Source organism: Prosopis cineraria, unplaced genomic scaffold (genome assembly GCF_029017545.1).
Source record: "Prosopis cineraria cultivar Desert tree isolate PC_DT_omini unplaced genomic scaffold, ASM2901754v1 PC1, whole genome shotgun sequence".
NCBI classification, from domain to species: Eukaryota; Viridiplantae; Streptophyta; class Magnoliopsida; order Fabales; family Fabaceae; genus Prosopis; species Prosopis cineraria.
The window spans coordinates 44,355,832-44,427,562 of record NW_026555332.1 but is presented as its reverse complement, the minus strand read 5'-3'; the positions used below and the strand labels follow the sequence as shown (position 1 = coordinate 44,427,562).

At 34.5% G+C, this 71,731-nt stretch overlaps 6 protein-coding genes and 2 long non-coding RNA genes across 15 annotated transcripts in view; 4 read left to right on the top strand and 4 right to left on the bottom strand.

Moving 5' to 3' along the window:
* The first annotated feature begins 9,930 nt into the window (after positions 1–9,930).
* Positions 9,931–15,307, top strand: LOC129308338 (uncharacterized). 6 transcript variants are annotated; one of them, XR_008592589.1, is made up of 4 exons: positions 9,931–10,056; positions 10,428–10,588; positions 13,163–13,302; positions 13,813–15,307. It is a non-coding gene; the product is annotated as an uncharacterized LOC129308338 (long non-coding RNA). The 6 variants fall into 6 exon arrangements; XR_008592588.1 differs by having other exon boundaries at positions 10,046–10,087; XR_008592587.1 differs by lacking the exon at positions 9,931–10,056 and having other exon boundaries at positions 10,100–10,588; positions 13,110–13,302.
* A 7,313-nt stretch (positions 15,308–22,620) lies between these two features.
* On the top strand, positions 22,621–26,538 carry LOC129292173 (calmodulin calcium-dependent NAD kinase-like). Its single transcript, XM_054929725.1, has 9 exons — positions 22,621–22,756; positions 22,873–23,049; positions 23,182–23,402; positions 23,518–23,579; positions 23,889–24,110; positions 24,656–24,785; positions 24,930–25,252; positions 25,334–25,478; positions 26,092–26,538. The coding sequence occupies exons 1-9, from the start codon at positions 22,747–22,749 to the stop codon at positions 26,326–26,328; spliced, it is 1,527 nt and encodes a 508-aa protein (XP_054785700.1). The 5' UTR covers positions 22,621–22,746; the 3' UTR covers positions 26,329–26,538.
* A 3,259-nt stretch (positions 26,539–29,797) lies between these two features.
* Positions 29,798–32,677, top strand: LOC129286622 (40S ribosomal protein S15-like). Its single transcript, XM_054922586.1, has 4 exons — positions 29,798–29,956; positions 30,166–30,311; positions 30,421–30,478; positions 32,263–32,677. The coding sequence occupies exons 1-4, from the start codon at positions 29,954–29,956 to the stop codon at positions 32,509–32,511; spliced, it is 456 nt and encodes a 151-aa protein (XP_054778561.1). The 5' UTR covers positions 29,798–29,953; the 3' UTR covers positions 32,512–32,677.
* Positions 32,678–37,507: 4,830 nt separating this feature from the next.
* On the top strand, positions 37,508–38,854 carry LOC129287423 (ethylene-responsive transcription factor 3-like). Its single transcript, XM_054923575.1, has one exon. It carries the CDS (start codon positions 37,620–37,622, stop codon positions 38,190–38,192), a length of 573 nt encoding a protein of 190 aa, XP_054779550.1. The 5' UTR covers positions 37,508–37,619; the 3' UTR covers positions 38,193–38,854.
* Positions 38,855–42,399: 3,545 nt separating this feature from the next.
* LOC129288808 (probable WRKY transcription factor 21) lies at positions 42,400–45,706 on the bottom strand. Its single transcript, XM_054925564.1, has 3 exons — positions 44,261–45,706; positions 44,026–44,150; positions 42,400–43,330 (listed from the first exon to the last, which is right to left on the bottom strand). The coding sequence occupies exons 1-3, from the start codon at positions 45,041–45,043 to the stop codon at positions 43,186–43,188; spliced, it is 1,053 nt and encodes a 350-aa protein (XP_054781539.1). The 5' UTR covers positions 45,044–45,706; the 3' UTR covers positions 42,400–43,185.
* An 11,408-nt stretch (positions 45,707–57,114) lies between these two features.
* LOC129292797 (uncharacterized) lies at positions 57,115–59,488 on the bottom strand. Its single transcript, XR_008589003.1, has 4 exons — positions 59,217–59,488; positions 58,953–59,026; positions 58,235–58,277; positions 57,115–57,345 (listed from the first exon to the last, which is right to left on the bottom strand). It is a non-coding gene; the product is annotated as an uncharacterized LOC129292797 (long non-coding RNA).
* Positions 59,489–61,290: 1,802 nt separating this feature from the next.
* Positions 61,291–67,819, bottom strand: LOC129321913 (E3 ubiquitin protein ligase DRIP2-like). The gene is made up of 8 exons (XM_054967895.1): positions 67,605–67,819; positions 67,262–67,506; positions 66,290–66,389; positions 64,833–65,163; positions 64,232–64,677; positions 64,062–64,112; positions 62,519–62,591; positions 61,291–61,905 (listed from the first exon to the last, which is right to left on the bottom strand). Exons 2-8 carry the CDS (start codon positions 67,374–67,376, stop codon positions 61,732–61,734), a joined length of 1,290 nt encoding a protein of 429 aa, XP_054823870.1. The 5' UTR covers positions 67,377–67,506; positions 67,605–67,819; the 3' UTR covers positions 61,291–61,731.
* A 3,659-nt stretch (positions 67,820–71,478) lies between these two features.
* The window catches only part of LOC129285628 (magnesium transporter MRS2-I-like), a 3,364-nt gene continuing 3,111 nt past the window's right edge, over positions 71,479–71,731 (bottom strand). For all 3 annotated transcript variants that reach the window (XM_054921398.1, XM_054921390.1, XM_054921384.1), the window contains one exon: positions 71,479–71,731. This exon is cut by the window's right edge and continues 30 nt beyond it. In XM_054921398.1, coding sequence (XP_054777373.1) covers positions 71,675–71,731 — 57 coding nt within the window. In that variant the 3' untranslated portion in view covers positions 71,479–71,674.

Genomic DNA, 71,731 nt, shown 5'->3' with positions numbered 1-71,731 from the left:
TATCTATATATTAATATACGTTAAATATTAATCAATATTGATTACTATATGATTGTAACATAGAGAAATTTTTAAGTAAACTAAGTGTACCTTATTATTTATGGTTTATCCAATAAAAATATAATATTTAAATAACATTGAACATTAATTGATTATGATATTAATAAAAATAGAGAGAGAAAATGTAAGAAATTGAATATGTATTCCATTATAAAAATAAAATTAATTAAAATAATGTCACTTGAGATTTATTTAGGCATTTTAATAGGATAGATTACAAATAATGTGACGCGTCCAGCCTACTTAAAAATTTCTCACATAACACATGAAAAACATTTCTAGTTGTAGCATATTCTGTCAGTTCTATATATAAATTACTTTTCAAAAGAAATTGATAATTGTATGTAAAAAAGAAATTGATAATCATTTTTATAAAATAATTTGCATGAAAATTAAATTATTTATTACTTTCTTTTACCGTCACTGTTTTACATTTTTTATAAGTATAACAGAAAATTATATATAAAAGAATCACTGTATACTGGATCTTCAACTCTTCATCTCCTTTCTTCATCTACTTCCATCTTCTTCTTTCTTCATTTTTTTGGAGAAGCTACTTGAATTAAAGATGACAAGGTGCTCTTTGACAACATCACCAAAGCTAATCTCACATATGATAAACTTGTTGGAGTTGACGGTCTATCTCAGTAAGGGCTATTCTTATGACTTCCTGTTAAGAATATAATTGTCGATAACCCTAAATCTAGCTCAATACTATTCTTTCTTCATATGGTCCCATCTTCTTTCTTCATCTTTCATCATCCGCTTCCTCTATCTTTCTTTCCCACCTAACTTGTAAGGTCAACAGGTTGATTTGAGATAATCCCAGGTGTAATATCCCAATATAAATTTTAATAGTTAATTTGGGTTAATAGAAAATTAAAAAAAATAAATAATTTAAAAAAAAAATAAAATAATAAAATAATATTATTAAATTATTATTATAATAATAAAAAAAAGAAAGGAAGAAGAAGAAGAAAACGAATTTGCTTCGTCCGCCGCCTCAACAGTAACAATAATAAAATAATAATAAAAAAGAAGAAGAAGAAGAGAGAGAAAATAATTAAAAAAAATGTGGGACCCACTGAATTTTTATAAAAACTCACCTGTTCCTTCATTTCTTCATTCCTTCTTTCGTGCGTGAGTTTCGGCAGAGAGAGCATCTGTGAGCCAAATTCACCGGTGCAGGGTTTTAAGGTAAGAGTTTTTAATAGGATATTTAGGATGTGATTTTAAGCTTTTCAAGACTAAGTAAGTGTTCTAAAATTTTTTCTTAGTCATCCTTTTTCTTTTGTTTCTGAGTTTGTAGTGGTAGAAAATTTAAGATCTGGAAGAGGGATGAATTTATGTTGAATAAATATGGTTTTTGAGGTTGTTAGTAGTATAATAAATATTCTAGAGTATAAATTTATTGGTGATCTTTGAATTTGTGGCTTATGGATCAAATTCTAGACTAGATCTGAAAATATATGTTGATTTATTGAGGTTTAGATGATTATTTGGGATGAGAAATGAATTATTATGGCTATAGGATTATGATTCTAAGCTAGAGACTTAATTTTTAATTTTTGAGTATTTTAGGTACGAATTTATGAAATAAAAAGAAAATTTTGATAATAGAAATTAGTTTAGAAGTTGATTTTTAGATTATTAATGTTTATTGATAATTAAAAGAGGAGTTAAAAATTATACTTAATAGTATTAACTATAGATTTGTATTAAGATTGAGATTAGGAATTATGTTATATTTTTAATTCTATTATTAGAATTATTTTATTAGTTTCAAAAATTGAAACTAATATTTATAAATAATATGTTATTTGTAGATTGTATTACTGGTGAAGATTGTGGTGAGAGAGAAATTTTAAGGAATAATTTATTGAAAAAGCCACAAGGTAACCATGCTTTTAATTTGTGATTAGTGTTACTTCTTGTTAATTGGGTGATTATTGAGAAAATTATGAATTTTGTAATATTGTATAATTGTGCAATATTATTATGAATTTGTTTAATTATTGTGGGAGGTGTTGGGAGACTTGCTATTATTGTTGTATTTATGTGCCACGTGGTACGCCCCTATTGGAGCTCAATAGGTGGTTTGTAAGGGCTCGGGCTAATCTACCTTTGGCCGGGTAATTTAGCACCGAGTGAGGGCTACGGCTCGAGGTTAATGGAGAGATATAAGGATGGTTGTTTGTGTGTATTGTAATATTTCTTATATTTGTTGGAATTATATTATTTTTAATTCTCACTTAGTAAGCACACACTTAACTGTTTGTATACACTATCATAAATTGGCTTTGGTTACTGGGACTTTTGAGTCTCATTATGTGGTTAACAATTTTCAGGAGAAGAGCCACGAGTGACACGTGGAGGAGTCCCAGAGACTTAGTGGTATAGATCCACTGTCTCTTTTGGGTATTTAATTTATGATTTATAATGTGTTATATTGCCAATATTAGGGCTTTTTGTTTATTGTCAATTATATGAATATATAAATGTAATCATGCCTTTCAAACTATTTCTATTTTTGGTACAATTTGGATGACTGTAATTTTAATATTTGGTTTACTTTGGATTGGTTAAAATGGCATGATTATAAGGCCAAATAACTGGCTTGTGTTGAAAATTGACTAAATTGCTTATTTTACTTGTTGGGAGTATAAGGATGGACAAATGTGATTTAGTTTACTTGTTGGGAGTATAAGGATGGACAAATGTGATTTAGCCTAATGGCATGTGGGAGGTAAAAATTTATCTGAAATGTTATAGTGTGTGAGTTGAAACCAATTATAAAATATTTTATATCGAAATTATTGATATAAAAATGTGTTGGGTGGCTGTAACCCAACTATGGTTGAGTTAAATTATTTAAAAAAAAAATTTGGTGTGTTACACCAGGTCACCCAGCTTGACTAAAACCCAAATAAACCACCAATCCAAACTGGACACAAGGTTGACTCACCAAGTTGATAGGTCAGTCCAGTCTGATTTTTCAAACAATGATGTGTTGTTGTGTGTTTATGTGTCATTGCATGTATGTGGACTTCTCTTCCCCACAAGAAAGAATTAGTTAGGATACTAAAAAATAATAAAGGATAGGATTCATTTTATAAAAAAAAAAAAGAGGGGAGATCCAAACTCTTGCATGTAGCAAAGGAGAGCAAATGGAAAAAAATGAGAGGAAGAATAAATTACCCCACTTATAAGCTTGTCGCATAGACTATAAATCTAGAGTAGAGATAGAGGGAAAAAATTCACGTACTTATAGCTTTGTATATTTAAAGTAGAGCCGATAATTTGGGCCGAGCTCGATGGGCTAGCCCAAACCCGTCCGAAAAAAGCTAGGGCCAGACTTAAAAAAATTATGATATTTTTATGATCGGGTTAGCTCGAATAAACCCAAGAAAATTTGAGCCAAGCCCGATTAAGTTTGAGCTTAGCCTAAATACCTGAATAATTTTTTTATTTTTACAAAATATATAAAAAATAATAAATATTAATTAATTATTTAAATTTTAGGTCATTTTATATTAAAATACCATATATTTGAATCTTATACATCATTTAAGTATAAAAAAATTGTAAATAAAATAATTAATTTTAAAGTAAAAAATTTAATTAAAAATAATTTTAAAAATAAAATTCAATTATTCGGGCCACCCGAAGCCCAAAAAAATTTGTGACAAGCTTAGCTATTTGAGCTTTTTTAGGAGTCGGGATGAGCCTGAATAGGCCTGATTTGCCCAAATTCCCAGCTATAATTTAAAGTATTTGTTTTCAATTAAATAAATATATGTGTAATTTTTTATAAACTATTTATATTTCTTAACAAATCCTTGTTGTTAATACTATTAAAACATTAAAATTCACCTATTTTGATTTAATTGGACAAAAACGTATTAAGTATAAAAGGATAAATGGCTAAGTAAATATTTTCCCATTCTTTTATTATGCCCCACTTTGGTATGTGGGAAATGATTTTAATAGAAGTGAAAATAGATATAGAGGTGAAAATAAATATAGATACAGGGTTTAAAAATATGTTAGGTATATTCATGTAATTGAAAGATTTTTTATTTAATATTGGTATTTAAAATATAGAATGACTAAAATGGCATCTTTCAAGGAAAAAAAAATGTTGCTCTCGCCTAGGTAATTGAAGCTTGACCTTTGATGTGGGATGAAGAAATTAAAACAACAATCTCTAGCTAGCAACCTTCCATTATCATGGATATTTTAGTATGTAGAAATCAAAACAACAATCTCTAGCCATCATTATCAAAACAACAATGAACCTTCCATAAATAGTAAGAAATCAAAACTCAATCCTTTAGGTTTATGAAGGAATGAAATCATATCTAAACAAGAAACAAAACCTAGATGAAATCACCCAAAACCCAAATTTGAAGGTTGTAGCTATAGAAAAGAATTGAAATCACCCAAAACCTAAATGCACCATGGAGAAGAAATGAAATCACATTTGAACAACTATATATGCCTTATTGAAATCAAATTTAGATGTAAGAGATGAAGGAGGGAGAGACGATTGAACTACTACCAGTACCTTCAAGGATTCATTGATCTTGATGTCGATGACAATGATAGAAGTCAGAGGTTGCTATAGAGATGAAGGCTATGTACGGTTGGCTATCGATGGTGATTCCATCATCTCGAATCTCAAAAGCCTCCTCTCTCTAATTGATGAAGGTCTTAACTAGTGATGGGAGTGAGAGGTGACAATGGGTATTAGGTTTAAAAGAAGGGAAGAAGATAGGGTGAGAGGGGATAACTGTTGAGGTTATTGATGCCTATGACTGCAAGGTAGTCAGTGACCACTGTTATCACTAGTCTGTTACGAGGGTATTATGTAGGGATAAAAGAGTCAAAGATATGGCTTCCATGGAATTTTAGACATTTTCATAGGTTTAGTGATGGTGGAATTGGGTTCCACATGGAATTAAAAATATGGCATACAAAACGAAATAAATTTGAACTCTATGTCTAATCCAATCAATTTCCATCATTCTAAATTCCATCATACCAAATGAGCCTTTAGTGATATTCCTATGAATTATATCACTATCTTTCACAAGAATGGGCTGCTTATAGCCTGTTGTTTTCTTTGTAAAACTCTCCAAGCCTTATGCTTGCCATTTTGATCCAAAAAGCTAAGTCTTTTCCTATACTTAAATGTCTTGTATCGAGCCAATGCCATTGATCATTGGTAAGTCCTACTAATGTGTGACATGTGAAAATTGCAACAAATGTCTAAATAATTATTAGCACTGAGAGAATTAAGAATGTTCACATGTTTGATTTTGAAGAAAAATCAAAACAAACCAAACTAATCAATTTATCAAAGTTTGGGATCTATTTGATTTTTTCTATAATTAGTTTGGTTCTAGCCTTAAGCAATTTGGTATAGGTTTGGATCATAATGAATTTTTTATGAGATGTTTTTCATAATCAATACATGTACATGTTCATTGATAATGTTTAACTATTAATTACTAGTGTCAACAAAAAAAATTCTTGACAACATAATCTAAGATATAAACATTTTTTCAACTAATCTTGATCCAAAATATAAGGATCTTACTATTTGAAAAAAATCACCCCTTATATTTATTAATCTAAATTCTTGTGTTAGTGAATTTGTGACCTTCTTCTCACCATTATAAATTGAAACTAAGGGTAGAAAGGAAAACAAGTATATTTTTAATGAGAATAGAGATTTTATTGTGATACAAAGTATTGTTAAAAGGTGCTTATATTTTAGACTAGATAGAGTATCTTAATAATTAATTAGCATAATTTTCTATTAAAAACTAATATGCTATATACTTATATTTAAAAACTTGATTATAAATTTTTTTTAAAAATATCAAAACAATTACAGACAACATTTAGTTAATTTTAAGTTTTTAATAGATTTCTTACTAATGATACACACATAACTAAATTCAGGAAAGGGATGATTTAGGCTTCTAAAGCATATTGTTAGATTTCAATCCCTGAAAGTATATATAGAGAGTATCGTTCAGGAGAAGACAACCTCTTAAATGGTGTTTAAATTTCTCGAGAGATTAATCTCATAATTGCTACTATAAGAATACCTTGGGAAACAAAAAAAAAATAGGAAAGAGAATTTTTTTTGGGAAAATGTACAAAAAAATATAAAATATTTATAGCAAGATTGGGTTCAATTTCATTCAGGTTTCAAGAAAGCAAAAATTTGAACCAAACCAAATTTATTCATAATCAATTTTGATATATTCATGTCAATTTAGTTTGGTGTAATCAATTTGAACACTCCTAGTGAAAATGCAAAATGGACTACAGAGAGTGCTTCCATGCGAGAAAGTATAATGCATATTTTCCCCCAATTTTTTTACTTAAATTAATTTAGGAGAAATTAATCTTTTAATCTCACAAGTTTTGACTAATTTAAAAATCAATCCCTTGATTATAACTCAGTGTGTCTCTCAATTTTTAACTCGCATATAATTCAATTTTTAAACTTTTCACCATTTATAATTTTATATTTATCATCCTTAACTCATCATGAGTTAGCACAAGTATCAGTCAACATACATGGCAAAAAATATCAATAACACTGTTAAAATTGCTTACATGGTTCGGACTCAGCTTTACATAGTTCAAACTCATAGCTGCACGTAACAATCTCTTAGGTTCTTTTATGCTTTTTCTTATTCTCCAATGACCTCATCTGTAAGGTCTCTTATTCTTTTTGTTTCTTCTTGTTAAAGGAAATCAAGCTCAACCATAGTGTTTCAGTAAGGGAATCCACTGAGACAAGGACCTCAACAATTGGCGTAATGATCTACATCTTCTTAATGTTAGATAGATGCATGACAATATTAACAGCAGCCTTCTATACTGATGGCTTCAAGCATGTTACTTCTCTATCCAGAATCTAAAGATGGGTTTAATTTTTCATGCAATTTATTTATGCACAGGCTTGTAAATAAGCTTGAACTTAGCTCTTTTTGTCCTTTACTTTAAACGATGATGATGAAGATGGGTCTCCATTGAAATCTTTTGAATTGATAAAATATATAGATTCTGCAAATACTTGGATTATCATCTTAGCACGGCAGTTGAGTTCATGGGAATTCTCAAAGCTCTCAATCTTTGTCAGAATGCCAATTTTCATAAAGTCAATGTCTATTTTAATTCAATAGAAGTCTTATCACTCATTGAGCACAACTTCTCTAAAAGACACCTATTTTCTGACATCATCAAAAATATTAGAAATCTCACCATGAAGAACTAAGTAATTACCTTCGATCATGTCTATAGATAAACTAATAAATGTGCTAACTTGCTTGTCCGACAACATTCTTTGGACAACCTAGGCGTCAAGATTCTTGATAATCTCCCAATTGATTGTAGAAACCTTATGGTTTTATTATAGCCTTGTAATAGAAAAAAAATATAAAGAGATACACCTAGAAATTGATAACTGAGAGAAAGAAGAGGAATTGGAGAAGGTGAGTGAGAGAATGATTGAGTAACAAAGGAGACACATTAGTTACAGTTTATAATAAAAAACATGTAATATCCTTGTCGTGTTGAGTTGGAAACTATATAAGGAATTTTTTAACAATATTATTAATAGTTTTTTGCTATATGGGATGGCTCAGTGCTAACTCATGATAACTCATTGATGATAAAAATAAAATTATAAATGGTAAAAGTCTAAAGACTGAGTTTTAGACAAGTTAAGAGTTGAGAGATTGAATTACTCTGAGTCATAATTGAAAAAATGTGTTTTAAATGAGTCAAAATTCAAAGGATTAAAAGATTAATATTTTCAATCATTTAATTTATTTTATTGATAATAATACTAAAAAGCTACTTGTTTTATCACATTTTTAAATAACTTTGAAATAATCATTTTAATTTTAATTAGAAGCAATCATGTTTGAAAGTACTGTTGAATATTAAATGTAAACATCTCTTTCAACAAAAATTCAAACCTTGATTCACTATATTGTGAGGGACTAGTTCCTTTCATTAGACCTAATTCTGATTGTTAATTCATCTGACCTTTATTTGCATGTATGTTCAAGTAATGCATGGCTTGGGCTTCTAGAGTTTTTCTTATCCTATGTTTTATGTTTATAGTTCATCTAGTTCATAAGTTTTACTCTGTAGTTTCTTTTTTGTCCATTCAATTTGGACTCTTGGAAGTTTTTACTTTTTCCCAGGGGTCCTTCGTGTTTGTGTTTGTAATCTTTTTAAAGTTTTTAAATAAAATCTGACTTAACTTTAAAAAAAAGATCAATTAAATTTGTTGTATTTTTATATTAAAAACATGGTCATTAATTTATCTTGTCTATTCTGCCATCACCCACTATTTTCATATAATAATCCTTCATTGTGAGAAAATTAAACCCTAACCTTTATTATCAAAGCAAGCCTTTAACCTAGATTTTTTAATTGCAACTTGTGAGATTGGTGCTATTTAAATGTCAATGTGGTAATGGGAAGAGATGAGGATTATTGGAAGGAATTGTTTGATATTATCTGCTATCTTATTTGGAAGCGAAGGAATTATAAAATATTTGCAAATATTAATACTGTTTCTCATTAAACATACCTAAGAGCCAAGGCTATTGTTTTGGGTTACAATGGAGCATGGCTTAATCTAAAACAAGCTAACATTCAAGGAGTCTTGAAGATGGGAAGCCATCCTATGATGCAAGAGCCAAGAAGGTTGGGTTACTATTTAAGTGAATGGGGCTTATTTTCATTTTAATAGTGCCACAAGTTGTTGGGTTGTTATTAAAGATAATCATAACTCTTCATTGGAAGCTATTATGCTCAGAATTTCAAAGGTAGACTCTCATGGCTGAACCATGGGCTTGTCTTATTGGTCTTTGACAAGTTTAGGATGCAGACATAGGAAGGTGATTTTGAGAGATGATTCTATAGAGGCTTTGAACTTGATCAAATATGGTAATCATGATATGTAGGATACTTGGGATCTGATTCTGGAGTGCTGTAATATGGTCAGTCGAGATTGGATCGTGGATCTTGGATTTATCAAAAGAGAGAACAAGTGGTGAAATTGATAATTTGGCAACATGGGCTCTTAAGCTACCCTTGGGACTTCACTTTCTTCTCCTGGAATAGCTCAATTCATTCCTTTCCTAGTTTGTAGCAAGGTATTTTTTTTTTTTTACTTTCTCCGTGTATTAAAAAAAAATACACATTATCAATAGATTATTTTCCATTTGATTTTCTTGTCAAATTAAACATTAATATACAGAACATGCATATTTTTTTTTCAATGAAATGAGGAATTTTTTTTTTCCAAACTAACAAATGCTTGGTTTAATTAGTAAGGGGGATGAATTCCCTTAATAAAAAATCTTGAGCTCAGACTTTAAAAATATATTAGCATTTACTGGTAGAGCAAAGGATCTCAAACTGGCTTGACTCCAATTAGTTGGAAATGTTGACTTCGGACCCTAAATGATTCACTACCAAAACAAAATATTTTTTTGCTAATATTGGAGACCAATCTTTTTTTTGGTATAATTTAAAATTTAGATGAGTTAAATTTGGAGTCTGCCAAAACATGCCTTCAAACTCAAAAAATTATTCACAAATTGATCACCAAAAAATTCCCACATCTCCTTCTACGGGAATTGGAGACCAATTTTTACTAAAATGTGAAAAATAAATGATAAACTTCACTCAACAGTTTACTTCATACACCGAAGTTGTAAAGTGGGAATTGTAAAAATGATAAGAGTGATAAAGCCCTCCCACTTGCTCGAGGAATTAAAAGCTTACCCTAGTCAAGTAATCAAACGCGGCACGACATTTGCCATGGTTAGTTTCAAGCAAAATGAATAAATAAATAACATTAATATCACCACTCCTACCGCTGCTGCTACACCGCTTTTATTGTTGATCTTCTATGACCATTTCCTTACTTTTCTGCATTGTATTTTCTCGGTAAGCAAAAAAGAATGGAGTGCCTATTCCGGTAAATCCAAACCCCGTGCGTAATTACAGAAAGCAAGTGTTCCTTGAGCAACTCCAAAAAAATTCCATGTCGATTGTCAAATACACAATCGCGTATATTATCATTGCGAATGTAATTGTTGAGTGGACGACATGATCCAAGAATCATGATCCACGTAACACGCTTTCCTTGCGCATAACTTTTCACCTGCTCTCTCACTCCAGCTGTTTGATAAAAGTCCAACTAGAAATAACTAGTTAGTTAGTTATGCAGCACACCGCATCCGAAGATCAAAAGTTTTGAGTTTCCCTAACAAACCATGGACCTTTTCGGAGGATTGATTCAAAATGTCAAATTGCAGGTTAGCCCAGCACCGTCCTTGACGAGAGATCATTTGAAATTATCCGCAAGAAAAGAGTCAGAGACTTCGGTCAAATATCCCAGCTGGAAGCTGCCTGCTAGTTCTTCGGTCGGCGAGGCAGAGACTTCATGCTCTTGTATTCAGTCATGTCTTCTCGTCTGGTAAGGAACACTCCGAAGAATCAATGAACTTTTGCCATTTAATTATTTGCAATCATTTTTGTGCACATCTTGAATGAGTGGCATATACCCGGCGTATAAATACATTCCTCCTGAACTATTTAAATGTGATTTGAACTCCCAAATAAAGAAAATTACGGCATCATCTTCCACGCAAAACAGGCCAAAACGAAGCAAAAAATTAGCTTGGGAAGATTCTAGTGATTTAAAGCATCATACTCAAAATATGGATAGCAAGTGCAAGTGGTAGTCCTTGAGCCCTTTTTTGATCCCTGAACCCAAATTAGTCTTCTTATTACCCTTTAGTTTCTTGAGATTGCAGTGCTTCATTTTTTTCTTCTTTTGTCACGTGCGTCAAAAGTCTCCAATTTACTAACTGCTGCTAGAAGTACCAACCTTTCGTGTTACAGCTTCCTTGTATGATTGTTTTCGCTTCTCTTTTTTATTTATTTATTTGGCACTATGAAAACTGGAGAAAATGCACCTAGTTAATAAAGCAATTTATGCACATAAAACCCTATTATAACTTCTTGCAGCATGGCAAGAAAGAAGAATATTGAAGGAACCTTTTAATCCAGGTTGAGATTGGGCATTAGCAATAGCCTGTAAGAAGAGTAAGATCTGCCTAGAAAGTAACAACACATGCATATTAACAGCTCCTTAGACGAGTGTACAAGCAAGAAAACAAGAGGGGCAGTCCCATTGCTGAAATGACTGAAAAGGAGAAATATAGTCTGATGGTGGTATTAAAGAAGCTGAGCTTGTAAGAAACTACTACTAAATGACGGCATGAACATGTCTAAAATGAAAGCTATTTATTTAGTCCATCAAATTTTGAATGTTAAAAGACAAACCGCAAACACACTGAAGGGTTCACCATTTGGAAAGATGTGATTGATAACGACACAGCAATTCAGCCTGGGGGCCCCTGGGCTTCTGGGTGTATTTTACCAGATAACAAAAAATTATTGCCCATGTCATGATGACAACCCGCCTAACCCTGGGAAGTTCCACAAGCAAGAGGAAATAGATTCCTTCAGAAATTTTAAAAGCATCACATACTCATTTGTAGGATTGCTTTCAATTATTGTCAACTCTATACCGAATGTAAAATTCAAGACAATTCTTTTTAAGAGCGTGCTTGGAAATGTGGGAGCAGAGTTGTATTATCAAAAGGCATTTTGAATTTAAGTTGGGCTTAATAAAGCATATCTCAATTGGCGTCGGGGTCATGATTCCACCCATCTTTTTCCATCGTGTATTAGATTTATCTATTGCTCTCGGAAGTTATGCCAAGCAAACTTTATTCTGCTGGCATTTCTGGACAACTGCAGGACCCCCCCCCCCCAAAAAAAAATTCATTTTGATGTTGAAAATGTTGCCAACTAACATTATTCTTACATGTGTTATCCTTCACATTATTTCTGGGCCAGACAGGGTTTTGGCCCTATTTCGGATATGTCTATGATATATTCAACAACTCTGGCTTTATGATAACGAACTTGATGGTGGAAATTCACCACGACTTGTGTCCACATGAATATGAACGTACGTGTTTACCTTAGCTGGATTCACATGTATCACATTTTCTGCCTTATCTGATACACCTCTTGCTTTGCGTTCAAGGTGTTGCATTTAAAAATATTGTATCAATTCACAAAATGAATATATATATATATATTGCACAGTTTTGTTTTGGGTTGAAATTACATTTGAAGTTCTAAACAGTGAACTGGAAACGGAGGGAGCGCTGAAATCTGAACTCTGGGTTCTATTAATAACAAGAATACTCATGCCATTAGAGCAGAATTAAATAGAAAGGCCATACCGTTTCTCATTCATATATATATATATATTCATATAAATATAAAGAGAGTACCTTGAACGAAAAAAAAAAATTGAATAGGTCAGATTCTTTTGGGGCTAATTGGAGAATATTGTTTGGAGCCAAAGGAAAAACATGTGAGGTGACTGTTAAAAAAGCATGGGACAATGTTCTCTGATTCCTCATGAGTAGGCAACTTTACTCGGTGAAAGAATTCGAATTTGCTTTTTATATATGTTACATCTAGAATATGCTTATGGGCATGTCGTCAAGAGTAGGCTGCGATGGCGCACGGCAATTGCACAGAAGAGTGGGTTGTTACACTTTTCTTTCCCCTCCTTTTTACATATACGCTTAAATACCTTTAAACGATCTTTCTGTTTTTAAGCTTACAATTCAAGGTTGGAATATTGCTCCATATGACAACATATTAGTGATGGATCTCCATCTCTATTTTTCCCTCTACCTTAGTGCCTATCAAAAGAGGCATCCTTTACTTGAGAGCTGAGAATAAACGCAAGGTAAGAGTCTCAAAGACATTGATAGACGATCTATGATTCTATACCTCTAAACGATACAATACCATTAAATAGGTGTCTGCAGTATTTTCCATTTCAGTACATATTAGATTAGACTATTCACTAGTTCCTACCCTTGTATAATATTTAATATATGCAGGGCTTGGTCAAGATTTTTGGCTTTGCTACCTAACATCAAACATGACAAATTAGGTATTGACAAAGAAATTACAAAAGCGGGTCGGGTCCCTATGTTTGAAGGAAAACTGTTGAAGGTGAGCAGAGGAACCTGCAGAGATTGGGGTTGACCAGACTATCAATAGCGTTCTGTTCTTCGATTAATAAAACAGAAAGTAAGCTGATGAGAAAGCTTTTTACTTTCACAGATGGCAAAACCAATTTATTCTTTTTATTTTCTTTATTTTTATGACTAGAGCCCTACGTGGGAAAAGCTAATTAAAAATAGTGTAGAAAGTGGACTCCAAATCATGTGACCCGAGGAAGAATCTCCTTTGAAATTTGTGTGTGTGTGTGTGTACACACACACAAGGACCCTATGGAAAATAATGCATGGCCATATCAAAAGCTTCAGCCATCCCTCTGTCTGTCTTTCTTTTTTTGTGCGCTCTCCCCCCCCCCCCAACCTCTTCCCCTGTCTGTCATGTAAACATGAAAAGTTGAGGGGAATGTCGTCTGGTTCGAGATCATTCGTGCAACTCTCATACATAGCTGCACGGAGTGATTTCGGACCAGGCTTCATTCCCCTCAGCCACCAAGTATACTCTGATCTCTTCCTTACTTCCTATAAGGATGGTATATAAGCATTAGAAATATGACTATCTCCTTGTGCTGCTGGAAAACAGATCCTCCGATGATTGAAGATCGGAAGTGGATGGTGCAAAAACAGTGGGCGATTGGGAACAACAATGAACGATTGATTGGCAGTTGGTTCAGATTCCAGGTGGGTGTGACCCAAACTTTCAAATTTTCTTACTTTTGCTTTGTTTTCTGTCCAATAAGTTTATCTTTTGAGTTTTGGGGTTAGTTTATTATCTTTAGGACTTAAACTAGAAGTTTCTGCTACTTGAAGCTCTTGCGTGTGTTTAGTTGGGCGGAAAATCTGTTTCATCTATCTCAGAATTCATCATAACATGTCCTCCCAGATAGGTCTGGTATTTAACCTTTGTTGGTTATCTTGAACATTTAAAAAACGAAATAACTATGGTATAGGATTGTATTTGTGTGAAGCTCATTATTTCTAGTGGGTCAGGTCTGTTGGGCGGTGTCATATCTTCGTGGATTGTTTGAAGCCACACTTTGATTTAATCCAGCCATTAATGTAAATCAACTTTTGAATTCTACTATAATTCACTGCAATGTTCACGTGAAATCTAGCGGCAATAAAAAGTTCCCCTAAAAAGGCCATTTGAAAGACGGAGTCAAGTGTAGGTAGGTAGTGATCCATGATTCAAATCCTCCAGACATGGAAAAGAATGCCCTAAAAACTTAAAAAGGTAAGTTGTTTTCACATTATAACAATTAAATGACCTTTTTTGGTGCATAAAGACTGGGGTTTTATGCTTATACACGTTAACAAGCTTTGAGATAACATGGTGTGAACATAGATAGCGTGAGCTTAAAAAGTTAAATGATGGCAAAGGCTAAAAAGTTGGGCTCATTTAGTTCTTTCATTGGGGCCTCATTGGCACTTGGGCAGAAAGTGGATGAAAGATTGGGGGAATTTCATTGGGATTGTATTAATTGTCTATTTCACTTGGGTTTGATTCTAACTGAAAATAAGGCACTATTCCCGCCAACACAAGTCTACGCGTCCTTCTCAGAAGCTACCAGCCCGAGGAAGGAAGCCACCTAATTCCTAACTTATTCTTGTGTGTCGGAAGAAGAACGGAAGATGTAATAAGTCAGGACATAGCCGAAACAGGAGTGGGGACCGTGTTGTAAGTGCATGGAATTTTATTCAGTGGATCTATTGCTGATGTAACTGGGAATCTGAGATTATCACAATACTTGCACATAGCCTCGTTTGACACTACCCCAAATAGGACTGGCCATCAGACATAAATATCAAAATGATAGATTTTATTGGGATCTCTCACACTGTCACGGATTGTACGTTGCCATCATAAAGCTGGACTATCTTTAATTAATACAGATGTAAGTAACAATTAGCTTTAATAATTGAGTGAGACATGTTCCTAATCCAATCATTTGGCTGCGGATGAGACAGTCTTCGCGTTAGCTGATGTAAAGATAATAGCAGAGAAATGGAGAGACAATAATTATGATGTAATCTGAGGATGTACGTGTAGAAAGTTCTGTGGGTCTATACGTATAAATATACGAGCATGGGATGACTTGGTACAATCATTACATTACTATGTATTCCCTCCAATTTTATTTGTAAAACACTTTTTAAAAGTAATTTTTTATTTAAAATATAAGTTATTTTATAATAATTAAACTTTTTTTTAATTTTATTATTTTTTATTAACGTAAAAGTATTTAATGTAATTATATTATTATTTAAAGTTAAGGATAAAAATAAAAGTGTTTTTTATTTTTTCATAATATTAAGAAAAAATTTTTTTTTAAAGATATGAGAAATGATTAAAAATATTTTATAATAAAAATAAGAGGGAGTACGTTTTAACGGAGGATGGACAAACTTGGTAAATGTGACATGAATGTTGTAGATGTTAAAGCCCACTATGCTGCCAAACTTGCGTCTTTTAAATTTTAAGAAATCAGATCCAAAATCTAACCCCCATGATCACGTCCCAGAGCTGTTGAAGTCGTTACAGCTTTTTATGGTAGGTCCATCAGTTCATGCTTCTCACTTTTGTGCGTTGGCCTTGTAATATGAAATCAAAGCATACTTTGACAAAAGTACGTAAAATTTTAATAATTAATTTAAGTTAATAAAAATTTTAAAAAATATTTAAAGATAATAAATTAATAAAAAATAATTATTAAATTTAATTTAAGATATAATTTTAAATTAAAATTAAAAAAAATAAAAAAATTATTAATTAATTAAAAAATAAATAAATAAATATTATTAAATTATTATTATTATTATTATTTACAAAAAAGAGAAAAGGTATGTAAAAAAAGAAGAAGAAGAAGAAGAATAAAATTGCTTTCCTGCGTAATGATCATATATAAAATAATAAAAAAAGAAAGAAGAGAGAGGAAAGGGAAAAATAATAAAAAAATTTGTGGGACCCACATTCGTTTTTTTTAAAAGCCACCGTTCTCTTCTCATTTTTCTTCATTTTCTTCTCTTTTGTGTGCGATCAGAGAGAGCGTCTGTAAGCGTGAGTCGCCGCTGCAGAAGATTTGAATTTTTAAGGTAAGAGTTTTTAATAGGATATTTAGGGTGTGATTTCAAACTTTTTAAGACTAAGTATGTGTTCTAAAATTTTTTCTTAACCATCTTTCCTCTTTGGTTTTTGAGTCTATGGTGGTAGAAAATTTAGGATTTGGAAGAGGGATGAATTTATATTGAATAAATATGATTTTTGAGGTTGTTAGTAGTATAATAAATGTTCTAGAGTATAAATTTATTGATGATCTTTGAATTTGTGGCTTAAGAATCAAATCCTAGACTAGATTTTTGTTAAATTTGAAAATATATGTTGATTTATTGAGTTTTAGATGATTATTTGGGATGAGAAATGAATTATTATAGCTATAGAATTATGATTCTAAGTTTGAGACTCAATTTCTAATTTTTGAGTATTTTATGTGCGAATTTATGAAATAAAAAAAATTTTGATAATAAAAATTAGTTTAGAAGTTGATTTTTAGATTATTAATGTTTATTTATAATTAAAAGGGGTTAAAAATTTTACTTAATAGTATTAACTCTAGATTTGTATTAAGATTGAGATTAAGAATTATGTTATATTTTTAATTCTATTATTAGAATTAATTTTTATTAGTTTCAAAAAATTGAAACTAATATTTATAAATAATATGTTATTTGTAGATTGTATTATTGGTGAAGATTGTGGTGGGAGAGAAATTGTAAGGAATAATTTATTGAAAAAGCCACGAGGTAACCATACTTTTAATTTATAATTAGTGTTACTTTATGTTAATTGGGTGATTATTGAGAAAATTATGAATTTTTTTAATATTATATATTGTGCAATATTATTATAAATTTGTTTGATTATTATGGAAGGTGTTGGGAGACTTGCTATTGTTGTTGTATTTATATGCCACGTGGTACGCTCCTATTGGAGCTCAATAGGTGGTTTGTAAGGGCTCGGGCTAATCTACCTTTGGCCGGGTAATTTAGCATCGAGTGAGGGCTACGGCTCGAGGTTAATGGAGGGATATAAGGATGGTTGTTTGTGTGTATTGTAATATTTCTTATATTTGTTGGAATTATATTATTTTTAATTCTCACTTAGTAAGCACACACTTAACTGTTTGTACACACTATCATAAATTAGTATTGGTTACTGGGACTTTTGAGTCTCATTATGTGGTTAACAATTTTCAGGAGAAGAGCCACGAGTGACACGTGGAGGAGTTCCAGAGGCTTAGTGGCATAGATCCACTGTCTCTTTTGGGTATTTGATTTATGATTTATAATGTATTATATTGCCAATATTAGGGCTTTTTGTTTATTGACAATTATATGAATATATAAATGTAATTATGTCTTTCAAACTATTTATATTTTTAGTACACTTTGGATGACTGTAATTTTAATATTTGATTTACTTTGAATTTATTAAAATGGCATGATTATGAGGCCAAATAACTGGCTTGTTTTGAAAATTGACTAAATTATTTATTTTACTTGTTGGGAGTATAAGGATGGACAAATGTGATTTAGTTTACTTGTTGGGAGTATAAGGATGGACAAATGTGATTTAGCCTAATGGCATGTGGGAGGTAAAAATTTATCTAAAATATTGTATTGTGCAAGTTTAAGCCAATTATAAAATATTTTTTATATTGAATTTATTGATATAAAATGTGTTGGGTGGCTATAACCCAACTATGGTTGAGTTAAATTATAAAAAAAAATTTGATGTGTTACAAATCTAAGTGACTTAGTGATACCAAACTTAGCCTCAACTTTGTAAAGGTGGTAGAGGTTGGAGGTTCGAGTCTGGGAAGGTTTCAAAAGACCCCCGTGAGGGTGGGGTGAGGAATAGGCACTGTATCACCAGTGCCGAATGTTGGACTTAGGCCCGCGAGGGTGGTGGGTCCCAGCACCGCCAAAAGACCTTGGGGAGGCAATGGTGAGGCCGTACTGTTACATTAAAAGGCGCCTTTTAATGTAACAGCCTTCCGCTCACCCCGCCTCCCCGAGGTCTTTTGTGACGCTGGACACTCTCCCCCCAGGCCCCACAACAGGGCGACCCCACCCCTTTTGGTGAGCATCAAGAGACACAGGCTTTCCCTGCAGTAGTATGCAGATTATTCCTCACCCCACCAAAAGGTCTTTTGAAGCCTTCCCAGACTCGATCCTCCAACCTCTCCTACATAACAAAGTTGAGGCTGAATCTGATACCATTGTCAATGTATTAATGAGCTTACAACAAAGTCCATATTCATATGCATAATACTGGTCAAAAAAATATTCATATGCATAATATAAAATCCATAATAATCCATGATAAATCAAATCATTCATTAGTTATAATAGGTAGTATGTAGCTAATCTCAAATTTTATATAAAATAAGAGCTTAATATTATTCATCAAAAATTCAATGACATGTGCTCAACTGCATGTCCCCTGTAACTCATTCAAGTATGAGAATGACTGTTTGTCCAGAGGACATATCTTCAACAAATAACATCTTTAAGACAATAAAAGAATAAGATATTGGTTGTCCCTTTTTTTTTTTAATTTCCACTTTTGACACTACATGTATCTTTAAAACGCCCTTGTGCAGGGTTATTAAAATCATCATCTGCAGTTAAAGGAATCAATATATATCTCATAAACTCTTATGTTCGCATTCTGTATTTCTCCAGGAAAAAACAATAGTAATATGAAAGTATAAAGTCATATTCAATTTAGCGTTCAGGAATAAATTCTTGTGCAATCGTTGAAAGGAAATAAGCACAAGATGAGGAGTTGACATTTTGAACAGCAGCTTTTCATGTTAAAAACTCTTGCTCTTTCTCTAACCCTATTTACCATATTGTATGTGAAACTTTAGAAACCTGTTGGCTCCACAAATAATTATGATACAACTAACTGGATTGTAGTCTAGAACTAGGATAAGCATTTCGGGCAGAAGTAAGTGCATGAATATCCATGGAAGCCCCTGCATATCACCCTCTACGAACAGTATAGTGAATGTCGCGAAGCCAGAATAAATGAGGGGGGGTGTGGAAAATCAGACTGCTCTAACAAGTGACAACTACCTTTTGAGTTTAAAAGTCTCTAACACGTGCTAGAAATTGTCTTTTTGGCCATAAAAATAAAAGCTAACTCAGTCATCATTTTCTTTTCTTCTTTTTCACAAGTAATCCGGAATTTGGTATTGCCAGCTATTCTGAATTAAAATCTAGTTGGATCCCAGGCCATGGAAAAAAAAGCAGTAGCTTTTCCAGCATGGTTTTTTCCATCCGCAAGACTCGAACTCAAAATCTTGCGAGAAGAGTACTTGAACTTCTTTCGAATCAACCAAATGGCCATTTTATGTCATCATTTTCTTTTCAAAAGGAGGAGTAAATGAAAGTCAGCCCCTAATAATAGCAATAGCAATAGTAATGATAAGGATAATAACAATGACGATGATTAAAGTGTTCCCTGCCAATACAATCAGCCCAGAGGCCAGAACAAACTTTATATGTTGCAGCGAAATATCTACTGAGAAATAGATGTTACATTGTTGGGATGATTGATTGATAGACAAGATTCAGGTGAAATTCTCAGCATTCTGCTATCAAGTTCCCAATAAAAATAAAACACACAGAAACTTTTTTTTTTGGGTCAAAACATAGAGAGAAATTTGAACACTCAATTGGTGTTGATATGTAAAAAACATTCATTTATCACATTATTAACGAGGAACCTGTAGCAAACACCAAATTAACGTGCCCTTGCTTAGGTACAGGCAAAGATCAGATTCCAAGATGACTTACCAGAGTTGCCAATTAATAAAGTTCCGCTATACATACTGAAGAAAGCTCAGATAAAATGCAGACGAGATAGCTGCCGCTTCAATCTTCATAAGCCTCTGACAGTCTGCCTGAAACACCACGACCTAAACCCACTTATTCCGGATCGCATATTGAACTTAACTTTTATTTGGTTATCAAGAAGTAGCAGCGTTAGATTCAGACCTCTGGTTGTTAGGTTTTATACCACAGCACGCACCACATTGTGGTCTAAGTTTAATGCCCTCTTTGAAACAATTTCTCAGCGTCTGGCAGCTTCCCATCCTTGAGCATTAAATGAATCAGAGAGCTACATAGCACCACATTTGGACATATGCTGCTGCCTTGTCCATAAAACTAGCCTTACAAAGGCCACCAATAATTGTAATATAGCACTCTGTCTCTGTGTTAGGTTTGCAAATCAAACTGGATCCACCTTTAACCGCTGTGTTATCATCAGTTCTCCGTGCAGCTTAAGTGCAATGTCAATATATCCACTTCGACACACCGTTGATTACTTTGTAACCGCCCGACAGGGAGAATAACAAGTTTTGAAGTCAAGTTACTCGAGTTCATCCTTAAGCCACAATCATATTCTATACATCTTATGATAAAAATATATAGATATGGGTCATCTAAACTTTTTGTTCGGGCTAAAATATGAAACATCGCTCGCTAAGGCATTAGGTGGGTCATAAAACTATTTGGGCCGAGTGACTGAGAGTCAGGTCCAATCAACAATCTGAACAGAGAGGTTGGCCTCGACGTCAATAAAAAAACCACGATAGAATGAACATATTGAAATCCCTCAAGTTACAAATATTGGATTGTAACCATTGGCACATAAAGATAAGATCCCAAGTGATCCCATAATCTGTGGAAGCAACATCATCGTGCTCAAGTATCTTGATGAGACGAGCTGGTTGCCAAAAATAGAAGGCACTAAGTAAAGACCAAAGACCGTGCCATGAGTTTTGCATAATCCCTAATTTTTTGACAAAACATTCTATGTCTTAAGAGAGAGACTACCATCACTCTAACACTATAAATAGAATACAAAAGCATAGAAGAAAAGGAGTCAACACTCAATAAAGACTCATAGTCTACACCCATAGCTTTTAGGTTTATTAGTTAGTTTCATCTTTAATTTACACTTATAATCTTTTTACATTTCAGTAACAATCAAAAACACTTATTCTCAATAGCAAAGCTATGAGCTAGAGTTAGGGGTGCGAGACACCTCAATTTTAAAATTAAAAATTTTAAAAATATTATCATAATTTTAAAATTAATTACATTAAACAAAAAATATAATAACATGCGTAAAATTATGTATATTTTTATTTGGAAAAAATATATTGAGGATTTCTTTAGGCAAAAAACTATGTTGAAAAAAATTGATATACCATTTAATTTGAAAAAAAGAAAGAGAAAACTATTACCGAGCACTTTAATTTGTTGTGCTTGAATTTTATTATAAAACAAACAACTCTTGATTCATTTTTTAATAATATGTTTAATGAGGATAATTTTTTTGGTTTAAATTTATAGAATATGAGTTAAAATATCATTTATTTAAGAATTTTTTGAACTTAAATACTTTTCTATTAAATCTAGAGGGTTCAAAATTCTAAAATTATGGGTGCATGATTGTAATTTTTATATACTACCTATGTAATTTGCCCCATGGGAGGGGGTGCATTTCCCCCCTACATACACATAGCTTTGCTGGTGCTTGTTCTATCAAATTTTGCATATTTTTTACATCTGGGGTGAACTATGGTCAAGGAGCCCAGAATTCTCTTATTATTAATTGAGACTCATCGTTTCTGGCACGTCTGATAATTTATTGTTCATAGACGAACACTTAAAAATTCTAATTATAGGAAATTAATCAATTAATGACAGGACAAGCTAGGGGCACACTCTTTTGTTGGCACAAGGGCTCCGCACTTGCAAATATGGAGTGAAAGAAGATATGCCCAAACAAACAACAAATAATAAATTAACAGCATATTAGATCATCTCAATCAATAGTCACTCTCCTAAAACTCGTCTACTAGGCAGCAGCTTCCTAGTTTTTTGAATAGAAAATAGCAATTTATTTGTTGACATTTTCATAATTTGGGATTAACTCTCTATTGTTGACTAGTTTGGGGGCGGATTTATAAAATTTTAAAGTTTAGGGACCAAACTATATGAACTAATGCAAAAGTTAAAAACTTTGTATTGTGATATGGGACATATTTAATTAATTAAGATTTGTACAGATTATTTCTGTCATTCCAAAATATTAAACTGAAATAAAAATTTTAGTCAATATTATCAACTCTAGTAATAATTACAGGTCAAAAGACAACTCTAAAATTATAACACGAAAAAATAAAACAAATTAAATTCCCAGCCATTAAAAAAATTGCATACGTGTAATGCATAGATTATATTGCCATGCGAAGAAATTTGCTTCATGCCAACTTTACGATCGACTCCACACAAATGTAACGATTAGCGTGCAGCCACAAGAGTTCTGAGGAAATTGCTTCAATTGTTGGTAAGAAATTCAAGAGAATCATATTTCAAAACACGAACTGACGTTTCCGGCACTTGAGGTGGTTTCCATCTTTAGTTTCTCAGAGAAATGCAGCAAGGTACGTAATACACAACACAATCCAATTTAATTATTTGCTGCCCTGTTTCAAAATTGTTCCTCCCCATGGAAGAAAGGAGATGTGATTTTGATCTCTCCCGTGTCAATTTTCTTCAGATGATTACTACAAGCCCTCCTTCACACTGATCCTCTCAGCCTCTTGCATCGGGCTCGTATTTGCTTTCACATTGCATTATTTCATGAAAAGGATAAGAGATCAGAGGATCATCCCACGAATCAGATTATCAAAAACAGGGCATGCCGTGAAGCTGGAAAGGTTCTCCCATTATGTAGGTAATTTCATGCCCAAGAATTTGAATCAGACTTTTGTGGATCCACGAATAGCGGTACATATATAGATAGATATTAGATATTGTATTGAATTGGCTTAGTTCGGTACATGTGAGACTGTGCGATTTGGTGCAGCTAGGCAACTGGGGTTAGATAGGAGACATTGTCCACAACTATGTAAACTAGCATCAGAATACGTGAGAAAATACGAGGACTGTGAAGATGATATATACGCATACTTCGCCAGCGAACCAGATGCCGATTCTTTATTTGTGAAACTTGTGGAGGAATTTGAGAGATGCATTCTTAGTTACTTTGCATTCCATTGGAGCCATGCTGATGTCATGATAAGTCAGGTATTCGATTCACCATCATTATTCCTACGAAAGAATTTTTTCTTGTCCTCAAACAAACAAGCATCAACAAACAAGATTGTGGCAGATAAAGAACTGTGTTTTGGTGGTGTGTCAGGTGTTAAGGAGCGAAAGTGAACCCAAAAAGAAGCTCAGAAACATTGTTATGGCAGCAACAAGGTGAGAATTAAGACTGTCTTTCTAACTCTGATCTAGCAATATTTGAAAGAGCAGACGAGGGTTATCAAACATCTAATGCACTTGAATATGAAGATCCACTACAATGGATCCGAGAACTAAGTAAATGAGCGCTTTGATTTGGGATCACACTTGCTCTGATTCCATAAAAGGTTTGAAACCGCCACTTAGATGCATGGTTAACTTGTGCCGATTCTCATGGGGTTGGAATATCTTGTCATTGTTGTCATGTTAAGCGTGGTGAGAAAAGATTTCGACGTTGTTTTGATATTTACAGCTTGGTTTGTATAGGGAGCAAAGGTTCGAGAGGGTGACGAAGAATCTGAAGGTGGCTAGGGTTTTCAATACATTAGTGGAAGAGATGAAAGCAATGGGGCTGGCAACAAATGATGACTCTCAATGTACGGAGGTGATGGCTCCCGTAGCTCACAGTGATAGGAGTCCAGTGCTCCTCCTCATGGGTGGTGGCATGGGAGCAGGGAAGAGCACGGTGCTTAAAGACATTCGCAAAGAGTATGATCAAATAACATTTCTGATCCAAAATTTCACACGTTTTGCTTTTGTTGTTGTTTTAATAACATTTGCTTTTGCGTTTTTAATTCTATTACATAGGAATCACCGACACAGAACTCCCAATTGCTGAAGCATTGTAATAAGGATTCCATTTTAGTATGCTGCAAATATTATACAATATTACAGCACCAAATCCATAATTCAAGTCAAATCAGAATCCTCTCTTGTCAAAGACGGAGACTGTTTACATGAATCGATAACTGAATGCTGCTTATAGCAAGTATTAAAGATATTTATGTCTGACAAGTTCTTTTTTTGGGTAAAGAAAGCTTACAAGGCTAATGAGGTCCATAAATATGAAAACACGGCATGCTGCATAGAAGCAAATTGTATGCAGATAATTTTATTAAAAGAAGGTCATAATCGTTCTTGTTGACATGTCACAACCATCATTTATGTTTTGACACATACAAGTATCATTTTGAAATCATTAAAACCAACACCAAGAAGCTAATATCGTTTATTTATGAATGAAATTTAAACAGACCTTTCTGGGCAGGAGCAGCAGGGAATGCCCTAGTGATTGAAGCAGACGCCTTTAAAGAATCAGATGTCCTCTATAAGGCCCTTAGCTCAAGAGGGCATCATCACGACATGATTCGAACAGCTGAACTGGTGAGATAGTTGACACTTTCCTCTGCTTTTTCATTCTGATCATAGAACTTATCTTGGCAGAGTCTCAACCATCCATCCTCGGACACAATTCATAGTTGTACAATGCTTTCGATTCTTCCAAGGAAAACTAACCATCACAAACAGGTACACCAATCATCTACAGATGCAGCCTCATCCCTGCTAGTAACAGCATTAAATGAGGGAAGAGATGTGATCATGGATGGCACTCTCTCTTGGGCACCATTTGTTGTGCAAACTATAACTATGACTAGATGCGTCCATCGCCATCGTTACCGCATGGGACCTGGTTATAGGGTGGCTGATGATGGAACTGTGACTGAAAACTATTGGGAACGAATGGAAGAAGTAGAACCAGAACAGAATGGAGGCAAAAAGAGAAAGCCATATAGGATAGAGCTGGTTGGAGTAGTATGTGATGCTTACCTTGCAGTGGTTAGAGGAATAAGGTAGTGATGGTGCAGCAGCAGTCTTTTCTTTCTGACAATCATACTCGCCTATTGATGACATCTAACTTTGAGTGTTAACAGGAGAGCCATCATGTGTAGAAGAGCAGTAAGAGTAAACTCTCAATTGAAGTCCCACAAGAGATTTGCTGAAGCATTTCTGACTTACTGTCAACTGGTAGACAATGCACGACTTTATGTAACAAATGCGTTGGGAGGCCCCCACAAGGTACACATATTTTCCCTTTTCCAGTGGCTACTAAATAGCTACCTGCTTCTTACCAATAAAGAAATAAATATATAAAAAGCTACCGGCTTCATGACTCAGATGCAAAATCTATTGTTTTCATATTAGCCTTAGCCGCTAGAGTTTCAAGCAAACAAATGTACTTGTAATTCTGAAACTCCCTTTCCATAAAACTATGTTTTCATGCCTCTTTTGCCCATTTAATTTTTCTGTTGCCATTCAGCATAATCAAATTATTAAGGCAAAATGAAAATGAATAACACACTTGTACCAATAAAGGTCAGTCTAGTTTGTAAGGATTTTATCCATAATTTACAAGGTCGTGTGATTAAATCTCACCGTCAATGTAAGGATCTTATTGGTGGATAATTTGAAAGTATCTTTATAATTGTTCTTTGATTATAAGGACATGCATTGGCTCTAGTAAGTCCTATGACCCAACTCAAGCAAATTTTTCTGTATAAAAAAATTGACACATTCAAGAAGGTTAAAGAAAAACAGTCTTTGGATATTTCTCTCTCTGATATGCTAAACATTTATATTTTTCTCTATGGTTGCTACTTTTTCTGTAGCTGACATGAGAATTGTTGTGTAGTTGATAGGATGGAAAGAGAGAGACAAGACACTGCTAGTTGATCCAGATGAAATTGACTGCTTGAAGAAGGTTGCCAAGTTGAACGCGGAAGCCAACTCCATACATGAACTTTACAAGCACCCTCACCCGGCTCGTCAAGCTGGATCAATATGGAAGGACATTGTGTTGTCGCCCACAAGGTTGAACATCCAGCAAGAGCTGAAGTATTCAATTCAAAAGGTTGAGAGTTTGAAATGACAACTTCATTAATTGGACTCACATTCCACCCTCAACTTTTGAGACACAAAAGGAAGCTTGAAAGCGGAGGGAGAAGAGCATCAGTTGGGAGCTCAACAAACATCCACTAGTTTAAAAAGGTCAACTAAGAAAAATTTACCCATGAAATTTAAAACTCGACCATTTCAATGTTGATTATATAGGATTATTAAAACTGGATAGTTCAAATTATTTTTCTGGGGTGGAGAATGCAGATACTGGAAAACACTAATTAGTTATGTATAGTACCCAAATCCTAATACGTAAGTTCATGACAAGCTAACTGACCAATCAAACTTAGGAGAAGATATTTTGCCGTTATCAGAACTTACTTTTTCTCGGCATGGACTTTCACCAATAGCTTACTGCTTTTACTACAAATTTAAATTAAAAAAAGTGCTTAAATAATTCGGTGTCAACTTTAAAGAATTCAATTACTATAGTTATCACACTTTTTCATACTCAATGCTAATAGTATTGTGGGTTTCTCATCCGCGGTCAATCAATGACTTTACTGACAGTTAGATATGTATACTCCTCATTCCACTATCCTTTCCATGTTCATCAGCTTGGAAGTAATTAAGAAGCATCTAAAAGTAGATTATAGTAATAAACGAGTGCTATCTTGCCTTGCAACTTACAAGTGCTTCACTTTTCAAGCTTTCATGTTTTGAACTTGAAATTTTGTGTTGAGTTTTGAGATTAGTATGATCTCGTGTTTGTTGTGCGTATACAAGTAGTTGATCAAAATTGAATTATCTTGGGGTTCATGTTCATTTATATTTATTCAACAATATTGTTATAAAAATAAGCGAAAATTAATTCACAATAGCTTATAATTTTCTTTAAGTTTAAATAAGGTTCCTATGATTTATTTTGTTTAAATTGAACCCTTACCCTCTGTTTGGATGGAACGAAAAGTTAAGAGAAAAGAAATGGAGAAAAGAGAAAATTAAAAAGAACATATTATCACTCATTATATTTGGATGGACGGGGAAAATAGAAAAATAATGAATAAATATCATAATAACTATAATACCCTTATATCAGTATATATCATATTAATGTAATCATTTTTGTAAAAATAAATTGACAGAAAAAATTATATTAAAATTAACATCATCAAATTAATTTAAAATCATATTAGTTGTTAAAAAAATGTAGAAAGCTAAAGATGCAAATCCTGTTTCTATTTTTTAAAATCAAATTAATTATATTAAAATCAATATCATCAAATCAAATTATATTAAAATTAGTTTTTAAAATTAAATTAGTTCTTAAAAGCTAAAGATATAAATTTTCATGGAGATCAAAATCTAATTGTTTGTGAGGAATTAATGTGGTTTTGGAAGTAAGAGTTGACTTTCAAAATCTCTCCACCTTTGGGGAGAAAGTTGGGAGGAAAATATGATGATTTCACACCTCATTTTCTTCCCAATTTTTTTTTCTCTCGCTTTTTCCTCTTCACCCATATAGGGAAAAATGCATTTTTTCTACTGTTTTCATTTAATGTTTTCTTTCCTCTCATGTTTTCTCTCCAACCAAACAAAATATTAAAGTTTGGTCTATTAAAAAACCTTGATCCTTCTCATTCAAGAAATTGAATGAGGGACTAACAGACTACATAACAAAGCAAGCAAGGTAGCTAGCGAGGTGGGTAAGAGGAATTGACAAGTAAAATGCTGCACCATGACGGCCACCTTTGGGTGCCCTTTCGATCAGATGGTAGTTTTTGTTGATCTTTACAGGTCAGTAGTTGATAGCTGGGGTGATAAAGGAAAGAAGAATGAGCGAATTAAAAGAAAATCTTGCACCATCTATCATGTTACAGAAATGCAATATAAAAATAGGTGCCATTGATGTCAAGAACATATAGACAGAAGAATCATTGCGTTGGTCCTCACAAATCCTGGCTCCTATCTATAGTTCCAACCTTAGGCAATTTTATTGAAGACCATCAAGGATGATTATGGTTTGGTATCATCAACCTATTGCCGAGGGGAAGGAAGAAGATTTTTTTTTTTTTTTGGGAAGAGGCTAAAGGATCATTCCATGATCTTATATCTTGTATGTGTTTGTGTGTGTGTGTAAAAGTACAGTGTTGTGGTGCTGTTCATTCTATGAAATAAATTATGCAAGACAGCAAGATTTTTTTATTACAAATGGAGGATGAAAAGAGGAACAAGAAGGTAATTAATTCACGTCCCTATAACTATGTTTTAAGGCCATAGTTCATGATAACTAAACATTTAGGAGGTGATTCCATAATAATACGATGTTAGTAATTGGAGGAGAGAGCATTTCAAGCCAATCTGTATATGTGTTTGCTTTTCTAAACATGTTAATATAGGAAATCTCACTCTCTTACATAAATATTTTCCTAATATTGTCTGCAACTCCTAAAATTAAGTGAGACCAATCTTAGATTTTATGAATGTTCTCTATGTCTTCCATTAAATCAGAAAACAGGTTAACTTTGCTTGATATCATTGTCTGTTGTTGTTTAAATGTTAGATCCTACCATCTATTTTTCAGTTATTCAAAATCTACCACCAACGCCTCGCAAGATTACTGCTCTTTTTGTCATGGGAGAGAATATACGCAACATGTGGATGAATGTTATAAGAATCATGATAATCAATTCATGTAAAACCATTGAAAATAGTGACAACAACTATGCAAGATTGCAAGTGTTATATCTAGGCTTTTAACTTTCAAGTAGAGACGAAGAAATGGTACAAGGATATCGATCAATAGAAAAGAGACGACGGCAGAGGGAAGATGTGAGAAGGGATGAAATGAGAAGATGTTAAGAGGAGGTAGGAAATGAAGGAGTGGTAGAATAATTGAAGGTAAGCTTGGATAATTTGTTGGCTTGCTGTCATCTCTCTTACAATACCGTCAGCTTAATTATACCTAATTATAGATATTTTTACACCCGGGGTTTGAAGCTGTCCCAATAAATATTTTGGGCTACAAGATAAACTTTGTATTTTGAACTTCTCCTCTCTTAAATTTTATTACATATCAAACCTAATCTTTATCTTTATTTTTTTCTGGCATCAAAACATTTTTATTTAAATTGGTTTTTTTTTGTAAATGTTGTTGTTTCTATTGTTTCACTAAAACAAAAAACCGTGAAACGCACGGGATTAAGTTTGGTTAATCATATAAAATAAATCAATATCTATAGAGAACAAACAAACAAAAAATTATTGGCAAAAAAAAACAAACAAACAAAAATTTGTAAATGTACATTGGGGATTGGGCCCGTCGAGAGGGCTATAATCAATTCACAATACCTACGTCCAGGCTTTTAAAGGCGATGTAGCACACACAAAGGGAAGTTATTATGACCGTTTGGTTCGTTTCCTACTTTCCTTGCATCCTGATTCATTTCATGGAGTCATATAGTTCGGCCGGTCCCAAATTAAAGTCCAATTAACCCACGCAGATGAAATTGGGCTCAAAAAAGACCTAACCCATCATAGATTCAGTGACCCTATAAATAACCTCAGCCGTTGCCGCCACTCCGAAACCCTAGTCGTCCCTCAGAGCCGAGCAGGCGAGTTCTCCTATCAGCGCCTCAATCCTGTCGCTTGCAGCCATGGTAAAGCTCCTAACTCTCCTAAAACACCATTCTCCTCATGGGAAATGAAGGAAAATTACGTTTAGTTTTTAGAGAAGAAATCCATCTCTTTGGGCCCAATTTTCCTTCTCTTTCTTCCAGTTTCTGTTGAAGCGAGCGTGTTTTTAGCTTCCCCATGCCTACTCTCATTACTCACTATTATCTCTCTTTTTTTTTCTTGGTTACACCAGGCGGATGTTGAAACAGACGTCGCACCAGGACAGCCGAAGAAGAGAACGTTCAAGAAATTCAGTTTCAGAGGAGTCGATCTGGATGCACTCCTGGACATGTCTACTGACGAGCTTGTAAAGCTCTTCCATGCTCGCGCTCGTAGAAGGTGATTGATCCTGAGTATTCTCTCCACTGTATTTATCCAAATAGTCTGCTCACATTCTAGTCAACTGATGCTCTTGTGGTTGCCCGTTGCGTTTTATGTTTCGATTCAGGTTTCAACGTGGTTTGAAACGGAAGCCTATGGCATTGATCAAGAAGTTGCGTAAGGCGGTAAGTTATATTTTTTTATTCATCCAACAGTTTTTATGATTTACATGACAATTGTTTCCGATGTCTTGGTCGACATTGTTGGACATTAGAATGATTGATTTTACATTTATCTCAACGGGCAGCCTTCAATAGATAGTCATGCTTATATTTCTTTGTTATTTGTCAACAATTTAGCACGAAATGCTACATGTGTTAGCTGATTTTCAAGATTAGCATTTCGATATTCGAATGAATTGTCATTTTGTGAAGATGCATCTGGTACGTGCCAGTTGACCCACACTATGGGTATGTTCCAGACGACTTAAACTAAAGCATGAAATATTATGTTACATAGTTCACCTAAGCCCTGCCTTAATGCGATGAGACTACAATTGTTGTATATTTAAAAACAGCGGAAAATATATAGGAAGAGAGGGGACAGTTAATAGTCTAAGTCACTGAGGTAGTGACTGGTTCAACTAGGAAATATATTTTCTTATATTTGTCTCGAACGCACTTGTAACCCATGTTCAATTAGGTGAGGTGTTATTCATGGCTGGTGCCTCTCTCCCCATGAGATGAGAGGCACTGGGTTCAATCAGGCACTCATGAGGTTAATGCCTTTGGTGCCTTTTCTGTTAATCCAGAGTGCATCCTTGTTGCCGCTGTTTGCCCGCAATAAGAGAAGGGTTAGCTTGTAAGAAGAATAAGATAAAATAGGAAACTACAATGATCAACCTTAAAATTTAAACGCCAAGCCTGGGCATAAGAGATTTAAGGGAATATGATGAAATAGTTATTTCAAAGGATTATTTATTAATAATTTGAAATTTAAATTTTATGTGAAAAGTCACTTAACTAACACATGCCTCTATTTTTTTTTTTTTGGGTTATATCCTACTTATAGTTTAACTTAGGCCTTTGTTACAAGTCTCATATTGAGGCGCTTTACAAGGTAAGTGTGGTTGGTTTATATAAGCGTGAGGGGCTTTCTCACTCAATAGGCCAGTTTTTTGGAATTATTTATCTTTTCAGACTCTTGCTTGTAACATTGGTGCATTCGTTGAAGGGCTATTGTCAAGGAGAGGGCTACTTGCGACCCTCTTAGTGGAAGACTGAGTGAAGTGTTGTGAAGTGAAGTTGTTGTAGGTGTTGGCTCTCAAACGAGGGTCCGTTCTTGTGAGTCTCAAGGAGCCTTGCAGAAAAAGTGTGGTTTAAACTGTTTTTTTTTTGTTGGGGGTCTCTTTTACCTTAATAGGTTATTCTTTTGGTATGAGCTCTCCCTTTGAACCTATGCTCATAATGGTCTTGTATCTCTTAGCGTTTGCCTTTTTATCTCCTCTTGCAGAATACAATTAGTGGTTTACCTCCTTAGGCGTGCCCTTTGCCCTTGACCAACTTGCATTGTTTGAAAACATGGTCATGAGTAGCAATTTAGTTTCTCTAAGCTTCTGTTGTGCATTTGGGGGTGATCACTATATATGTAGTGGCTCTATGTATGTTGATGTGAATGGCTCATAGTTTCTAAATCAGACAGATGAAGCCTTTTCTGATGATTGATCAAATAACATACTGGCGTAGGTTTCTTCATTTTAAAATTAAAAGCTTCTGCATCTTCAGCCACTATTTTTCTCAATTAATTACTGATTTGTTAGAATTTCGTTAGCCCATGGATTGAGGAAAATGGAATTATGGCGTCCCATAAGCTCTTGTCACATTCCTTGCTGTGAGTTATATTGTTTATCCAAATTCTTTGGGATTGTGTCCTTGGGCTAATTTAAATTATGGTACTTATTGTGAGACAGAAACGGGAGGCCCCGCCTGGTGAAAAGCCAGAGCCAGTAAGGACTCACCTCCGCAACATGATTATTGTACCCGAAATGATTGGCAGCATTATTGGTGTTTACAATGGCAAGACCTTCAATCAAGTGGAGATTAAGCCTGAAATGATCGGTCACTATCTTGCCGAATTCTCAATCAGTTACAAACCCGTTAAGCATGGAAGGCCCGGTATCGGTGCGACTCACTCTTCAAGGTTCATTCCTCTTAAATGAAGACTACGAACTTGTCTCTTTTCTAGTTATGGAGAACTTTTCACTTGCTGTGCCCGAACTATTTATATAGTTTTTAGATGATTCTGCAATGCATTTTCTTTTATCGCTGAACCGAGCTATGGATGTTGTGCCCATGAAAAATTTAGTGAGCTTTCTGATTTCTTTTCCTCTTTGTCGGAATTAAGATATACTTGAATATGTTTTTGTTATGTTTGAAGAGAAAAACAACAAAATTTAACTGAGTTTTATAGATTCCTATTGTTAAACTTCTCAAAATTTTGAGCACTACGTTATAGCTCACCCTTGCACGTGATATTATGAAACAAGAATTCCTTCTCATGCCTCCGTCGTGTTAAGGCATCATTCAGGACTAGGTGTTTTTTTTTTTTGTTAATTGAAAAAAAAGTTACATAGGAAAGCTGAGGCTTGGAAAATAAAAGCTAGAAACTATATTCCAGAATCACGTCACAACAGCCGCGGAACGACCAATCAACCGGCTGTCCCTGGTCTGCATGGAACCTTTTCAAACAACCGGCAGGAACATAGTGAATGGGAACACCATCTCAGAACTGTCTCTGTAAGCTTCCTTGGCCATGAAGTCTGCACACGATGTTTTTCGCGACTAGAGTAGCATGTGGCAGCACCCCGGTCATCATAAATGATCTCGCGAATCTCAAAAGTATCAACTACCGCATAGGATGATCCAAGGGGTCACGACTTAACAAATTAAGAGCATCGATAGAATCTGAATAAAGCTTGATTTCTGGCAAATTGAGTTGTTTAGAAACCAACAACCCCGCCTTGATTGCCCTTAATTCCACGTCAGTAATAATACATAAACCCAAGTCATGTTGAAATCCCACGGTCCACTCGCCCTTGTCATCCCAGAGCACTCCTACATACATTGCATGGCGATTACATTGAGCTGAATTAGAGCTACATGAAAGACTAGACAGGATTATATTTTAGGCTTAATTTAAAATTTAGTCTTTTTCATAGAAAAACTGGGTTAAGTAATTCATAATTTGGTTTGATTCAGTGATAATTCAAAAATTAATAAGACCGGACTTGATTTATAGGACTTAAAGATTAATTTTGTTAGTCCAGTAATCACTTAACTTTTTCCCCTTTATGAAAGTCAATAATCCATTTTAATCTAATAAATTCAATTAAGATAATAAAAGCATTTATAATCATAATAAATTCCTAATAATTTCTAACAAGAAGAAAAAATATTTAGTTACAGTCTAAGTTGTTTAGGTTATTAAATTATTAGTTTGAGTGTGTGACCATGTAAGGAATCAAATTTGTTAAATCATTAATAGTCTTAATTTATTATTATAAATAATTAATAAATTAATAAATTAATTATAATTATATTAAATAAATTTAATAGGATTAGATTGGATCAAATGGTCCAAATACTCAATCTCCTCTTCAGTCAAACCTAAACAAATAGTCTGTCAATCTTAAAAGATTACTCCCTCCGATTCCATTTTAGAAGGTTCATTTAGTCTCATTTATAAGTCATGGTGCGTCTTTTTAGGTAATATTTGAGAGGCATTTTTAAAATTACCCTTGATGAGCGAGAAAAAGTAATAGGACATTACTTTTTAGATTTGCTATATAGAGACATATTTAGAATTTTACTTATTTTTATTCTTTATACTTTTATTGTATTGATATTAATGAGGTTAATAGAAATGACTTATAAATAAGGACCAGAGAGAGTATTTTTTTAACAGGACTTTTTTAGATCAGATTGGGATGACCACAGCCCTAAGCTGAACCATCAATGTCAACGCGAACAGAGTCGCGCGAGGGGCATGGCCAGAACTGTTCATGTGGCTGGAGACTGTGGAAGACCTGACGCGTAGGCTCATTGTTGACAGCACTTGCCAGAAGCATGAACTTGCATCTGTGAATGGAAGGCGGAATCTTCAAAGATAAACTCGAACCGCGACGTCCAGAGTAGCCAGCCAACAATTGCAAAAATTCTAGTCTAAGCCCGGGATTTCGTTCAGAATTAAGTCGTTACTGATAAGATTTCTTGGGGGAAAAAAGAGAGCGAGCTTTGCGAAGTCAATTATAGGGTTATTTGAGGGCAGTTGTGCCCTCGGAACGGATGCGTGACCGTACGTAATGATTGAATCTGAACCGCGATAAGGCATGTTCTCTACTGGGATGGTGTTGAAGATTTGGGCCTATGTTGTGAAATTGTTACCATGGGCTGTTATGTTGTCATATCTAATAGATAGTGTAGAGGGCTGGCATTGGTAGGATATTTAAGCCCGTTTAGTAAATTGTGGAAGAGAAACAGTATGAAAAGCGTGGAATCCCCTCATTACTCATAAGGCATGTAATGAATGTGTTTCTCATGAAAATAAATTGATTCCCAGTTGGGTTTGTTGGAATTGTGCTTAGTTCATGGGGAGGAAAGTTGTTAAGGGTAGATTGCTATTTACCTACTCAGCATTTGTTACCGAAGTAGCTCCTATTTGAACTTTTGAAGCGAAGTTACTGACCAAACCAGACCCCTCTGCCACCATCGTGGCTCATCCACCAACAACTCTGCAAGAAATAGGTTCACGGAGCTTCCTACTCTGCCCTGTAAACTTGTCTCTTACCTTCATACCCTGCCATCGTCACTCTCCCTCGCAGCCGTCTAGGGACTGAGTCCCCGGCTGACTCCAAGTGTCAATTTCAACTTCTTTTCAATCTTCATCAAGGATAATGTTTTTAAAAACGATTTTAAACCTTATTAGATAAATAAATTGTAAATAATGATTTAAGAAATCTTTCTAACAAGCATAGGACGAGAAACCATGTGGTATTTTATAACCATGGACCCCCGCGAGCATGACCTGCCGCCGCCCCTATGCTGTCCTTGATATTAGTATTCTTCTAAGATCTTTTGTCTTAAATATTCCAGACACCTTACCGGATCTCTGGTCATTAATTATTTCCCTTCCACGGAGAGTTTGCTCTTAGATCTGTTTGCCCTGCAATTAAGAGATACTGACATGTTTGTTTGATTTCATGCGAAATAAAGGGTGGGAAAAAATGATCTATTCTTAAAATTACACCAAGACCTTAAAATTTAGTGTACTTAATACTGTTGTTTTTGTTGTCGTCAAATTCAAGGTATAAAGCATAAACAATTTTTATTTGATTTTTTATAACATGCATGAAACAATAAAAAGTAGCATGATGAAGGGCAGAAAGAAGTATGTTATTTGATGTAAAATGGTATTTTTCTTTGGGAGTGTTTTTGCCTTTTGCTTTTCTGAAAAGTTATTTTCTACTATTCAATTTCATACACTTAATAAAGTTCATAAATTATAATGACATTTTATTCACTCTCTTGTACACGAAACATTTTCAGGGTTATGTGTAAAAAAAAAAAATTAGGGCTATAAATTGCATTCAAGTAGACGGCTTGCCGCCCTATTGGTTAAAACATTGGTTCAGCATATCCCAAATGAGGGTCTTCAGAATTGTTAATAAATGCGATGCTGCATGCTTCCTGCTTGATTCTCGTTTCTGGCAAGTCGCTGGGAAATCTAACCTAGTGTGGTGGTAGGCGGCTGGGGTTTTTTTTTTTTTTTTTGTTGGGGGGGGTGGTGGTTGGGGTAAAAAGGAGATTTTTGTTTTTAAAATTAAATTATTACATGGCAGGTTTCTCTTCGTTGTTTTTTCTTTTCATTACTCTTTCATTATAAATATAAACCATTTAAAATAAATAAATATTTTTAAAAATTATTAAATATAAATGATCTGATTTAATTTAACAAGTCTAGAATTGTAATAATTTCTCATTGTCCTTTTACACGGAGGAAGAAAGCCAAATTTGGATAAGGAAGGAGATGGGATTGTACCATTTGGCTGAAATAAAATGAGCAAAAATGGTGTTGATGTGATTGGGGAAAGAAGGAAGAGGAGTGGGCGGGGTCATGTCCACGCGGGAATGGGAGACTCGAATGAGATTAGTCTAAGTCATGCGTGAGGGTGAGGCTCAGGCTCAGCCGCCGTCTCTATCTCTTTCTCCCTCTTCCTCCCTTATCCACGTGCTCTAGCCTGCCCTATGCTTTGGTGGGGGCCTCCCACGTGTTTCATGTTGGTCACTTCCTCTACATGACGCTCCTCCCCGAGTCATGAATCAACGGAGCTGGCTGCCTTGGTCATTATGAGTCTGGCACCTCAGCGCAAAGACATTTAATTTGCTCAAGCGTGTCCAGCGACTAGCGGCTAGTCAATAGACATAATCAAAGTGATGAAGCGTTCCAAGATACTGATGAGGTCAGTTTCATTGAAAGTGGGGTCCGTTAGGAGAGAAGGGATTGCGGACCTCATCATGGCATCATTGCTCCTAAGTTTGAACAAAGCAGAAAGCAATAAACCCCTCACTCTAACTGCACCTCCTGCCACCTTCTGCTCTCCCTAGTATTCCGTTTCTCCGGATTCATCCATTCCTTTTTCCTCCCACCTCATCCTCCCCCGTCCCACCCCTCCCCACCACACATAATTATAGATTTAGCACCTACTGCTTCACTGCCCCGTAATTTTTTTCTGTCCTGTTTCAAGCTTTGCTTGCCTTGTCAACTCAAACCGAAAAAACAAAAAGAACAAATAAAAAAAGAGAGGAGAAGTGATATTGAGAAAGAAAAGAGGAAAAATAACTTTTTCTTCACAGGTAAACCTGGGGTGTGGCGCTGGCATGACCAGAACCTTCCAGCAAGAGGACGAGGAGAAATAAAGAACGTGGAACATGGAAAATCCTCAACTCTAGCAAGATACCATCAAACGTGCAGGACGACTTTGGCCTCCTCACGCGCCGCGTACTTTAATCCATCCATCGTCTCATTAATTACGACCTTTCCTCTTTCTATTTTCATTTATTTGCTATTTGACCGCCCTGGGCCCCTAATAAGAATGCCCTCCGAATCCGAATTCTAATTCTAATCCTTATTTTGTCCACCAATCCAATCCCCAACCCTGTCGGCGTTAACCCCGACTGTCTCCTCTCCTATTTATACCCTTCAAACCCTAACATTCTCTTTCAACTCTCTATTCTTAAGACTCGACTCTCCCCCACTTCCCCAACACCCATGGCTGTCGACGCCCTCCAACTTCGTCGTCATTCTCTCTCCGGACCTCCCTCCGATCCTCCTCCGCTCCCTCCCAAGGCCGTCCGTTTCGGCGGTGTCGCCTCTAAGGAGGCGCATTTTAGAGGCGTGCGTAAGCGTCCCTGGGGCCGCTTCGCCGCGGAGATCCGCGATCCCTGGAAGAAGACCCGAAGGTGGCTCGGAACCTTCGATACCGCCGAGGAGGCTGCTCGGGCCTACGATGAGGCTGCCAGGAGTCTTCGTGGACCCAGGGCAAAGACGAACTTCATCTATGCCGCTGTGCCTGTCGCTCCGTCGGTCCCAATGCCACCGGTGGCAGCTTCCACGGCTAGTGGCGGTGATCGAGATAGCGGGCAGATGTTGGGGAGGCGCGTGGAGTTTTGGAGGCCTCCGTTGCATTGCGTGGCGGATGCTACGGTGGGAGTGCCGGTGAGATCGGAGTACAAGGGATACAAGTTGGAGAATGTGGATGTGGTGGTGAGCGAGGAGAGAAAGTTGCGGAAACAGGAGAAACCGTTAATGCTCGATCTTAACCAACCACCGCCACTCTTCTGAGGCCTTTCGATGCTGTCAGGACAGCGTTATGATCTAGGCTTCTTGACGGTTGGCGATAAGGACTTCGAAGATCTTTGATTTTTTTTTTTTTTTGGGCGAATGACTGGGGGTTGAGTATTGCCCTGGTGATGTACAGTAGAAAGTGCAGGATTTTGTAAACGGGAGTCATTGTAACCTGAATCAAAGGTCCAAATGCATATGTATCTACTATATGTATGTATGTATGTATTGCCCTGAGTTTATCATCACAACGCTGTTTCGTTTGTGTCTATTTGTTCATTATTATAATCCGTTTTGGTCCTGCCAACTGAAAAGCTACATAGGACGAAAATTTGTATAGTTGAAGGATGGAAGCTAAATTTGCTGAAGAAAGTGGGATCTGGCTTCATAGTTCATGGAGGAAGACAGCAAGTCACGGACTTCTCATTTCCTTTTGTTTTGACCAAAATTAATGGAACTGATTTTGGCATGGACTCATGCCTTCTGAAAGGGGGACCAGGTAAAATCAACGGTAGATCGGGTCGTAGCCTGTAACGTCACTCGTGGCGCCTCATTTTCATGACTAATAAACGATCGGGCTTACTTTACGCACGTAGAAAATATTTTTATGATGGGACTGTAAATGACGCGTATTACGACTCTTATTGATGATAAATTTTTTCTGTAGCTAACGTAATGCGTCTTTGGCCTTTAAAAAAAAAAAAAATAGGGAGAGAGAGAGTGAGTAATGAGTACGATGCCAAAATGACGGGGGAAACATAAGACAATTAGACTGGGAGTCATAGCAAGAATTTAGTCATGACTCATGAGCCATGGTGCGGCCAATACGAAGCATTGTTATTCTTTACCCGTTATATCTGTCCTCAAAACAAACCGTGTAAATAAAGGTATGACTGGGAATATTGGAATCTTGGAAGACCGGTGGTATTACAAGTAAGGATGGATAATTTTGTTGGGGGTGAATTTTGCTATGAAGGAGATGGCCCATAATGGGGAAGATGTCGTGACCTTTTGTTAGGCATAGCTGGCCGTAATAAAATTGTTACTGCAGTTATATATATTTTTTGCCCAGGAGTTTTTTGGGAGCTGATTGAAGGAGCGTGAGCAACGGCGTTAGTTTTTGTGGAAGGATTATGGGTCTGAGTGTCCAAGCAGAAATTGATTTTAAAGAGAATTATTTTTAATTGAATAATTCAATCAAATATTCCTCTGTTAAAAAATATAAAATATTTTTATGAGTTAAATGTTAAAAAATATAAAATATTTTAAACTTTTAAAGTATAATCATTATCTTTTTTTTAAAAAAATATTCATATTAATTAATGACTTTACATTTATTGTAGGGTATTTAATAAGAATAAATATAAAAAAATAAAATTAATTTAAAAATATATAATTATTTTATTAAAGTGTGAGATTTTAATTAAAAATGTCTTATATTTTTTAATGAAAAGATTAATTATTAAAATTTAAAAGGTTGTGTTTGGAAGGAAGAGTTGTGAATGGAGAAGGGAGGGAGAGAAGAAAGGAAAGAGGAAAGGAGGGGGTGCGGCGCCCACAGGCAAGAGATTGATATTATAAAATTTAAAATAAAAATATCATTTAATTTTAATTTTCTACACCATGGATGCCCAACAAAGCAGCAGCCAGCAGTCAAGCGTTCCATAGCGCCCATGACATGCGGAAGCCTCCCGACCTGTCACCCGCTGCTATTCTCTCCGCCTCCCGACACTCCATAAACTCGATTTCAACTCAGGATGTTCATGCTTTGGTTTGGTTTTGTGAAGAATCAAGTCGATTGATTCACCGTAGTTTGATATCCATTCAGTTTTTATAATCCATTGATATCCTTCCTAGTCATCCATATGTAACTATTAAATATCAATATATTATATTTTAAATACTTGATTCTATAATTTGAAAAGTATCACAAAAATTCATAGATAGCATTTAACTAATTGTAATATATTGTTATTAATAATTTACACATAATTAAACTTGAGAAAGAAAAAAATAATAATAAATATAATAAAATTTTGTTCTGTTTAGTTGAAGATTCCAAAATTAAAAACCTGAATAAAATTGAACAAATCGATTTTATCAAAAGAAAAATCAAATCAAACCTCATTTATAATCAGTTTTAATTGCTTCATGTTGCTTTTGTCTGGCTTGATTTAATATAATCTGCTTGGATTGCTTTTGAGCACCCTTAATTTTAACAACTAATTAAAAAAAAAAAAATCAAACCAGCACAAAAATTATATAAATTTATTTGTAAAACTAAATGGTAAATAGTACACTATTATTTTTTTAGAAATTTATGTTTAAATTTAGAAAATTTAAATGTAAATATTGAAGTAAAAATATTGTGAGAGGTTAACTTTAAGTCTCCAATTTTTAAATTATAAACATTAAAGCATTCCTATTTCAACAAATTTTAAGAGATCCCATGGTATCTTAACAAATTATAGGAATTGTTATAAATAAGTCCCATGTTTTGGACTTTGAATTGGCCATTCAAGGTTGACTACCACAAGCCAATGGAATTTCAGTTTTCATTGGTGCAAAAGTCAATCTACAATAAATATTTTGACTGATATTTATTTAATGCTGTAGTTAGCATTAAGAAGAGCAACATCATTGCTGGGTGAGATTGTTGAAGGTTCTGTGCTTATGGTAAGCTGGTCCCAACAACGAATGATTATTTTGGCCCAATGGGCGTGCCCACCAATCTCATTGGAAACCTCAACAATTGCAACTTTTTTTCAAGGGGAAATGGTGGTGTTGGTTTTCTTGATAAACCTACAGTTAGTGTTTGAGGCCCCAAAGTGGCTCAATAAAGACGAAGAGGGATGTAGCTTGTCATGGTTTGATTTGTTAATTAAAGTTAAAAACTTCCATAACATTAGGGGCAGGGGAGCAACGTCACTCGGACTAGGCAATCCGATGCCGCCCAACCTGAAATACTTGGGTATCTCACAGGTAAGGTTGGACAACGGGTGGCAAAATGCAACCAGTTCATCTTCCCAGCTGAGCATCAAGCATAGCCTACCAAATCCAGCCTTGCCCCCATGTGCAGCCTTAGGCTAATCCACAATCTCGCGAATGACTATCAATAGCAAGAAAAACATCAGAGAGTGGATGAAAACATGAGGACATGGCAAGCTGGTGCCGAGTTTCAAGGGATTTACAACGTGACAAGCTCCAGCCAGCACCTATAAATAGACACAGGAGAAGGACTGAAGGAGAGATGGGGCATCAATCATCTTTAGACTCACTCGTCGTGAATCATCATGAGTCTTAGCCTCTAGGCATTTAATTAATCTCCACAATTCTCGAAATCATTTGGTTTTTCTTGTAGCTTGTTTAGAATTTATTTTTTCAGAGTCCTATTGTACAACTTTCTTAACTCGCAGACCCTTTATTGTATTAAATTATTTTCTTTTCATTGTCTTTACCTTCTAAATCGCACCTTAGCATCCAAGTACTTGCGGTAAGGGACTCCGGAAACCACATTTGAGTCCGATTTAGCCCCTGGCATGCCTTACAAACTTTTGTCAAATAGTTAGTAATGGAAACCTTTGAATAATTAATTCCCGTCTTTATTTAGAACTGCTGTTTAGCCTCCCGCTAACAGTGTTTATTCCATCCAAGGTCACACAACTCTGCAGCAATCATCATCAATTTGTTGAAACTTGGCTCCAATCTCATCCATCCTGCGTTAGAATTACACCACCATCCACGTTGCTTTCTTTTCTTTTCTTTTCTTTTATCTCTCTCTTCCGTCCAAATCCGAAACTGCATTACTCACTACATCGCCACTAATCACACAAAACCCCACCCCACCTACAATCCCACCCCAAAATCCCACATCTTATCTTCAAGTGGAAGCTTACTCGATAATCATTTCATTCTTCGGGTACTTCAACTTTCTACTTTTGTTTTGTTTTTTGTTTTTTTTTTTTTGAGCTTGTCTTTCCAGGTCACGGCTTCTACATTATATTATTAATTGATTTGAAAGAAAAATATATTACATATTATATACCTACGTATGCATATTTTATCACTAGAGAATTCGATGACGACCGAATGAAAGATTGAATCAGATATTTTTCTTATAATCTTCGCCCCCATCAACTGAATGGGTTCCGAGTGTAAGTTTACGAGTAGATGCCTTATTCCAAATGCAACCATGAAGCCAAGTATATGTACCAAAAAATGGGTGAACAGTTGAGTGGTGCCGAGAGAGATTACAGAGGGCAAAAGAGCGATTTGATTCTCAAATAATATTGACAACAGTTGGTATTGGACCCCGGAGAACTAATGATGGAGCATGACTGCCCATATTGGTCCCCTTGAGACTCACATGCCCTGCCCGTTAACTTTCACAGCTTCAAACCAACTGAGTAAGCAGACACAACAGATTGGGAAAAACTCCTTGCATGGATTGACTTTCAAATCTAGTAAAGTCTTGGCTTTTAGCTCACCTGGCTTAACCATCCCAAATTTCGCATTTACATCTATAAACCCAGAAACCGGCTTGATCTGGGCACTTGGCAGCTTGATGGTCCTAACCATCCTTTACTTACAAAGTGGAACACCTAACACAGAAATATTGGTTGGGTACATATTTAGACCAAGAGAACTAAAATTAAACGGCAGTTATAACGGTACTCCACAAACAATATTTTTTACCATTTGGAAAGGCATTTCATTCATCAAGAAAACCCTAGTGATGTTTATAACATGAAAGATAAAAATGGTCCCTTCAAATCGAAACTACCCAATTTTACATTCTTTTTTCCTGGATCATTGATCCTCATCCCCTGCTTTCCAACTAAACGGCGCATCAGCCAGCTAAGCAAGATTGAAAAAACTGTGCTGAGAACATCCCTGCTTGCACAGCTCAAAATATGTACAGCAGCATCTGAAACCAGTGAGAGAGACAAAATTCAATGTTGGGCTCGCTTGATCTAGGTTAAGCTCTCTATGGTCATGCATTTGCAGGTTGTGTTGGTATTTTAGGGTGGTTATGCTCGCCTTCATAGGTAACAATTAGCATGGAAGGTTCTTCCAGGCACCTCTCAACATGCTTCCTAGCAGGGCAACCCCTCATGCTGCTGCACTTATAGTATCCTCTGAACAAAGCAATTCTAGTCAATTTCCTCAGAAATAAACATCGCAGCACATACATTCTCTAAAATTAAACATGAAACTGGAAATCAAAGTTAATCAGTCACTTGTATATATTCCACATCCATGATTGTCTACCTCCATCTTACATTAGATTGCTGCTGAAGAACAAATAATCATTAGCCTAACTCGATCCCTACATACTGGGGTCTGTGTTGACACCACTAAAATGATAAAGTTAATTTTTCAAACATGCCAGTAGAAACAAAACTATGAGAAAATCTAAATGGATTTATTTCTAGTTTGGATCCACAACACAGTTCCATATGGCACTGTGGATATGAGATTTGAACTGAGATCATGAGATGGGTGACATAGCATTAGGCACCCGAACAAATGATGAAATTGATCATCATCTCATCTGCCGCAATACTTCTCCAGAACAAATGCTCATATGCACATGCTTTTCCAACTCTCATTGAAGCATTAACATAATAACCACAAAAAACACGCCCAGAAATAACGAAATCGAAGATGCAAGGGCACATTATCTACTCTTTCGCTGCAAGAGGAGCAAACTCCATATAGCAATCCAAACATCATAGTACTCAAAACTGACCAACTGTTTATCAATTCAACAAAATTATCGATATAACACAAATAGTTCAAATAAATGTCACAGAGCAGTGCTTCAAAATACCTAGGGTGAGGAGAGCCCTTGATTGGCTTCTGTCCATACTTTCTCCATGAATAATCATCAGGGGGAATATCTGCAAGCTTGTTGCTGATAGCAGGAACCTTAATTGATCTCTTTACTCTGTTTTCCTGCGGATAAACACCAGTTAAATTAAAGGTGCATGGTAAAGAAATCTAAATCTTTCCAGGAACAGATGTTAGAGCAGGTGACAAATACCGGAAACTCAAAAAAAGATAACAATCAAGGACTGTAGAAAGAAGTCTAACCTCTTCTTTGAGCAGTGGCATCTGGTACTGCTGCTCCCACACTTGGCGCTGCCCTCATCTCTGCCAGAACACTTTCTTTTATGCTGTAGAGAATTCTGATCTGAAGAGAGAGGAGCACCGATTAAATGAAAGGCACTTCCATCCATGTTAGCTACGCTTCCATCTATGCTCAAAGAAGAAATAAAAGACCTAGTTGAAGACATTGTAGGTGTACAGCTAGAGCTATCAAAATTCAGATTTATGCCACTATTGTTCCTTCGGTACATCAAATCTGCCTGGTATTTCATCTGCTGTTGATGCTGCTGCAGCAATAACCTTTGTTGCTGCTGCTGAACGAGTTGATAGTGCTGTGAAGATGCTTGTTGGGTGAGCTGGAGAGGACTTTTCCCACTTGAGCTCAATTCCAGCAATGGATTTCGCAGGGAGAGCGAATTTCTCAATTCCTGAATTGACTCGTCCCTAAAGCTGTTTTGGGGAAATTGCAAGTTCTTTGATTGATAATTTGTTCTACAATTAGGGATGTCCAAGAGTGCGCTTTGAGGAATAGGAATTTGAAGTCTGTTGAGTTTCCTGACTCTTGCATGACCCAAACCGTTACTGAGCAGAGAAACAACTTTCTTGAACTTCCCCACAGCCTCCTCAGCTTCTACCCTTAAGTTCCGATGCTGAAATTGATCTTGGGGGTGAGACAACAAGTTTAGAAACTTATGACAGCTTTCAACAGCTGCTCTGTTAGTTTCTTCAACCTCTTCCATCTTAGCCTCTATCTGCCTAAAAGGTGAAAGAGAAGAAGACAAAACCTAATTGCCCAGAGAACAGAGAGGCAGAAACGTAAGACAAATACTGCAGAAAACTAGAAAATCCCATTTATCAGCAGATACACCAGACATTCGACCATGCGCGAGGGATAAAAGGACCCAGATAGACAAAAGCCCATTTTCATCACACACGCAGCCAAATTAGGGATTGTGATTGATTCATTTCATCAAATAATTGGTTTTTCAGAGAAAAATAGACAAAGAGATCAGAACCAACTGGGTCTGCTAAATTGATGCAAACCACCAAATAGAGGTCACGACATATCTGCGCCCACTCAGTACACCCAATTTCCAGTGAAAATAATAATAAAAGCACCAAAGCACGGACCTTGCAGGACTTGGTGCTGTCAAACCCTAGATTCTCCAACCAAGGTCATGAGATTGATGTGTGAAAGAGGACTTTGCTTGACTTGAGAATTCACACCACGATGAGAATACAAAGCCGCAAACTTTGAGTATATTAAATTAAAATTCTGCTCACTATTCTCTCCACCAAAAAGGAAAAAAATTATGTACTCCTAAACAATATCATTAATTGGACTAGGTAGACAAACGAGAGGGAAAAGAGAAACTAGTTGGGGAAAAAAAAAAGGAACAAAAAGAAAAACCAGAGAGAGAGAGGGGAATTTAAACAAGGGAAGGCTGGAGACTGGAGAAGAATGAAAGTGCCGTCTCTGTCAAAGATTTGAAAGGGTCCCACGCGAAGACCATTGTTATTCTTCCCTTCCCCACCTTCAGCCTTAATTAAATATGTTCAAGACTTACGCCCACCACCTTCCCCTCTCGAAAAATTTTAACTAAGGATTAAGAGAGATAAATATCTATCAGGAAGTTTTAAGAAATCTGCAGAATTTTTGAATTGAACTAAAATAAAATAGATCACTGAAAAAACTAAAACGCTCTTCTGCAAAAGATAAAAAAAAAGGATTGATAACTGATATTAATAAATTAATAATTAAAGTTAGAGGGTCTCAAACGAAAAAGACCTTAAAATGAAAAATGGTCTCAAACGGGCTGGCCTATTTAGGTCCTAATTTAAATGGGCTGGCCCTAAAAGGCTGAGGGCCAGCCCATTTAAGCCCTTGAAATCTTTTTTTATTATGAATATAATGAGTGAAAGATTAGTGGGCTGGATAAAAATTGTATAAGTTGGAGCCCATATTTAGTTATTTACTAAAGGACAAAAGGAGGAAGTTTAAAAAAAAAAAGCCAACCCTAAGTTCTTGCTCTCAGAATCTCAGTCTCATTTTCGTCAGTCTCACTGTCTCAATGTGTGGCTTCGTATCTTGCGCAGTGGGTGGCCGGTGGCAGTGGTAGACGGCGATCTTTCTCTTTCAAACTTCATTCTTTGATCTTTCTAACTATCTTGAGGCTCTCATCTTGTTTTCACCTCGCTCTGGCTCTCGTCTGTTGCTGTAGTAGCTCCACTGTCGATCGTTGTCAAATCTGCATTCCTAATCTTGTTCTCAGTCTCACTTTCCTTAGTTTGTGGCTTCGTGCGCAGTGGGTGGCAGTCATCTTTCTCTTTCAATCTTTGATCTTTCTGACAAGCTGAAGACTTGAGGCTCTCATCTCGCTCTCATCCATTGCTGTAGTAGCTCCAGGCTCGAATCAACGTCATCTGATCTACATTCCAAGCTACTAGCTGTTGTGTTTTTTGCACAGCTCTCTATCGTTCGATCTCCCTCCTCAGCTTGAATCAAAGTTCAAGTGTTGTAGTTCTAATCCCCACCATGGCATTGATCTTCCACTGTCTTACTGTTACTGTCGAGGTCGTGCAATGAGTTCTCTTTTGCTTGCGTGTTCTCTGATATATTAAACTAAAAACTAAAAGGTCCAGAGGTAAGTCATGTTCTTCTATTCAAGAGACCAATAAATCCAAGTCTAAAAAGGCTAGAACTTTAACATCTAATGTTTGGAAGTATTTTACTAGAATTGAGGTTAATGGAAAACCTAAAGCAAGGTGTAATGGCTGTCAAACTTTACTAGCATCCGGTGGGACTAATGGTGCTTCACATTTAAATAGGCATGCTAGATCTTGTAAAGTTTTGGACAAATTTCATGATATTGGAGTGATGTTATTGGATAAAGAAGACAATATTAGGTGTTGAAAAATTAATAATATGTGAATTCGGAGGATTATAACTATGGCCATAGTTGAACATGATCTTTCTTATTCCTTTATTGAATACAGGTGGATCAAAGAACTACTTTTGACATTGAATCCCGATGTTAGGCTTTTTACTAGAAAAACTACTATTACTGATGTTATGAAATTCTTCCTTCGACAAAAAAAAATTGAAACAAAAGTTGAAGAGAAGTAATAGTAAAATTTGTTTGACATCTGATTGTTGGACTTCTGTGAGTTCTAAAGGGTATATTTGTTTGACAGCTCATTTTGTGGATGAAAGGTAGAAATTATGTAGTAAAATACTTTTATTTTGTAAAATGGAACCTCCACATTTTGGGATAAAGCTAGCTAGAAAAGTGCATGAATGTTTGACTGATTGGGGGATTGAGAATAGAATATTCTCCATTACTTTAGACAATGCATCTGCAAATAATAATATGCGGGACATATTGAAAGAGAGGTTGAGTTTGCAAGATGATTTCAAATTAGTGAGTAATGGAGAATTTTTTCACGTGAGATGTTGTGCTCATATCCTAAACTTGATAGTTCATGAGGGTTTGAAAGTTACAAGTTCTACTTTGCATAAGATTAGAGAAAGTATTAAATTTGTGAAAGCATCAGAGGCAAGGTCAATTCTTTTTAAAAAATGTGTTAAGCAAGTTGGTAGCATTGATACCTCAATGGGCTTACGGCTAGATGTGCCCACTAGATAGAATTCCACTTACATAATACTTGAAAGTGAAATTAAATATCGTTGTGCTTTTGCACACATGGCTGTCAATGAAACAAATTACAAATTTGGTCTCACAAATGATGAGTAGGCTAGAGCAGATGCAATGTGTAGTTTCTTGAGGCCATTTGAGAAGATTACAAGGTTGATTTCTGGGTCATCATATCCTACGTCAAACTCTTATTTTATGCAAATTTCCAAAATTGAGATGTTGCTTGATGCAAATATGAAGAGCCCTGATCTTGTAATTCAAGAGATGGCTAGGAAAATGAAACAGAAGTTTGACAAGTATTGAAATGAGTACAGTGTCATTCTTGCACTTATAGTAGTTTTTGATCCAAGATGGAAGTTTAATATAATACAATATTGCTATACGAAGATTGACCCTATCACTTGCCATGAGAAGGTTGCTAATATTAAGAGCGAGTTAATATTCATGTTTAATGAATATTCAAGTATGGGGACATCTACCAATCTTGGAGTTGATAGGGCTGCAAGTGGATCAAGTTATAAAGCTTCAACAGTCACTACTCATCATTCTTCCTTGGCTTCAAGTGTTTCAACATTAACCTCTTTTGATGATGCCTTTGATGTAAGTTTAAATTCCTTGTCTTTTTAAATTCTTTCACTTTTTTCATTAATCTAGTATTTGTTTGATTTTTTTTAATCCTTTATAAATACATGATGCAGGATTATTAAGATATTTATGTAATTATGGACCATTCTTCCTTAGATAAGTTTGAACTTGAAAACCATTTGGAGGAACCAATACTAAAGCCTGATAGTTAAAAAGAATTGGATGTCTTAAACTGGCGGAAGAGTAATCAACATCGATATCCAATTCTTTCAAGGATGGTGGCTGATATTCTCAGCATTCTGATCACTACAGTAGCAAGTGAGTCAGCTTTTAGCATTGGTTCGCGCGTCCTAACAAAGTATTGGAGTTCCATTCTTCCAGCTAATGTTCAGGCTATCATTTACGTTCGTAATTGGTTACATGGTTTTGTGTATAATGATAATTTTAATTTATATTTATTTTATTTTTTACCATACAAATTGCAAACAACATGAGAAATAATAACTATAATTGTGTAAGTATTTTTATTTATTATTTATTGCAGATAATGAAGGTGAAGAAGAAGAAGAAAGTCTTGATATTTTTACCCCTAATGAGCCAACTATAAGTGGATCACAATTAAATTTTGTTGAGCTTGATCATAGCGAAGAAGAAGAAGATAATGATGATGCTACCAATTTTGAGTTATTGAGTATTTAAGTATATTTATTTAAATATTTTCATGAGACTATGGTTTTTGGTGGTAGATACTGTACTGGATAGATTCAGCTCATCTTGACTTCATTGCATGCTATCATTTTCATTTAAATTGTGTTTCTAACATCTAGCTCATTTAGATGTTTTGTTTCTTTGGATATTGCTACTTATTTATTGTGGTTAGTTTGATTGTTTATTGCTTATTGTTATTTAGCTTGTGTCATAAAGGAATGATTGAATCAATTTTAATTTGAGAAAAAAAATAAAAAAAGGCAAAAGGGCTCGAAGCCCGCAGGGCCAACCCTAAGCCCGTTATGCTTAGGGCCGAGTTTTAAGATTGAGCCCCTCAAAGGAAACTCAGGCTTAAACCGGCTGGCCGTTTTAGGCCTGAGTCCTTTAAGGGTCGGCCCTATAGGGCCGGGCTAGCCCATTTTTCCAACTCTACGCATACGTAGACCAATTTGTTACCCTACTTAAGGATTTAGGATTTCAGTGCCCTTTTCGGTTTGACTTTAGTATTAGTGGTATTTACTATTGGCTCATTATACCATGTTCTAAATAACATTTCCATGTTTTATTACCTTTTTATATCGATTTATAAGATAATGTTAGATAAGATCATTCACATCAACAAAATTTATGTAATATTCTCTCTATTTAAAAATATAAGGTATTTTCAATTGAATCTCGCTTGCAACAAAGTAATTACCTACTTTCAAACTAAATTCCATCTTTTTATATTCACCTCTATTAAACACTCTATAATAAATATAAAATCATTTATCAATAGGGATATTTAAAAAAAAGACAATGACTATACCTCAAGAAACTCAAAATGTCTTACATTTTTAAATACCTAACTTTTTAAAAAATATCTTATATTTTTTAATGAAAGGAATGTACTTTAAAACATAACTTTCAAAAAAACCCTCCAATTAACATTCTATTTGTAAAATAATATTAAAGATAAAAGTACAATGGAAAGAATAATATTAAAAAAAGAGAAAATAAAATCATCAATCCTTATCATTTTATCGAATTTTATTTTAATAGTTTTTTTTCAATATTTTTGATCTCATATAGGCCTAAAAATTAAATGTCACCTATTTTTTTAAATTATAGAGATTGAAAATACAAAAAAAAACTACATAGATTAAAAATAAAACTCAATATCTATAAGGATTGATAATTATATTTTTTCTTAAAAAACTATCATTAAATTTTATTCTTATCAAAATATTTTATATTTTAAACTTTCAAGTCTTTTTCAAAAATAATTTATAAATTAGGAGAGGGATTATTTGGGAATCTTTTTATTTGCGTTTACTCTGTATTATTATTATTGTTGTTGTTGGCGGATAAAATCACGTATAAATAGCAATTAATGCAGTTACGTTTCACGTACAAAAATCAGATGCAGGAGAGGTAACTTTGACGGCAATCATTAGAGGCGTGATTATAGAGTGTCTCCGTTTCTGTTTTTTTTTTTTAACATGGAAAGCTTCGATTCAAAATCAAAATCCTGCTGGGGTTGAGAACGTGGTTTAAGTATCCTTTTGAAATAACGCAGCACAAAATCACGCTCCCATTCTCTCCTTCTCTTCCCGATCTTACGTTTTTTGACAAGACAATTTTTTCAATGTGGCATGAAATTTTAAAAATAGTTTGATTGGTTATCAAAATTTGTAAGGCAACAACTTTTTTTTGGGCAAATTGTAAGGCAATTACTTATTACATATTATACGCGTTTTCTTATATGTTAACTATGTCATGTTTGAAGTAAATTACTGGATTGTTCAATGTTCATAATTTTATTATACTATAATTTTTCATATATATGTGAATAATTTTTTTATTACAAAAAAAAAGTCACACGGCCAAAAATAAAAACTCCAGATCAATCCAATAACTTTGGTAATTAAACTTAAATATGTTGGTTAAAAATTAAACTAGAGTACTACTTCCGTTTCAGAGTGTGAAGAATTTTTAATTGAATCCTTGTTCGTAATAAAATATAAGGAATTTCAACCTAATTTAGTTTTCAGGTGTAAGTTAGATTGATGATGAATTTACTTCAATGTACAGTGAAAACCTTTAAGTATGATTTATATTATCAAGACTCAAAATAATTTTTACAAAATGATAAATTGATTTCATCTCTGATGCACTTGAAAAATAAAGACAATAATTTTCAATAACTAAATGTTAAAAATAAACGATGGAGAAGAGTATTTATAAATATTAAAATGATGCTTGGAAGTGGCACTTTTTACTTAACAAAACTCTCTTTAAAAGTTATAATCAATATTGTTTTATAACACTTATATTGGTTCACCGTTCATGAATATCCTTATGTTGTTTCATGCACCTATATGGTATAACAATTAATATTAATCAAAAGATGTTTATAATAGCTTTTCATAAAAAAAAACATTCTTTTAATATATAGAGTTTTCTTAAAATACATTTTTTTTATCAAATGACACCTTTTATTTTTATAACTCTCCAGATGTGTCATTAAAATTTAGAGAAACGTGACTTTGATAATCATAACTCTCTACATAATTGTTCATAAAAATTTTTTAATTTATAAAAACATAACTTCTTAATTTATAAGAACATGCTTTTCAAAAAGATGCATCTTGTTTTAAAAATATTTCAAAGAAGTCTAGTAGTGTAGTTGACTCCAATTAATTTTGGAGTGCTGAGGGGTGAGGGTGCCTAATTAAGCATTAGATTAAAATTACCCCTCAAATTATTGCAATAAATCACTTTAGGCTATTTTTATTGAAAATTAAAAGGATGATTAACTTATTAATTTGAAATAGGGTGCAACTAAACGAAGGTGAGAGGGGTAAAATAGGGTGGGGAATATGAAATTTGAAATATATAGATATTAGCAAAGAAGCCAATTCTAGGCGAAATTAGGTTGGAAAATTTTTCAATTACACCATACCAAACAAACATTTTCCCTAATTTTATTTTCATTTTTATACACACACATCTCATTTCCATCGTACCAAATAAATTCTAAAATAAGATTAAATATATATACAAACAAAAGTAGGAATTAGATTTCCGCCTTTGAGAAAATCCCTCCACTATCTCTCTGACAAGGGAAAGTGGATCTAGATTATTTATATTTAACTTGGATAGGCTGAATTAAAATATTTATTTTTTTACATTTATTAAAAAATTATAAAAAAATTTAATAAACACATTTCATTACCAATGTGAAATGTAAAAAATAATAATTACACTATAACTATAATTTAAAAATAATTCTTTTTAAAGATTAACCATTAGGATACTTGCGGATTAATGTTACTTATAAGAGTGACTAATCACCAAGGATGGCATCCCACCAACATGCTCTTCACCATCGTGAAATTTGCCCAACTTAAAAACTCATTGCCGTAGCAGATGAAGCTTTCCACTTACAGCCTGTTTTGACAGGGGCTAGTATCGCTTACATGAACCAAAACCATGGTTTGATGAAAATCATCCACACACACTCATTTTCTAATAATTGATTATTTGGACTGAAGCCAAATTTTGCTGTAAGCTGAGAAGAGTAGCTTATCGAGATTGATTTTATCGTTAGCTCCGTTTATTATTGTTAGAAATTTTACCCCCAAGCATACCCTCCAACAAATTTCAGATATCCTTGGAATCCTTGGAGCCTCGACTCTGCTCCAGTTGCACATAGTCGTCACCAACCTACCTCTCCCATCTCCAGTGAGTTTCAAATCTCCTCTCATCTCTCTATCGTCCTCCAATTTGCTCATATCAGTAGCTTCATCTTCTATCTTCTTCGATCTTCTTGCATTAGTAAGTTTGACGTCTCTCTACTCTGATCTGCTTGTCCCATTTCCGGTTGCTCGTCCTTTGCCGTCTTTTTCTTAAAAAAACAAAAATTTATGCATTTTGGTGCCATTGCAAGCTTTTGAAGAAGTCCTGGGTACCATTGCAAGTTTTTGAGTGCTGCAATTCGCATCTAGGAGGGTGGAGGATTTCGTGTGTGTGTGTGTCTCTCTCTCTCTCTGTGCAGCTTTCATATTATTAATATTGAGGGTTCCTAATTACCTTTTATTTTGCACATATTGTTTAGTCAATAAATTCACAAAATTTATATGATTATTTTATTAATATTATAACTGACACGAACGTCAACATATTTTGTTTGTTAAAAAACAACCTTTTATGATAATTTGTATATATAAAATTAATTTTAATTAAATTATTCAAACATTTTTAATTTCAACATAATCAAATTCAAAAAATACCATCAAAACATGATCACGTTACAATATAATCGATTATATTAATTAATTTTATCCAAACGAAATCCAAACACACCCTTAAACATCAACCCAACTTCACAAAACCAACGCGCGGCCGTGTTGGGAGATTCAAACATGCTCTGTTCAAACAAGCACAAGTAACGAATGGAAGAGACAAACAGATATTTAGATATTACGACAACAAGAGAGTCATGTTCAATCTTTGCGCAATTGCACTCTTCTTGGATTGGGTGCGGCGGAGGCATAATGTTATAACACAACCATATGTAAATGCTGAATCACGAGTACACGCGTGAAAAATTATTATTATTTTATTTCTCAATCTATTTATATCATAAATTTTGAAAATTCTATAAACTACATTTTTCATAAATCGCGAACATTATAATTTATTTCTTATATTTGGTGTAATGCATGCATGGATGGAACTCATATATGTGAAACAGTGAAAATGGGGGTAATAGAACAATCTCCGACAATTGAACAAGTTAAAATCAACATATTAAGAATGCATGATTATGAAAACCGTATTCACCATATTTCAACGAAATTGTGGAAATGTTGTTGTCAATTGGGCACTTTTTTCGATGCTCCCATTTCCTCCGTCGGTGGTAGGGCACAGTCCTATCCTAATGTAACTTTTCTCTTGTTTTTTTTAATCATTTAAATTCTGGTGGCAAAAAAAGTAACATATCCATGAGAGAGAATTTCAATTCACTACCTCCGGAAAGACTTAATTTTAGGTAAGCTTAATTTTTTTTAAATTTCAGTTGAATTTAAAAAAGACAAATTAATAGAACTTCATTAATAAAAATATTAAAATATCATTTATTTATTATGTAAAATTATTAATTATTAATTTTTTTATTACATTTATTAATTTACAAATATCATTTATAAATTACATCTATTTGTCAGACAATTAACAATATTAATTATTAATTTACTAACTTTATTTGTTAATTTGTTAATATTAATTATAAATTACAAGATTTTTAATAATTTGTAATTAATTTTTGTAAATTACAAAACCTATTAATAATTTATAATTGATATTAATAAATTAATAAGTAAAATTTGTAGCTTAACAACTGATGTTGCTGTTTATAATTAAAAAATTAATGTTAAATTTTATATAATTATTGACATATCAACTCATATAATTTATAACTCATATTCGTAAATTAATAAGTGGAATAAAAAATTGACAACTAATAATTATGCATAAAAAGTGAAGAGTATATTATGTTTTTCACTAATAAAATTCTTTTAAATTTTCTCTCTTAAATTAAACTAAAATTTTTGTAGATTCACTTGAAATTAAAACTCTATAGGGGTACTGAATCGAAATTCTCCCTGTCCATCATGTGCATTCAATTCTAAAATAAAGGGGCAACTCGTACAGTGCCTCCAGGCAAATATCGTCTCACTAGCTTCCTCTCAGCCTCGATTCTTTATAAACTGGATATCGCCATTTATTGTTTTTTCCACCTTTTTTTGGTTCGGTGGCTTAATAAAGAACCAACTCAGACGCGGACATTCACATTAAAAAACGCTCAAATGTCACGCAAGTGAGAATCTACAAGGCAAGCAAACGCCTTTTGGTCCTTCTTTCAAAGGGCGAAGCAAGGATTAGTGACTCATGCTCATAAGCTACTCGTAGCTTGAGATTTATGTTCAAGAGGACCCCACTAACCTTGGAACAAACCATAATGAAATTAAAAGCAAAAACGATGCAATTTGTCCTGTCATATTGCCCACCCAAAGAAACATTCTGTCCATCTGTTTTGCTTTATCTGATTGAAGAATATTTTCCCCAAATGTCTTTGTTCTTTACTGGTATCTTTCACGGGAGAGGGGAAAAGGGTACAAATTTACAAGCTTTATGTTTTTCGTCGCACATGGATTTTATGCTTTTACTTTTTGATTGGCCAATAAAGCAGACACAAGCAAACTGTTTACCTTGGGATCTGGTGAAGCAGGTTTTTGAACTATTCAAATACGCCATGATTGGAACCTTAAATTTGGGGTTATCCAATCTATTTGGTTCTAGATTCGCTGCTTGCTCTACGATTTGCTTCACCTAAATATAATTCGAGTTCACCAAGTGGAAGTCCAAAATTTTCCAAAGCTCATCACTCACCTGCTCTTCGTTTTTGAATTACTCTGCCGTGCACGTATAGTGTAGTCATCTCAGCCCCTGGCTCGCAACAGTTTTACTTTGGAAGCGACAAAATTTCTCTCTTTTATTGCTACACAACTTGACAATGAATTACAATTCTTCGTTTTCAATTCAAGCGATTCTCAGAATTGTTCTTACGATGCAATTTTGCAAGTTTTAGGGGCATTTATTGTTTTGTTTGGTTTCATTTGAGGTAAAAAACTTCCTATGATAGGACTTTGCTCAAATTGTGTAAGCCGAACGGAAAAACAGAAATTTAGTAACGGACCAAAGTGAATTACCAGTCTTGGATTGGTCAAAATTTTTAATCAAGATTTGTTACTTAAAGCATTAATTGAGGGTGTTTAATACATTTAAGGATACATAAGTGATTAATTAAACGATACTTCCTTCAATTTTATATATAAAAGAAAATACATTTGTTTTGTTTTTATTTACAAACAAAATCACATATTTTAATAAATATTTATTACAATTTTTTTAAATTACCCCTCACATTCATAATTTTCATTCATGTAAAACAATTAATGCAATCTTATCTTAATTAAATATAAGGATATTTTAACCCAATTGTTTTTATTTATAGAAATAATTATCATTGTCAACTAATTTTTTAAAATTAGATAATAGAATTGTTTTCTCTTATACATAGAAACAAAGAGAATATGCTACAACGGAGTCATTACTTGATGAGATGGAGTCCTTTTGTATTCAGGACGAAAGCAATAACCTACCATGAACTACAATTATTATTCAAACTTGATGCATTATCCAATTGATCAACAGTAAAGTATAACATTGCAATAAAACACCAGATTAGATTAACAATGAAAGTCTAAGAAAACTACGCATGACTCATACTGTGATCACACCCTACACTTGAATCGGTTTGCTTTTATGCACGAAAAAATTGGGTTGCTTTTGGTGAACTGAGCCTTAAAAGACTATCAGAGAGCAAGAAAGTAAGAAACACCACTTCTTTCTCCGAATCCGAGGAAGGCGCCCTTGGCTGTAGAATTAGAAACCTTAGTGTGGTATACACCACTTCTCAGGGGAATCATTGCATTCACAGAATCACAATATAAAACCGATTTAGACTTCACAGTAGCATTTACCACACTAAGGTTGGCGAAGCTTATGGAAAACAATAAGTCCAATAATTTTATTTTTATAGTTGATAAAGGGCATGCACAGCTGAAGACATCAGCTATTCAGTTATTGCTTCCTTCCTTTTCCCTTTTTGGTGCCTCTATTTGTTCTTTACCAGTGACTTATGATAGATCCACTGCACAATTAATGGATAGTCAAATTCACAAACCAGCCACAGTGCAGTGAAGATCATTCTTCTCAGAGGCCTAAAGCAGGGAAAAGTATCAATACACACGAGGAACATAAACGTGCGTCTCATGCTGATCGTTTGCATTTAAAACGACTTCAAACTATTTCAGAAAAATATATGCGCGCTTTTTCTTACTGTCTAAATTTAATGAAAAACATGGAGAGTGATTTTCAGATGCCCCCGTACACATACGTTCCGGTCCCCGAGTCATCAAAGTGAAGAATATATCGTTAAGTTTTCCCATCTTCTTAGCCTCTTGGTTTGTCTTATACTTCAGACACTGATATGGGCATATAAGAAAAGATGTTAGTCCAAAAAGCTTTTGAAAAAGTGCAAGGAATATAAACTTACGGCAAATCACTCACTGCATCGCGTCATTCATACAAGCGACAAAAATGATATTATTTAGAATCTATTTTTTAAGGGGCTATGTAGACAGTGTAGTCATGAGCTCATGCGAATTTAATTGATACCGGCAGTCACATTCGGCTTGAATTATACTTTTTCCTCCACGGAAAACAAAGTTTGCCATGTCCAACTCTTTCATGGCAATGACCACACCAATAACAACTGTCAATTTGTGTAGTTTTCTCAGCCACCTTACAGGCAAAGGAAGCAAGGAACTTGCCAGCATCACCAATAGTGGACAACTTGTTCATCCCAAAAAGCAAAATGAACAACTTGCCATCCGGCATCCCTTCCCAAACCCAGCGAGCGTATAAAAATATGCATAAGTAAAATAGTGCCACTGAATTAATTCCATCACCACTAGAGATTCCTAGAGATAATAGCATCATCCTCAGCACTGGGCATCGATGATGTAAATTAAATAATAACGATACAATGAAGATGCATGGACACTCACACTCAAACAAATATGCCATCAACAAATTCTAAAGTTCTTTCTTGTCTTTAATACAAGCACCTAACATGAACAGAACTCATTTTTCTAAAAGTCCATACTTTATAAAGCGCGTCTATAGTTACAGAGATTTGTTTCTATGGAACTTTTCAAAAAGGCTTGTAACTGCGAATGGTAAACAGAGAATCCCCCGTAAATCTTCAAAATTTTATGGCATTTAACAGAGGATTTGATCTTTGGCCCCCAAAACAAAAAACAGTGGATGTGATATATTTCTAATTATACGAAATTACTCGGCCAAACTTACATTTTAATGAAGCTTCATCTTTTCCTTTCCTCCCTAATAAAGACTGCTCCGCCAAAACCAAGTCCGCATATGCAATAAAATGTGGAAATCACATACTGGATACAAATTGTACAATTACTCTGACGTGATGTATGAAATTCTAATAGAAAAAAAAGTTAGACCATATGCAGAAAGTGGCATGCACTTATAAAGGAGAGAAGGAAAGTTTATAAAGAAATTGCAACAATCAGGACATGTAAAAAAACTTAACAACGTTACATAAAAGATTTTAAATTAAACCTTCGGATTACACGCAAATAATTGAAACAAATTTATTCTCTCATTAGCCAAAGTCAAAAACCGAGAGAAGCATGAGGGGACTGGCACAACTGGTCAATAAAGCCCATCAACTGATGACTTGGACTAACGTGAATAATCATGTGGCAAGGCAAAAAGGGCTCTGTTCAATAAATTTATAGAAAGCATACAAAATTGAAATACTCGCACCGATTCTGTATTCATCTATCTGGACCATTAAACTTTATTACATTCCACATGAGGAAGCAACAACATAAGATTAATCTAAATTTGGTTCGCACTCCAACAATTAAAACACGGACTTTCTTTCTGAAATTGATTCTTGTAGCCAATGGAATTCAACAAAAAACACACACACAAAAAGATAAAATGTATCGTTAGAACATTAAAGGCAAAAGGCACAGAAGATGAGGATGTGTACCTGTCGATTATCGGAGGCCTTGAGCACCAATTTTCCATCACAGTGTATACTTCATGACATATCGCGTCTATATCCTAAATCCAGTCCAACATTTATTTCCAAGAGAAAAACATTAATATAAAGAAAGCAGTGGAGACATCAATTTTAATAGAAATCGCATTCTGTTCGATCAGAATCTATTTTCTCGGCAACCAGAATACTGGGGAAAAAAGAAAAGCAAAAATACGAAATTGTAAGACTAAGACGTGTAAGAGAAAATCTTACAGCGTGAGGATCGGCACGGAACAAGTGAACTCGTCCTAGGAAGTAAAGTAAACCATTGGAATGCAGAGGAAGTAAAACTCATCGAGTCTCAACAAATTTTGGAGCAGTCGTCGATACAAATTACGAGCGGAAGCAGCTGGACTGAAGGGCGGGTCTGATCACTTACTTGACTTTTGGTGAGTAAACGGGCCTCTGGACCAAAAACAAAAAGTGCTCTTTCATTCACCTCATACTCGATTCAGCAAAATGTTGGCCTGTTGTCGTGTTTACTTGTCCAGTTGTCCCCATGAAAGGTTCTCCCTCTTCTCACAAAGAAGAATGTGTTTCTTTCAAAAAAAGTAAAAAGAAAATTTTGGTGAGTTGGATTTGGGGCTCATTAAAATTAAGACATTATTAGTTAGTTTTGAATGTATGTTCTTTGTGGATATAAATGAACTCCTTATCAATTGAATCAATTTTTCTTTGCTAATTAGTGTGATTCTATTAAGAAAAACATAATATTTGATTATTATATTTTCATCAAGTTTTGCTTTTAATCTCTATAGTTTTTTTAGTGTTTTTAGTCCCTATAGTTTCAAAAAGATTTGATAACCTTTGTTTTTCAAATCTCTATAATTTTTATTTTTTAGTGATTTTAGACTTTATAAGGATTGAAAATATTGTGAAAAAATTACAGAAATTAAAAGCAAAATTTAATAAAATTATATGGACCAAAAATTATATTTTTTCTTCTATTAATAATTATAATAAACTAGACAATTTTCCCATGTATTATGTGGAATTTGAAGAATGAATATTCATGGTTTGTAAATATTTGTAAATAATGTAGCGTGCTATAATGGTATATTATTGTACGTTAGATCTTGATATTTACATGCCTTCAGTGCATTATCAATCTAATTTGGTTAATTGGAGATTAGATATCAATTATTAGTTTGAAAAGCAAAATGAATAAAATAAAACAATATATAAAATAATTATTTTTAAAAATTTCAAATGTTTTTTCTGCTTTTAAATTTGTAAAAGAAATAATGTTAATTGAACCAAATGTAAGGGTTTAGCATTGTTATGTTTGATAACGAACTAAAAAACTTGATAAAAGACAAACTATTTGTTTAAGAAATTTAATTATAAAATGACGTGATTTTAACATATTTTGTCATTGAAGCTAGCTTGAATGGTAAAGGTAAGACGGGATACGAGTAGAGATAATGAATCCAAACCCTCCTAAAATACAGACACAAAGTAAATTTCATTTATTTAAATTTGCTTAAAAAGAAATATTCAAAAGTTATTTAAAACTATTTAATTTATTACACACATAAGTTAGACTTATCTAAAAATATTATTAGTTAAGTATAATTTTTAGTTAGGCCTGTATCATGACAGTCTAGTTAGGATGCTTAACAATATAGCACGTGTTGAAAATTTTGAAAAGGGTAAATATAAAAGGAGAAATAGCGCCAGCCATACAAGCAGCGCCAAACTGCCAACGCATAGCGCAATTCAAGGATTGGATCATCCGCAACCATCTGCAAGAAAATAATTCGCTTTCGTGTCTCATTATAGAGCAGACTAGTTTTATTCTGTGAAGTCGGAGCATCACGCGATGATACGCATTTGTCAAAGTTTTACTATTAGCTGATTTATTTTCTTTTTTGGCCAAAATTAGTAATTTACTCATTTTTATCGCATTATATGAAACCAGAAAAGAAGCTACTCCTACTAGCGTCAGAAAAAGCACAAAGCTTGTAATCTAGGCTAGATTGGCGGTAAAAATGATTTATGTTCTATATGATGGTTAAAAGAAGTGATTTGGTTATTTTATCACTCAGTTCACACATGGTATTAATTAACGTTTTTAATTCCATAGGGTTCATTAAAATTTTCTTGTTCTATTAATCAAATGAATAGTAAAAAAAGTCAAGAAAGGAATCAATAACAGGATTCTTCTATTCGACACGCAGGATCTAGTATGCATTTTTGTCAGCTCTATGAGGAAACTAATCAAGTCAGATGGGTTCAAAATCGAATCTTAAATTATGTAATCTAAAAAGAAAAAACACGATTCAACTGTGAAACTCCTCAAGAAATCATCTGTTGCATTCAAGTACGCTGACATGTAACTATTATAAGTTTATCTAAAAAACGATGCAGGCCGCAGAGTCATCAAATAATTAAAAAAAGGGAATGAAAAACCAAAGCAAGCACCTGTGAAATAAAGACCTAATCAACAACAGAAAAATCATGTTATATTGAAGGCAGAGCTTATGTGACCTTTCTTATTCTCCTCATTATGCGGCTAAAAGCAGCATATGTTGACTGGAAGCATTATCAAAGGTATGTGTCAGCATAAATGCCAGTGGAGGGAGGCGATTTGTACGGCAATAGAGGCAGGATGATGAAGAAGATGGATCAAGGAGGTGATTATACAGCAACCGAGATAGAATGAGGAAGAAGATGGATCATGGAGATGATTATACAGCAACCGAGACAGAATGAGGATGCACATGGATCAAGGAGGTGGGGCCTTGCGAGCATAGGTCAGGACCATGACAAAGTCTTTTGCTGATGATCCAATGGTTGCTGGCATTCTCTGTGATGTCGACGTTGATTGCAGCCATAAGTCAACCAAGTTATTTAGTTGCAATGTAGGGACCACCGGTTGACCCATACATTTAATCTCAACCTGCACAGTAATCAACTAAGTGTCAGCAAACATTTTTCTAAACAAACATGAAGAGCTAACTACAAGCAAACTGATTTCATCCCTCCACAGCACCAAATGTCAGAAGGAAGATATAGTTCTTAGTTCTTGTCATAAATTAACACAAATAAGGGAGCACTTAATGCAGTAAGAATTTCCTACAAGTAAAATGCTTTCTTATTTGACAACCTTAAATTATTCATGGACTGACATGCGACACCTTGTGGTTTAGACACTTTTCCATCGTGTTTGATGCAACCGAGTAAAAGATAACATGCAGAAAGGGACCTTTAAAAGGAATATGATAGTGTTACGTCAATGCCTTGTCATATGATGGATAAAGAGGATGCCTGCATAAGCTGTAAGCTGTGCGGGTGGTTTGGGAGTATGGGAGTACAGGTATCAAAGTATCAAATGGTCATGAATATTAAACATTAGCAGATGTCATGAACTTGGCTCTCAGAAAAAAAAAAAAAACAGAAACTTAAAATACATTAAATTCATGCATCCAACCAGAAAGCCAAATAAAACAATAAAACCATTCACATGCAGCTATTCACTTTAATGATAACAGAAAAGAGAGGGAGTGAATCACCTCTGCTTCGCTGGTCAGATCTAACTTCTTCATTAGGTATTTCTGGATAAATGAGACAGGCATGTTCCCGTCCCTGGCAAAAAGAACAAGAGAAAGGCGTCAGATATCAAAAGGACATTATTACAGTCCGATTGATATTCCACTAGCTGATAAGAACAAAATGATCACGTGCATATGTACATACATGATACTGATACATGCAGCATAGGGTCATAATCTCGGTCACAGATACTTAACCAAGGCATGAACTTTGATGTAATTATTCTTTCAAAATGCCTCATGCTTTTGATTAACACAGCTGACGTGTAATGCAAAAATCAAAGGTGAGGAGTCACAAATCTAGTTTCTTCCTGAGGTATCTTTGGATTATGTAAGAGATGACCACTGTACTCCACATGTGGGAAAGAGGAAGTCATAGTCTTTTGTATAAAGCGTGTACATCGCAATTTTTAAAACACGAGGAAAGAAAAAACCTCCATGATTGTATGGAACTCTTGGAAAATGGAATATACAATTGCTTTAAATTCACCAGACAATCTCTAGTCCCCTCCCTCCTTCCCAATTATATCATTGTATAGGTTATGTATTACCATGATTTGTTATTAAATGGTAAGAACAAAGACATTAATCATGTCATCGATAAAGCAAATCATTTATAATTAAAAAAATATAAAATATCGCTAAGGAATGGTCTCCATTCCACAGGAGGGAAGGTAACTAAAAATTGATCTAAATTACATATAAAAAAGGAGTTACCCTGTCCTAAAGGTAAGATCTATCCCATTATGGCCCCCAATATGAAGCATGAAGAATGCCTGATGATAAGCTGGAAAGCGTGGTGAACTCTGGAAGATATATATATATATATATATGAGAGTAATTTCAAGTTTCAATATCTAAATTGAAGGTAACAACAACTGAAGGTAAAATTGTCTTTATGAGAAACTTAGGGAAGACCACATGAAGACGCTTATCTTTGTATTATAAAATGACTAATAAGAAAATAGGGAAAAAAATGAGATCTTAAAAATGAATCTGATATGATTTGCATCTGAGTTCCTACTTCGGTACTTCCTACCCTATTATTGTCGCAATTTTCCAAGTCTTCATGTGCTCAACCTTTCATCAAGTCAATGCTCATATATTTATCAAATTTCATGCATGGCATGCTAAAGAAAAAAAAGTCTCTTGAACAAACAAGATGAGATCAAGAAATTTATTCTCCTTGCACTGTATGAAATTCTAAAGCATCATCATGCAGAAGCATCAATATGTGTTACTTTTAGGTCAAAGAGATTAACCTACTTTTTATTGCATTAACCACTAAGGAATACAGATAGACAATAGGACATATTAAACACGTACTCATGTAATTACTCTTTAATCCATCATTTACTTACTGTCAATATATACACAAGATCTACTCAATAATATGGTATCATAAATTCCTCTACGCTGTGCTTTTTATAATAAACAAATGCATCGAACCAAGACAAGAGAAATAGTGTAAAAATTAAGGAGTAGTGATTAGGAAGGAACTTACTTTATTCTTAAGTAACTTGCAGAAATTTGGGGCAGTGGCGCATCTCCATCCCTGAATCAGTAGTCCAAGTATAATGAATAAATAAATAAATAAAATTAACAGGATAACTTTATGCATCAAAATTCAAAATATTCCACATTAATTCAAGTTTCAAAGCTCTGCATTCTCACTGGTCTTCAGAAGCTACTAAGGAGAACCATATTGGACCAATTCTTTCTTTCATTTTAGCACTGTTTGCATCCAGCACAGCTTGGGGTGATATGCTTGATTCACCCAAAACAGGTTCCTTTTTTCGGCGATTTCTGCGCAATTTATTGGATTTTGCTGTATCTGATGAAGCAGGATCTGTGCCAATCTTTTCATCCTCAACTTTTGACTTTCGTCTGTTGTCCTTATTTTTGGATTTTTGTACTTGAGAATCACTCTCATTTATTTGAGTAGGTTCTTGTTTAGCATCACATCCTTGCACGTTGGACTTGAAAGATTTAGTCCTACTTGCAACCTCCACCAAACAATTCAAAGGTTTCCAAAGATCCAATTTTGCTTCCCAAGGTTCAGCCCCATTATTTTTCTCCTTTTTGGGAGTGGATTGGCTTGCATCATTAGGGGACGAGTTCTACACCAATCAAATTTACAAGCATGATAATATAAGTAAAGAAGTGCAAATACAATCAGGGAAGAGAAATTTGCACAAAAACAATGAATGTCAGAAAAAAAGGGACACGGAATCATGTATGACAGGAATGAAAAGAGCCCAATAGTATCTCCGACCTCTCTAGTAGACTGAGTAACCTTGTTGATGGTATCAGGGGAGCTTGAACTCTCTGGATGATCTTCAGTTGAATCTTCCTTTTTTATAATGGGTTTTTCAATGGAAAAACTAGTGGAGCGTAGAGCAATAGCCTTTCTTGTAGGCTTTGTTCTTCTGCCTGTCATGGTTGCCTGTGTTGATACTCTGGGAGTGCTGACAACCAAAGATGAAAGTGATCTTTCCTTTCTTCTAGCTGGTACTGGTTCTGAGGGGACAACTTCTGGTGCCTTTGCCTTTACATTCTTCAAAGGGAAAATTTTAGCCCTTACATCTTGCAAACTGTGGTCTGGCCTGGTGGTCAAGAAAGAAGGACAGAAACTTAGCATGCAATAGTTCAAAAGAGAACCCCTATTTCATAAGCCGAGTGCTTCATTACAAAAGGCTTGTGTAAACAGCATTTCACTCTTTAGCTGTCAGGATGTGGGGGGGAAGCCCTTGTGAATTGTGGTGTGCTATTCTATAATCATAAGAGCAATTTCAGAAAGTGCTTCTCTGACCAGTTTTATGAGTAACTGTGGTATAAAAAACGTGACGCAGTGTTGCCCAGCCAGCTTTCTCATGGTAGGGCTGGCAAACAAATATCGTCATGTATATATAAGGAATTTTTCTTTTCTAATCGGAATTAGTTCTCAATACAATCATATATTGCATAAGTTTAGTCTCTCATCCATATATATAGGTCCTCCAGGTCCCACATTTTAAGATATCTTTTTATGATCATGGTCCATTCTTAGTGTTTGTATTATAAGATTATAAGAACCATCCATGTGAACTCCAGGAAAGCTTACAAAAATCGACTGTTTATATTACTATAAATAAATAGGTAATTAAATCACTGAGGAAGATAAAAAATAATTCATTATACTTCCTCATATGCTACAGTTCACATTCATTATTATTATGACAAGTTAGTGATATGCAGGATTGAGTACTTCTGCCTTGTGTTCTCAAATTTAACAAATATTGGAATAACATGGCATTGACGATCATTTTTGCATGTTGATCCCGGACAACAGCACCATAAAAGAAGATCGAGTCACAGGCTTATAGTACTATGATCTGTGACAAATATTTCTCCTACTTTTTTCTCCTCAGCCTCCTTCCTCAGCAGAGAGTGTTTCAGTAAATTTTGCTTCTTGGAAAGTCCAAACTCTTTACTGTGTGTGTATAGACAAATCCAAAATATGATTTGTTTGCTAAAAGAAACGCCCTATCTTGTATCTCTACCGCAACAGCATTATGACAATTAGGGGGCTGTTTGCAGAACATGAATATTATTGGCACAACATGTTAAAATAATTCCTTGCATGCATTTTCAACAAATTGCAACCTTGTTAATGTGAAAGAGAGGAGTGTTCAATTTCTTATTTTAAAAGGTATAGGAGAGGAAAGACTGGCTCAATCGCAGGAAGCTAACCTCAATTTCTCAAGAGGAACACAGCCCAAATCAATATTGCATATTGGACAGCATTCCAATTCCTCTTCAGTAATTTTGTCGTGTATGCACTTCCTGCAAACTGTATGAAGTTCAGAGAAATAATCTATCAGCAGCAATCTCACGTTCAGTGAATCTGGTCATCGTAGCATTCAATTGAAAATATAACCTTCACAATATAAAATGCTAAACAAATTATTCTGAAATGTCGATGAGAAATGAAAATAGCTATTGTGAGTATAAACTCCACATGATATAGAAAAGGAGGTCATGTAAAGAAGGAATAATGAGCCTCGTCTTATAAGGGGGGATTCACCAGAACACATTTTCCTGTACTTCTTTCGGCACCAAAATGCAAGGAAAATGTTCAGCTAAAACTGCAATGGAGGAGTGAAACGTGCAAGGAAAAACACGGAACAGAATATTATATAATCACGCTATATAAGATCTAGTGATGAGGCCAAAGCGTGGAAATTGCATATTATGCTCGCCGTCACCACACAAATGCATGTGCTAGCATCCGAGCCTCCGTATATGAGTGAACGCGAGTTTATTGTATATATGTGAATGGACACTTGAAGTCAAACGTTTAAACAGCTTCACGCTTAGCACAGTATTATAAAGGCACAACTGAATAGTTGGCTAATCAAAAGGATAAAGCTTCTGCAACTAGCATTCACGTCACAAATAGTGAAACACCGTTACGGAGAAACAGAAAGACAGATTTTCAGAAGCATTAAATTGCCAATTACCCATATCTGGTTATGCAAAATACCAGATGCCCATCCCAGCACGGGTCAAAGGAGAGCGGAACGCACAAGAATAATGCAAAACAAGGATAACCAAGATCGTCAATGATGAAAAATGCCCAGAAGATTTAAAATTTGAGGAATTAACACAAGATTAAACTAAAAGAAACAGGATTCGAAGGGAAACGAAGATAAGAGGACTCACACGTATGCAGGCATTCAGATATAGTGGTGGCCTCCCTGAACAACTTATTGCAGAGCGGGCAGGTCATGCATGCTGCAATCGTTTCCCTCTTCACTTTGACTACCTGATTCGCCATCGCCAACTCCGACAAGCCCCGCCCTCACCTCGCACCTCCTTTCTCACGCACGTATCCACCCAGTGCATGCTACGACTAAGCTCACTCAAGCAAAATTTACGTCCATTTCGTTGTAATCATCAGCATTAACCTGAGAAGCAAAGGAAGACGCAAAGATGACATGGACTAAGAAGCGAGAAAACGTGGAAGACACAGCACAAGACGCGTGCGTAAAAGAAGAAAACGGACCAGGCGTTCGGCGAAGACGGGTAAAAACAGCGGCTTGGGATTTTGGGGGCTGGATTACGAAATGGGTTGGTCTGATTTGTGAAGATTTGACGTCGGTTTTGGTAGATTTGGACAGAGGGAGATGCGGATGATCCGAATCGAGGGGCCTCTGCGTCGAGAAGAGCATGAACCAAGAGTCTGAAGTTTCTGTCTTTTATTTGTTTTTCTTTTTTCCTTTTATTTCTTTTATTCCGGAGACTCGTAAATATATTTTCAAAACGAAATTATTTAAAGACGGGTTCGAACACTTCAACCAACGACGACAGCTAATAGAAACAGGGGTGGTGATAACATGCGCCGCAGTGCGCCCTTCACTCTAAGATGTGTCCTGCTCCTGCCTTTCGTGCTGTGGACGGCTGGGGAGGATTCTAACATGCGCTCCAGTGTATCAATGAACTATCATAGGACCTCCTGCACGAAAGGCAAGCTCCTTCATTCTTTTTCCTTTGTTATCTACATTTTCCCCCTCGTGCCTCCTGCAATCATGATATATTGCTATAAATTTTACAACGCGCTCTGCTGGCTGCTGCACGCAAATCATGATTATATTACCAGGATTCATTTTGAATTCTGTACATTCAACCTTATTAATTATTAGTTCATGCACATATTAAATCAAATCACTGCGGGGAATTGCTGGTCAGATCTCATTTTCTGCCCATTCATTGGATTTTGGGCACTATAAAGCTCTTACCATGGATGTACAACTTATATGCATGAATTATAGTCATATTCATGACTTGGGAGTGAATTTTGTGACGCGGATTTTCCTGCTACAGGCGTTTCTAACGGAGCTTAGATAATATTAAAAATTACTCCCCTAGTTCATATTATGGTATCTTTAACTATTTTATCAAAATTAAAAGAGATGATTGAGTAATTGATATTGTTCAGATATAAAATAAGCTTCCAATTTTGCTCTTGCTTAAATAAAAATTTCTCAGATTTGCATTACATTCTCTCACATGGTTAATAAATTCATATGAGTAATGTTGAAAAAAATATAATTAATACTCCATTAAATGTCTTATATTAAAAACTAATGAATGTTTCTAGAAGTCGTCCTATAATAAAGATCAGGAGGAGTAATTTGGTACTCTCTCTATTTAAATATAAAACATTTTTAATTAATTACATCTTTAGTAAATTGTTAATTATTTAAATTTTTTTCATATATATTTTTATTTAATAAGATGTCTCATTTAAATGTGAATGACTGAATAATTTATTTATTAAATATATTTTTTATTAAAAAATATATTGATTATATATTAAAAATTAAAAATATTTTGTATTTTTAAACGCGGAGAGGGAAGAATAAAAATTTTGGGGGGGGGGGTAGTTACGTTATCGTTATGGCAATTAGAGGGAAATGATGAGGTGGGAATACAATGCGTGGGAGTTCCAAAATGTCATTCCCTTCACATTAAAGTGAGGAGGGAGGATTTATGCTTGTTTTACAAGCGTGAGAGACGCACAGGGACAGTGTTGAGTTGGGACTGTCAAGGAAGGAAGTCAACAAAGCTAGTGGATCCAATAGGATTGGTTTGAACAAATGGAATATAACAACACGTGATGTTTGTGAGTTGGCAACTTTAGAAGATAAGCTAACTGTAAAGTCCTGTGGCTTCCTTTCCTAAGTACTTGCCTGACCATTTCCCCCTCGCCAGGCAAAGCCCACCCCACCTCTTGAAAGAATGTTATCTACGTCTTCTTTGAGAACCAGTATTGCCTTTTTTTCTTTCCAACTATGAGTGAAATCAAGTTTGATAATGACGACATTTATTACTGCTTCCTTGGAGGTTCGTCTTTGAAGACGAACACTTTATTAGCATTAACAATTAACTAACATCATGGTGTTCATTTTTTTGGTTTCATATTCATATTCATAGTTGGATCGCAACTCACAACACGCAAACAGCAAACCCGTTATGGAATCATTATTGGATGCGTTCAGACACGGCGGAACATAACGTGATTGTGGCAATTTATCGCGGCGTGCACCTTCCCATGACAGATGCGCTTGGCTCCAACCCGTATTAGCAACGCTATCAATGCGAAATTTAATTCGTCCAAACTTGCCTTCAATTGGATTCATTATTAAACTGGTCAAAATGCTGTGCTCATTTTACTGTACTCAAACTCTTATTGGTTATTTGTCACTCAAGTCTTGACTATATTATACACTACCTTTTTTTTCTTGTGAAAATAATTTATCATTCCCCAGTCTGAGATATTTTTAAATCTTTTAATGAAGCAGTTAATTATTTTTAAAATTATATATTATTTATATTTATTCTTATTTAATAAGATATTTTAATTATAAAACCTTATTAATTACACTCTTTAAATGAGGGTATTTTTGAAAAAACTCCATTAATTAAATATTAAAAGATCCAAAATATCTTATATTTTGTAATATGTTACTTTTAAAAAATGTCTTATATTTTTTAACAAAAAGAATATATATTTCATTGCTTTTTTAAGTAAAACTAAAAAGTTCAGGAATATATATCACATTTTATTTCAAATTGCCCTTTATAAAAGCAGAGATAATTTTCACGAGACAAATTCAAATCCTTCACATGTTAAAGATTAATTAAAAGAATATTTTAGTTTAAATATTTTAATTTCAAACATAATTAATATATGTAACTAATTTTTTAAATTGTGCAAGTTGATTAAAATTTGCTTCTACATTTGATTACAGAGGGAGTATGTTTTTGCTTTATGTTTTGGAATTGTATTTTTTTTTTTAATACAGTTAGCTGACTGAGTCATGTTTGAAAATTATCAGACTCAATCGGGATATCCCTTCTGCAAGCAATTTTTGTGTTGACACTAACTCAGTTTTAAAGTAATATTTGAAATACAAAATACTGATGAATTTCAGAACTCAATTCAGCATAAATCATAGTAAGTTAAATGTAACGTTGATTCATTGAATGTCAGTTCACTAGCATCTGTACCAGGAAAACCACCCCTACCATCATATTTAATGCCATCACTAAGTTGGCTCCCATGCACTACACTGATATGTGGAATGAGCCAGAATTGCGGGGCCTCATTGCCACGAGTACGAGCATTTCATTGCATCAGGACTTGGGAGAATTTAACCTTGTAAACGTTATCTTCACTTTCCCATTCCACACCACTATCGCGTGAGTAATCCCCAAAGTATATTAATATAACTATCGCTCGGATGACATTTTAAAAATATTAATGAAGAATTTTGGAAAAAGAAATACAAGAAAAAATGTCAACACTAAATTGAAAGATCACAATGTAAACCAATAACTATAAAAACTAGAACAGTCAATTGACTAACAGGCTCAATTTTCTGTGTTTATGGGGATTTTGTTTATCTTTGACCAAATGTCAATATATATATAATCCCTCTCGTTAGCACCAATTCTTCAACCCTTTTTAATTAAATCGATAGGTTTAATATCTAGTTCAGATAATGCTGGGACCATTTATGTTTAAATTTTTGTTACTAATTATATTGTAAATTTAATTTAAATATATATTTTTATTTTACTTTTCTTTTGAAAAACTACGAAGACAATGAAAAAAATAATTTAATATAAAATGATACAGATCAAATGCAAGCTAATTTGCATCTAAAATATCCAAGTTGACTAAATATTGGTCAATTTTCGACAAAAGTTTAAAACATGACGCCCCTCGTCAACCCCATGACAAAACCAGTAACTTTTCCTTTCTTGTAATTGCCAACACAATAGCACAATTAATTAACTTCTTTCTTTCTTTCTTTCTTTCTTTTTTGTTTTTTTTCCAGACACATTAATTAACTTCCATGATCAACTAGTAATTTCATTTATAATCGTCCTTTTCAATTTTCAATTTCTAAATAATTCAACTACAACATCAACAATAGAACAGCAAATATTCAGATAACGTCGTACAATTTTTCAATTTATTTGTACAATCTGATCCCACGGATTCTCATCTATTTGCATTGTATGTTGAGCTTATCAGTCAGTGTCCCTTCGAATGGCATCTTTGTTTCAAGACCCAACAAGACCTTTGCGTCGAGCATATGATACTATGGACAAAAACAGGGA

Excerpts from the sequence above, each read along its gene's own strand:
- LOC129292173 (XM_054929725.1), top strand. Across the intron at positions 23,403-23,517 it reads CTGATGTCATGATAAGTCAG|GTGTTAAGGAGCGAAAGTGA; the intron begins GTATTCGATTCA and ends GTGGTGTGTCAG. Across the intron at positions 25,479-26,091 it reads CGTTGGGAGGCCCCCACAAG|TTGATAGGATGGAAAGAGAG; the intron begins GTACACATATTT and ends ATTGTTGTGTAG.
- LOC129286622 (XM_054922586.1), top strand. Across the intron at positions 30,312-30,420 it reads CATGCTCGCGCTCGTAGAAG|GTTTCAACGTGGTTTGAAAC; the intron begins GTGATTGATCCT and ends GTTTCGATTCAG. Across the intron at positions 30,479-32,262 it reads TCAAGAAGTTGCGTAAGGCG|AAACGGGAGGCCCCGCCTGG; the intron begins GTAAGTTATATT and ends ATTGTGAGACAG.
- LOC129287423 (XM_054923575.1), top strand. The coding sequence starts at position 37,620 with ATGGCTGTCGACGCCCTCCAACTTCGTCGTCATTCTCTCTCCGGACCT.
- LOC129288808 (XM_054925564.1), bottom strand. The coding sequence starts at position 45,043 with ATGGAAGAGGTTGAAGAAACTAACAGAGCAGCTGTTGAAAGCTGTCAT. Across the intron at positions 44,151-44,260 it reads TCTTTCTACAGTCCTTGATT|GAAAACAGAGTAAAGAGATC; the intron begins GTTATCTTTTTT and ends GTTTATCCGCAG. Across the intron at positions 43,331-44,025 it reads AAGGGCTCTCCTCACCCTAG|AGGATACTATAAGTGCAGCA; the intron begins GTATTTTGAAGC and ends TGCTTTGTTCAG.
- LOC129321913 (XM_054967895.1), bottom strand. The coding sequence starts at position 67,376 with ATGGCGAATCAGGTAGTCAAAGTGAAGAGGGAAACGATTGCAGCATGC. Across the intron at positions 65,164-66,289 it reads GTTCCTCTTGAGAAATTGAG|GCCAGACCACAGTTTGCAAG; the intron begins GTTAGCTTCCTG and ends CTTGACCACCAG. Across the intron at positions 62,592-64,061 it reads GCAAGTTACTTAAGAATAAA|GGACGGGAACATGCCTGTCT; the intron begins GTAAGTTCCTTC and ends TCTTTTTGCCAG.